This window comes from Adiantum capillus-veneris, chromosome 15 (genome assembly GCF_014529385.1).
Source record: "Adiantum capillus-veneris isolate H3 chromosome 15, ASM1452938v2, whole genome shotgun sequence".
Taxonomy (NCBI): domain Eukaryota; kingdom Viridiplantae; phylum Streptophyta; class Polypodiopsida; order Polypodiales; family Pteridaceae; genus Adiantum; species Adiantum capillus-veneris.
This window is the reverse complement of record NC_140945.1, coordinates 69254610-69326698: the sequence shown is the minus strand read 5'-3', so window position 1 is coordinate 69326698 and position 72089 is coordinate 69254610. Positions and strand designations below refer to the sequence as shown.

At 42.9% G+C, this 72089-nt stretch overlaps 1 protein-coding gene across 3 annotated transcripts; it reads left to right on the top strand.

The window, feature by feature from the left end:
- Positions 1–22768: 22768 nt before the first annotated feature.
- LOC147440842 (uncharacterized) lies at positions 22769–31287 on the top strand. Of its 3 annotated transcripts, XM_086482659.1 has the most exons (10): positions 22769–23269; positions 23360–23476; positions 23603–23670; positions 23742–23998; positions 24270–25229; positions 25333–26442; positions 26523–27059; positions 27212–30706; positions 30784–30875; positions 30965–31287. In XM_086482659.1, exons 1-10 carry the CDS (start codon positions 23237–23239, stop codon positions 31133–31135), a joined length of 6840 nt encoding a protein of 2279 aa, XP_086338785.1. In that variant the 5' UTR covers positions 22769–23236; the 3' UTR covers positions 31136–31287. The 3 variants fall into 3 exon arrangements, 1 of the variants encoding a protein (XP_086338785.1); XR_015184289.1 differs by having other exon boundaries at positions 22772–23476; positions 23768–23998; positions 27212–30875; positions 30965–31157; XR_015184290.1 differs by lacking the exons at positions 22769–23269; positions 23360–23476 and having other exon boundaries at positions 23515–23670; positions 23768–23998; positions 27212–30875; positions 30965–31157.
- Positions 31288–72089: the final 40802 nt, after the last annotated feature.

The window sequence follows — 72089 nt, the reverse complement described above, 5'->3', positions numbered from 1 at the left end:
TTTGGTGGTCCGTTCGCATAAATGGAGTTCCAAAAAGAAAGTGCTTCCATGTGTCTAGGGCATGTAGAACAATTAAAATCTCTTTTCATATATGCCGAAGACCCGTTCATCGGCATTGAGCCTTCAGCTCTCATATGCTATGGCATGCCCTTCTTGAAGTAAAACTACTCCAAAGCAACCACCACAAGAATCACATTGGAACTCAAATGGCCTTGAGAGATCCGGAAGCATAAGGACTGGTTGGGAGGTAAGTTTCTCTTTAAGCTTGTCAAAAGAATTTTGCTCTTTAGCAGTCCATGAGTACTTAACATTCTTCTTTGTTAAGTCATGCAATGGTCCCACTATTTGAGAGAATTTGGCTATGAAGCGTCTATAGTATACACACATACCAATAAATCTTCTTAGCTCATGTAGATTCCTTGGATGAGGCCATGCTTTTATTACCTCTAGCTTTGATGGATCCATACAGATACCTTCTTGAGAGATAATATGACCTAAGTATTGAATCTCTTGAAGGAAAAAATCGGTCTTCTTTTGATTGATAAAAAGATTGTTCTCCCTCAAAGCTTGAAAAATCACCTAGAGATATTGCTTGTGCTCCTCCAAGGACTTGGAGTAGATGATGATATCATCAAAGAACACTCCAATGTATTGCAGTAGGGTCTAAAGATTTTCTCCATTAAACGATTGTATGTGGCCGGTGCATTAGTCAAGCCAAAAGGCATGACTAGATATTCATAAAGACTAATCATTGTATGAACCGCGATCTTTATGATATCTTCATTCACTATCCTTATTTGATGATAGCCACTTTTAAAGCCAATCCTATTGAACTAGGCCAAACCTTGTAGCGTATCAAATAGATCTTCAACCCATGGTATGAGAATAACTTAATAGCATAATAATGATGATGAAGAAGATGGTGAGCTTAAGCATTGGAGCATGGCTCTTGTTTGGACTTGCATTCCATAGCCAAGAGTGTTGGTGTAGGCTCTCAAGTTCTCAACAAGCTTGGAGAAGGAGATGGAGCTCTTGCACTTTGCACCTCACACAATGAGTGTGCGTGTGTGTGTGTGTGTGTCTGGGAGAGTATATCCTGCAAACAGGTTCCCCTCCTTGCTTGGGTTGACCCTCTCTTCTAGCTCATGTTTGAAGCTCATTGGACCCCTTCATGCCTAGACAATCACATGCAGAGTGCATATCAAGCAACCATGCTAGCCTTGGGACAAGTGTCCCCCTTTTCCCTTTGAGAGAGAGGACTTGATAAATGCATAAACAATTAATTAAATTACCTAAATTATCATTGGACCCCTTGAGACACCAACCAATAGGCCTTAGGCACACCATGAGGGCAACATGGAGAGGAACTTGACAAGTGTCCATGCTACTTCTTTAGACCAATCTTGCCTTGTGTGAGGGTGTGTGTGTGCTCTCTCATGATCCTACAATGAGAGCTCGCCCCCCCTTGAGTAGGGAATTGCTGATTTTTGAGAACACCTTGAACCCCTTAAGCACCTTAGTCATGGAACACCTTAGTCATTAAGAACCTCAAGCACCTTAGTTAGCAAGCACGACAAGCACCTCAAGCGTGGGTTGGGTTCCCACCTCAAGCACAACCCTAGCTTACCTAAGGTCAAAGAACTTTTAACACTAACCTTTGGAGGTATTTAATGAAGCTAACCCTAAGGTCTTCAAGCTCCATTAGCTAGCCTTGCTCTTTGACATACCATCTCTCATTTGGACCCTTTTACCTTGGCCCCGTGCTGAGATAGATCCATAAGCACATGTCTATATTTGAACCCTTGTTCCCATTTATTCTCCCACATTAAATGATCAATTTAATATGAGAAAATAATTTGGGTTGGTTAGATATTAGATTTTATGACACGAGTGAGTTTGTTGTAAGTGGTGATATGCTCAGTCTACGAAAGAGGCAAAGAGACAAAACAAGTTTATTCGAGCATGGTGGGAAAGGGCAAGGCAGCCGATGGAAATTTAGCACCCATGGCCTAGTAGTTGAGTTGGTGGCATGTGAAGTGCTCACATTGTAACCAATGAGGGCATGGAAGGACAAAAGAGGTCATGCCTTCTTCGTTGGGAGTAGACTTTGGGCATCCACGACACAAAATATGTCATTAATGTGTTTCAAGATGAACATAAGCAACTTCGTCAGATGTGGTGATGTGCTCAGTCTGCAGAAGAGACAGAGAGACAATACACATTCATCCGAGCATGGTGGGCAAGAGCAAGGTGGTTGATGGAAATTTAGCACCCATGGACTGTTGGCTGAGCTCGTGGCATGTGAGCTACTCACATTGGAAGAAAGACATCATTGGGGTAAGCACAAAGAGAGGTGAGGTTTGATGTTTTAGATGAAATACCCCCATAGTGAGTAACCACTTTCTTCTACAATATGCAGATGACAATGCTTGACCAAGTGATAATTCACCTTGCAATAACGACAACACATCTTCTTCTTACCTTTATCACTAGAATTCCCAGGTGAGTTGCTGCGAGTAGAAGCATTAGACATAGGTAACTTGCTACTCATAGAAGAACCTCAAGAAGTGGCTGCATTACTGTTACCACTTCCTCTTTGAGCAGCAACAAAAGCATGTTTGACTACACACTATTTAGCCTTGTTATTTCTTGAAAGTGAATGTTATAATAGCAATGTGCACAATGCATAAAACTTGATAGGTTGTGGGTTTCCTTGGTTCAGAAGCCTCCAAGTACTAGCAAAAGTATGGTAAGAGTCTTGCAATGCATCATGAACAGTCTTTACAAGTGAATTGTCATAAACAACTTCACTTGTAGAAATTGCTCATGGTTACCAGTGAAAAAAGTGTCCATTTTATCTTCCTCTTGCAGAATCTTTGATTCTATCTCTTTACGCAACAGTGCATTTTTTGCCTCATTGTGACTCGTGTCATAAAATCTAATAACTAACCTACTCAAATGATTTTCTCATATTAAGATGATCATTTAATGTGGGATAATAAACAGGAACAAGGGTTAGAATATAGACATGTGCTTACGGATCTATGTCAACACGGGGCAAATGGTAAAGGGGTCCAAAGGAGAGATGGTTTGTCAAAGAGCAAGGCTAACTAATGGAGCTTAAAAGACCTTAGGGTTAGCTTCATTAAAGACCTCCAATGGTTAGTGTTAAAAGTCCTTTGACTTGACCTTAGGCAAGCTTGAGGTGGGAACCCGACCTAAGCTTGAGGTGCTTGTCATGCTTGATGATTAAGGTGCTTGTTGTGCTTGATGACTAAGGTGCTTGTCATGCTTAATGAGGAAGGTGCTTGAGAAGCTTCCATGCATGGGGAGTAAGGTGCTTGAGTCAAAAAGAGACCCTACAAAGGAGGGGGAAAGCCCCAAAGTTAGGGGAATCTTTGACTTAACCTCCCACTCACCCAAAGGATACCGCTTTTTTTCAAAGGGCACATGGGACATATGTCAGACTCTCCCTATGCTTAGCCACATGGCGTGCTTGAATGTTATTGGTTGGGCTAAAGAGGGGTCCAATGAGCTTCTAGTTCCATCCAGCAGATATCTAGATATTTTCAAGCTCTCTCTCTCTAAAGGGTAAGGAGGACACTTGTCCAAAGACTACCCATGTACTTGAAAGGCATGATGCATGTGATTGGCTAGGGGGAGAGGGGTCCAATGAGCTTGATGCATGAGAAAAAGGTAGATCTCGCCCCAAGCAAGGAAGGGGTGTGTTGGGGGGGTACACCACACACACACACACACTCATTTTGTGGATTCATTCTCACTTGGTGAAAGTAGAGCTCCACCTCCTTCTCCAAGCTTGTGAGAAGTGAGAGCCTACACCAACACTCTTGGCTATGGACTGTAAATCCAACCAAGAGCCATGCTTCAATGCTTAAGCTTTCCATCTTCTCCATCTTCATTACTATGCTATTATGTATGCTAGCAAAAGAAGAGTGATGATATGTGAGGAACTATTTCTTTCTCCTATGGAATTTTTCTTCTTCCTCTTCCCTACCCTCATTCCCCGCTAGATCTCTCCACCTTCTAAGGTGTTTGAGGCCTTGGGCTGAGGCTTGGGATAGTTAATGCTTTCTACAAAGTTTATGTTATGCTTGTGATGGATGAAGCTTTCCATCTTCATTGCATCACCTAGGTCACAAGGAACACAAAGATTGTATTGTACCAAGTCTCTCTTGATGGAGAAACTATAATACAAATGCCTATTGGAGGGGGGCCCCTCTCCGTATGAATCCGGTCCTCAACTGTTGTTATGTTCTCTAAACTCTCTCTCTTGCAAAAGTATTGTTCCTGCCAAGATAACTAAGTACCATGTTTATGTTGCTACCATCAATTAAGTTCACCCGCTATGCTCCACAAAGTAATCTCACATAAGTGCTTTATCTAATTCCGCTACTCTCAAAGTTCATAGGTCATTTCCATTACATTGGTATCATAGCATTTGGTTTCTCTTTTCTTGCTTAAGAAGAGAGGTCCTTAAGTAGCCTAATAATGGTTGATTTTGTTAATTATTTTAGGGTAAGTGGGATTGGGATCTATTATCGGTTTTTTGAGCCCACTATGTGGAATATGGTGCACACCTTCTTAATAATGGAGTCTTCTTAGACTTGCCTACGGCTTTACCATTATTGAGCCATAAGAAGTCTGAAAGGAGCTATCCCTCAACAACTTTGCTATGTTAGACCCACTCCACTACTCTCTACAGTTAACCAATTCGAGCCGTAGGTGTAGATAAGTGCCTATTTTCAAAGGCTAAGAGGAGACAACAACAACTAAGGTTTGGAATTGCCAAAGCATACACTAAGTAAACACATAAGTTTAATTAACATGGCTGGCAATAACCAAAGGAGTAGAATGAACATTGATAACTTTGATTTTGCACATGAAGGTGCTAATGATGATGCTCCCATGTTTGTTAATTATCTTGTTACTAGTTTGCAACAATCCATGGGCAACCCCACTTTGCAAGACAAAGTTACTCAACAACTTCGTGCTTATGGGATTTCCTTTCCTCTCCGAGAGGAGAGAAATCTTAGGAGGCCTCTTGATCAGACCCCCAAAAAAAGACTCTCTCCCATACAAGAGGAGGAATCCAAAGAACAATAAAGTAATGAATCCCTAAGTTCCTTCGAAGATGTGGCTCCACAAAGACGGCAGACTAAACGATCGCCAACTCCTCCCAAGAGGAAATGGTTAACCCATAGTCCTTCTCCTCGTCACTCAGAAAGGGAAGAGAGGAAACAAAGGAAGAAAAGGCAAGAAAGAGGTCATCCTCTTCTCCTTCTTCTTCACCTTCCTCCTCTACCGATGAAAGCTATGGCTATTCTCCTAGAGAATAGAAGAGGGGAGGACATCGCAAATCTTACCCTGCATGGCGAAGGTCACAAAAGCTAAAGAAGTTCAAAAAGGGAGGAAAGAGTATCTCTTTTCTCACCTTTGGTGCTACCGATAGAGTATCGGCCTTCATCCAACAATTTGATGCGGCCTTTGGAGACGAGGGCTTCACGGAGTCCTCCAAGCTACGCCATGTAGCTATGCACTTCCAAAATTTGGCTCCTAGAGCTTCCACTATCAAAGCTCCAAAACAGGATGCTCATCGCAAAGGATCACCTCTCTCCTATGCTTGGGGAAAGGTAAGGGAGCATAATGCCTTCATCTTGTTTGACCGTGGCTCTACTCACAACTTCATATCGATGGAGTTGGCCACCAAGTTGGGCATTCAAGCTTTTGAGATGGGAGATGTTGTAACTGTCGACGTTGCTTTCAAGGGACAGCAAGCCTCCGCTACTCCCTTGATTGGGAAGTTGAGGCTTCATGTCCAAAATTATGTCGACAAAGAAGACTTCTTTATCTCTCCTATCCAACATGAGGATGCTATCCTAGGGGCACCATGGTTCAACCGCATGGCTGCCAACATGAAGTTCCATGAAAGGAGAATCTACTTCACCTACAAGGGAAAGAATACGTATATAGATGCTAATGAGTCTGGTTGTACTATACCACTTGTAAATCCTCTTGCCCTTGATAAATCAATGAAGAGCTCAATTTTTGCGTACATGATTTTTATCTGATTCCCTAAATGGTCCTAATGTTTCATCAAAGGTGAATGGTAGGAATCAAGAAGAGTTAGACTTGTCTAAATTTCTAAAAGGATTCCAAGATGTGTTCATTCATGATATCCCTATAGACTTACCTCCAAAACGAGGGGATGATGACCATCGAATTTAGCTCCTATCAGAAAGCTCACCACCTAACAAACCTTCTTATTGAATTTCCCAAGCTGAACAAGAGGAGATCACGAGGCAAGTACAAGAATTGGTAGACAAAGGGATGGTGAGGCCTAGCTCCTCTCCCTTTTGTTCTCCAGTCCTTTAAGTACAAAAGAAAGATGGTACATGTCATAATAACTAATATCTAATTCTCCTAAATTATTTTCTCATGTTAAATTGATCATTTAATATGGGGAAGTGGCAGGGGAGAAAAAGCTAGAATATTGGTTAAGCTAGCAGATTGGCCACAGTAGGGATCCAAAGGAGGGAAAATAGGGATCCAAAGGGGGGGCATCTGCAAAAGAGGAAGATGCAACAATGGGCTTTAAAGACCCTAAGGTTCAAGCCATTAAGACTTCCAAAATGCTAAGGTTCCAAAAATCAAAGGTTGTGTCCAATGGTTAAGTTTAGGCAAATTGGATGCTTTGTGTGTGTGTACAAAAAGTCTTCATGCTTCCTACACAGGAGGGGGCGAGCCTAGCAAGTAGGGGATGAGAGAGAAATTCACACACACACACTCACAAGCCTCCTTTACACAAAGGGAATGAGGGACACATGTCAGCTCCCTAGCCCAGATGCCCACAAGGTGTACTCAAATCCTATTGGATGGCCATGGAGGTGGACCAATGAGAATTAGGCTAGAGTAAATCTAGTTTAATTAATTTAAAAACACTTAATAAAAGAACCAATAAGAATTTAGCTCTCTAGAAGACTAATGGACAGTCTTCCAAGGGGTCCAATGAGCATTCAACGGCCCAATGGATTGCTTGATTCCTATTGGCCAGAAGACAAAGGGGTCCAATGAGAGTTTAGTTGCATTAATTAACTACCTAACGCTCTCACAAAAGGGAAAGGGAGACACATGTCAGAAGGCTATCACTTATGCTCCTGAAATCCTATTGGCTAAGCCTGGAGAGGTCCAATGGGGTGTCAACAAGAGGAAATAGCATGAGGGGTCGACCAAGAGAGAGAGGGGGCTGATTTTCTCAAGGCATTATCTCACACACTCACACACAAGCTCATGTGTGAAGCAAGAAGACTCTCTCTCTCCTCTCAAGCTTTGATGGAAAGCTTATCACCTACTCCAAGCTTGTGAGAAGGGAGGCCTACAACAACAACTCTTGGCTTTGTCATGCAAATCCAACCAAGAGCCAAGCTTCAATGCATGCTCATCTCCTCTACCATGCTAATTACTAAGCTATGCTATGCTAATATGAGTGATTATGTGAGGAGATGTAAATATTTCTCGTAAGACTACTCCTTCTTCCTCTCAAACTACTCTCATACCCCGCTAGCTCTCACCATCTTCGAGGTGTGTGAGGTCTTGGGTTTGAGACCGTGAGGATGTTGTGTTTAATAAGTGTTTCACAAAGAATTGTATTGTAAAATGTCTCTCTTGATGAGGGACACATGTCAGCTCCCTAGCCCAAATGCCCACAAGGTGTACTCAAATCCTATTGGATGGCCATGGAGGTGGACCAATGAGAATTAGGCTAGACTAAATCTAGCTCAATTAATTTAAAAACACTTAATAAAAGAACCAATAGGACTTAAGCTCTCTAGAAGACTATTGGACAGTCTCCCAAGGGGTCCAATGAGCATTCTGCAGCCCAATGGCTTGCCTGATTCCTATTGGCCAGGAGGCAAAGGGGTCCAATGAGAGTTTAGTTGCATTTATTAATTACCTAAAGCTCTCACAAAAGGGGAAAGGGGGACAATGTCAGAAGGCTATCACTTATGCTTCTTAATACTCACTGGCTAAGCCTAGAAAGGGCCAATAGGGTTGCAGCATGAGCAAATAGCAAGAGGGGCCGATCAAGAGAGAGAGGGGCTGATTTTCTCAAGGCAATATACACGCACACTCACACAAGCTCGTGTGTGAAGCAAGAAGACTCTCTCTCTCTCTCCTTGTCAAGATTTAATGGAAAGCTTATCACCTACTCCAAGCTTGTGAGAAGGGAGGCCTACACCAACAACTCTTGGCTTTGTCATGCAAATCCAACCAAGAGCCAAGCTTCAATGCATGATCATCCCCTATACCATGCTAATTACTAAGCTATGCTATGCTAATACGAGTGATTATGTGAGGAGATGTACATCTTTCTCGTAAGACTACTCCTTCTTCCTCTCAATCTACTCTCATACCCCGCTAGCTCTTACCTTCTTCGAAGGTGTGTGAGGTCTTGGGTCTGAGACCGTGAGGGAATCGATGTTGTGTTTGATAAGTGTTTTGCTTAGTGCTTGAAGTTTCCATTTTCATTGCACTAGCTAGTATTGAAGGAACACAAAGAATTGTATTGTAAAATGTCTCTCTTGATGGGAGAAACCTATAATACAAAGCCTTTTGGAGGGGGGACCGTCTCCATGAAAATCCAGTCCTCAAATGTTGTCAATAGCTTAATTTCTGTCTCTTTTGAAGTATTGTTCATGCTATCTAACTAGGTGTTATGCTTTTTGTTGCTCTCTCCACCCAAGCACTCTTGTTATATTCATTAGGAACCTATTCTAATGAAATGCTCACTATGTTCATGTTATTTTCCGCTACACACAAGTTATTGGGCCATTAAATATTACATTGGTATCAGAGCACAAGGTTTTTCTTTCCTTGCTCAAGAAGGGAGGTCCTCAAGCTAGCTATAATTGGTTCATATCATTAATTGCAATTGAGTAAGTAGAATAGGGATTTCTCAGTCTTGCAGTGCGCCTGCCTTTGTGCAGATAACACGGCATCACCGTCAAGAGCTATGGTCTTAATAGTGGAGTCCTACGGGGCTTGCCTATGGCTTAATTACTATTGAGCTATTAGAAGCTTGACAAGAGCTTGTGTTGTTTTGGTGTTGAACGACCCTCTCGTCGTTTCCTTGCAATTAATGGTATTCGAGTCACGGGTACAGTAGCTTGAGTGCTTTTTCTAAAGGGGTAAAGAGGAGTAGCAACTAGGGCTTGAAGTGCCAAAGTACACCTAAAAGTTGTTAGAATGGCTGACAATAGCGAAGAGAGTGAAATTAATGCTGATAACTTTGAGTTTGCTAATGAGCAGGCTACTAATGATGCCCCTATGCTTGTTAACTACCTTGTTTCTAAGCTTCAACAAGCCATGGGCAATCCATCCCTCCAAAGTGAAGTGCAATGGCAACTTCATGCTCATGGAATTCTCCAAGCTCCCCACCATGACCAGAGAGTACCTAGGAAGCCTCCTTGCAAGACTTCCAAAAGAGGCCTCTCTCCGATTTGGGAAGAAGAAGAGGATCCATACGAAGGGTTCAAAATTTTGCTTTTTGATGATGCATCTCCTTCCCAAAGGAGAATTCAAGAGCCCCCACCGAAGGAACGAGAAAGAAGTGAGTCTCCTGCCACCTCGGCGGAGATAGCTCCACAAAGACGGCGGGCTAAACGCTCTCCATCACCTCCAAAACGGAGAAGACCATCGCACATTTCTCCACACCATAATTCAACGAGGGATGACAAAAAGCAAGAGACAAAAAAGGCAAGAAGAGGACACACTCTTCTCCATCTTCTTCATCCTCTTCCTCTTATGAAAGTGATGGTGTAGACAAAGAAGATCGAGGCAAGAAAAAGGCGAGAAAAAGGTCACCCTCTTCTCCTTTTTCCTCGAATTCTTCATCTTCTGAAGAAAGGGATGGTGCAACTTTTGAACCATCGAAAAGAAGAGGCCATAGGAAATCCTATGTCGCATGGAAGAGGCCGCCCAAGCTCAAGAAGTTCAAAGAGGGAGGAAAGAGCATCTCTTTCCTTACCTACGATGGCATCTTTGGTGCTGCGGACAAAGTCTTGGCCTTTATCCAACAATCTAATGTGGCGTTTGGAGATGAGGGCTTCACGGAGTCCTCTAAGCTACACCATGTAGCTATTGACTTCCAAAAGTCCGCCAGGCAATGGTGGTCTAGCCTACAGGCCAATGGTGAAGCTCCACGAACATGGAAAGCTTTAAGAGCTTCCATCATGAAGCATTTTTTGGCCACCAATGCCAAAGACAAAGTACTCACCGAATGGCGAAGCTTGAAGCTCTCTCCCTACGAATCCATTCACAAATATGTAGACAAGTTTTGGGATTTACATCTCAAAGCCACTCTCTTCAAAAGATGGATTTTGGAGAGCAAAAACAACAATTTTGTGCGGGCTTAACTGAAGAAATGGCGGAGTATGTCAACTCCCAAAGGCCACGCACCATATTGGCGGTTATACACCATATTATGGTAGCTTCTCGAATCAATTTCCAAACAGGGGCTAATAGAAATTCTAAGCCCACAAAAAACAAGGGTTCCAATGAGCCTAAGGGTAAGGACAATGTCCAAAAGTCTCTAAGGGCAATTCCAACAAAGCTAAGGAGAAGAGAGTTTACAAAGGCAAAAACAAACTCTCTCCTAAAGAGCTTGAGCGTTATCGCAAGGAACCGTTGTTTCAAGTGCGGCGAGCAAGGGCATGCGTACCACGCTTGTCCCCAAAAGAACACCCGCCAATAGCCTCCTAGAGCTACCGTGGTCGAAATCCAAGAAGAGGAGGCTCACCACAAAGGATCTCCTCTATGCCATGCTTGGGGAAAGGTAAGAGAACATGATGCTTTTATTCTCTTTGACCCTGGTTCTACTCACAATTTCATATCCACAGCGTTGGCCACCAAGCTAGGCATCCAAGCCTATGAGATGGGAGATGTCCTATCCGCAAATGGTGCTTTCAAGGGGCAAGAAGCTTCAGTCATTCCCTTAATTGGAAAATGGAGGCTCCATGTCCAAAGCTATGTGGACAAAGAGGACTTCTTTATCTCTCCTCTCAAGCACGAGGATGTAGTCCTAGTGGCACCATGGTTTGATGGCATGGTTGCCAATGTTAAGTTCCCTGAAAGGAGAATCTACTTTAGGTTCAGGGAAAAAGATATGTACATAGATGCTAAGGAATTGGGTAACACCATACCCATTGTACATACGCAAGATCTCAATAGGTCGATAAAGAGCTCTATTTCCGTGTACATGATTTTTGTTAAAGATTCTCAAAATGAACCTAATGCTTTAGCAAAAGAAAATATAAATAATCACAAGGAATTAGAGTTATCCAATTTTCTCAAGGTGTTTCAAGATGTCTTTATTGATGACATCCCTTGTGAATTACCTCCTAAACGAGGCAATGATGACCATGCAATTGAACTTCTTCCAGGAAGTTCACCGCCTAATAAACCTCCTTATAGAGTTTCTCAAGCTCAACAAGAGGAGATTATGCGGCAAGTGCATGAGTTAGCTGAGAAGGGCATGGTTAGGCCTAGCTCATCTCCATTTTTCTCACCTGTGTTATTAGTGTAAAAGAAAGACGGTACATATCGTATGTATGTTGACTACAGATCACTAAATAGGATCACTATCAAGAATAGGTTTCCTGTCCACGGGTAGAAGACCTATTTGATAAGCTATAAGGGTCCACCTACTTTAGAATGATTGACCTAAAAAGTGGCTATCATCCAATAAGGATAGTCGATCGAGACATTGTAAAGACCGCATTTCGCACTACGTTTGGTCTTTACGAATATATTGTCATTCCTTTTGGCTTGACTAATGCACCAACCACATTCAACCGCTTAATGGAGAAGCTATTCAGGCCTCACTGAACCTTTATTTTAGTGTTCTTTGATGATGTTATCATCTACTGTAATTCACTAGATGAACACAATCAACACCTCCAGGTAATATTTCAAGTTCTATAGAGAATAAACTTTATGTTAATCGAAAAAAAAGCGATTTTTTCGTGCAAGAGATTCAATATTTAGGTCACATTATCTCTCAAGATGGCATCCAAATGGATCCATCAAAGTTAGAGGTAATAAAAGGATGGCCTAAACCAAGGAATCTTCATGAACTAACAAGCTTTATAGGTACGTGTGCATACTAAAGATGCTTCATAGAAAAGTTCTAACAAATTGCAGGACCATTACATGACCTAACAAAGAAAAACTCTAGGTATACATGCTCTCCCAAGGAGAACAATGCTTTCGAAAAGCTTAAAGAAAAGCTTATCTCTCAACCTGTGCTTACACTATCGGATCTCTCAAAGCCATTTGAGGTCCAATGTGATGCTTGTGGTGATTGCTTTGGAGCTGTTTTGCTCCAAGAAGGTCACACTATAGCCTATGAAAGTCGAAGGCTCGACACTGTTGAGCAAGCTCTAGGCATATATGAAAAGGAACTCCTTGCAATTCTACATGCCTTAGACTCACGGAAGCACTATTTATTGGGGACTCCTTTCATTCTACGAACGGATCACCAAAGTCTTAAGTACTTCCTGACGCAGACCAAGCTCTTCAACAAGCAAATGAGGTGGACAAATTTCCTTTTGCAATTTCATTTTCATATTGCTCACATTGCTGGCAAGCATAATCAAGTAGCCGATGCACTCTCAAGATGGCTGAGAGTGAATGCGATTTCCATAGCAACTCACAATGATCTATCTTCTATGATAGATGAGTATGCTATTGATCCTGATTTTAGAGATGTGATTTCAGCCCTTGCATTAGGGAAGAAAGAGGAACCATTTACTTTACAAGATGGTTATCCTCTCTATGGGAATAGACTATGCGTTACTAACTCACTACGTGAGAAAGTAATGTATGAATCTCATGCTCCTCCTTATGCGGGGCATAGAGGGATTCAGTCTACCCTAAAGGGGATTGAAACATATTTCTATTGGCCTACCATGAAAGCAAACATACAAGAGTATGTTTCTAAATGTGTGGTATACCAAAAGACGAAGTTTGATAGAGGGAAGCAACCTGGATTGCTTCAACCTTTGCCAATCCCTAATTCACCATGGGGGAGCATATCCATGGATTTTATCTTTGGATTGCCTAAGTCTATCCATGGGAATATGGGTGTTAAGTAAAGGCGATGTGCCTCACCGTGCTTTGCCCGTGTCCGTCGGCCAGTGTCCGGCCGCCCACATTTATCTCCTTATTCTTTATACATACAAAGAATAAGGAGCTCTAACACACATTCTCACATTGTGCTCATACAATGAGATTCTTATTCTTTATATTTATCTCCTTATTCTTATTCTTACATTTATCTCCTTATTCTTTATACATACAAAGAATAAGGAGCTCTAACACACATTCTCACATTGTGCTCATACAATGAGATTTGGGAGCTCCACCCACATCCTATGTACTCTCTCTCTCTCTCTCCCCTTCGCACTCTCCGCACGTGCACCGCATCCGCACACTCACAATTGGTATCAAATCTTTGGCTTTGCAAAACAGGTGGAGTGTTACAAAGAAGTGAGCATTCGGCTATGGTGAGCTCGCTTTCGATGGAAGCTTGAAATCGGTGAGCAACCACCAGATCTGTGCTCATGGAAGGTTGAGGGACATTCCCAAGCTTGAGAGAAGGGTGTATTGCAAGTGTGTATGCTTTTTTGCAGCCATACTTGCAGGAAGAATGCAGATTTTCATTTCCGCAGGTCATTTTTCGGGCTCCCAAACAGTGTTTTTGGCGTAACTTTTACATATGGAATGCGATTTATGCAAGGTTAGGGTGTAACCCGGGGTTTTGGCACACTCCGGACAAAATGGTGATGTCCATTTGGACTGATTTTGACCTCTGAAATTTATGCAAGAGCAGCTGTTTATTGTGTGTTGAGGATTCCACACATGGTTTGCTCTCGGATGTGAGAGTGGTATTGGTTGCAAGTTTGCTCACAGGTGGGAGAATACGATGTATACCTCATGCGGTTTGATGCTCAGGGAGATCCATGTGATTGAAATTTGAGCTTGACAATGTATGCCTCAAGCATGTTTTTGACAGTCACAGGTAGAGCAGGTATTTGTGTACTAGATTCATGTGATTGAAATTTGAGCTTGACAATGTATGCTTCAAGCATGTTTTTGGCAGTCACAGTAGAGCAGGTATTTGTGTACTAGATTTGCAGGTGTTTGCAATGATGTATGCAAGGTGTGGAGATTGATGCATGCATTTGAGTGAGGTTTGATGCGCTTTGGTTGCTCATGGTTTTGAGCATACAGTCACTTTGGTTACTGGTTTTGTAGGCATTTTGGTGACGAAACTCTGGTGAAATTTTCCTTGCAGTTTTATGCGCATCGTTGGTGCCATTGAGATTGCAATTGCTTGTAGCACTCAGGATTTGCGTGCAATGTTTTTCCTTTTGGGTGGGGCATCGTGAGCGTGTTTCGCTCTGCATTTTTTGTCTTGAGTTGCGAGTGCTCGGCCATTTGGAGCTTCCAGTTTTGACTCCCAGCTACAAGTCGAGGCTAGTACTTCCAGAAGTGTTGCCATTTGTAGTTGAGGACACCTTCAACAGTGTTTTGGCTTGCATACCAGTTTCGACATTGCAGGTGTCTTGAGCTTTTACTTTGTGTATGCTTTCATGGGATAGTGGCTCGAGTTTACTCACCATAGTTTGTGATCGAGCTTAGCTCTCACTTTTGACAGGTATTGTCAGTTTGGACACAGTTTAGTGTTCTTGTATCCACTCTCGCAGGAGTGAGGAGTTGTGTATCCTTCTTTGCTTGAGATAGTGGTTTGCTCTCGGGTGGGAGAGTCTTGTGATCTTGAGCATTGTTTGCCATAGTTTTGGCATGGATATGGAGACACTTCAGGTTAGAGACGGTTCTCGCTCACGACGATCGCGACTGACATGTTGACACTGCGGCCACGATGGGCATATTAGGCGATGTTGCTTCAGGCGTATGAGGCAGCGGAAGAGGCAGATGCATGGTGCTACTATGAGGACAAATGCTAGAGAGTACGCATGTGACGGGCATGTCACTTTTGAGTCTAGCTTGCCTTCGGACTACTGTGTGTCTTGGGATAGCACATTGTCTACGCGTTTTCTACTAAACGAGCATGTAGTTTTTCATGTGACGTCACGTCGTGATCTGTTTTGCTCTTTCTCTAGTGAAGACTTGGTGGTTGTGTGCAGTTTTTTGATGGTTCAGCATATGACATAAGAGGGTGCTGGAGATGTATGCATGTCTTTACCTAGCGGTGCATTGCTTACGCTACGAGATGTACACTATGTACTAGAACATAGCCAGAGTCCCATTTCCGTGCGTCAATTTTACAGAGTAGTGGACATTGTAGACTGCTTGGAGAGCAGTCATTTCACATGCATAGGGGATCACTGTTGATAGCCAAAGCTGCTAGGAGTGGTCTGGTATACCCTTTGCATATTTCTGACACACGAGGCGATGTAGTCTCTGTGTATTTGTAGCCATGTTCGGAGGGGAAGACGAGGCGTGTCTCTTTCGCAGATGTGCTGCATGGAGAGAAGGTTGTGCATTTGTCTTGTCATGACGTTCACACAGACAACGGTATCTCTGGGGATGCATAGCTTTGTCAGTCATCAGTTGAGCCAGAGACCAACGCATTGTTCTATGATGCGTCTGATACGTTTGAGGGTGATAGTTTCCTTTAGGCAGCTGTGTGTGATTGTAGTGGTGCTGATTTTTTGGTTTTACAATCATTCTCTATAGATATGCCTTTGCCAGACGATGTTGACATGGTGATGCATAGTCAGGTGGTTCCTGACGAGGATGCATATGGCACTGAGGTTGCTGACAGGGATAGGTTGGCACACATAGTGCATGTTTTGTCAGCTTTTGGGTCTCTCATGTCTGACCTTTTGGTCCCGAGACCTAATCTTGCTTATGCGGTTGGTGCATTTGCAGTGGGAGTAGTTAGTTGTGCGATGACTGACACTGGCATTGTGCATTATGGAGCCACGCACGTCATCACTCGATACCTGCATGAGGAGTGTCATCGTAGCTCTAGCCCTAGTGGTATGCATGTTGCATCTACACTATAGCAGTTATAGAGTGAGCCAGGGGGCATAGGTTGAGAGCCATCTTCTCTCACCACTTGTGTATACTACTTGTAGGCTAGTCTTCTCCCCACTTATTGGCACACAGCCTTTAGTGGGAGAATGTTAGGTAAAGGCGGTGTGCGTCACCGTGCTTTGCCCGTGTCCGTAGGCCAGTGTCCGGCCGCCCACATGTATCTCCTTATTCTTTATACATACAAAGAATAAGGAGCTCTCACACACATTCTCACATTGTGCTCATACAGTGAGATTTGGGAGCTCCACCCACATCCTGTGTACTCTCTCTCTCCCCCCTTGTCGCTCACCGCACGCACACCGCATCCGCACACTCACAACGAGAATGGATGATAGTAGACAGGTTCAATCAACAAGCTCATTTTATACCTGTCAAAAAGACTATCAAAGCCCATCAAATGGCAGCCCTCTTCATTTCACAAATCTTCAAGTACCATGGCTTGCCAATGTCCATAGTGTTGGATAGAGATCCTAGAATGACCATTAATTTTTGGAAGGGTCTCTTTGAGAATTCAGGGACAAGGCTAAATTTCTCTTGGCCTATCACCCGCAAACGGATGGCCAAAGTGAAATAGCTAACCTAACAATTCTTGATCTACTAAAAGCCTACGTAACAGAAGTAGATAAAAGGTCCCAATGGGAGAAGTACTTACCCTTAATGGAGTATGCCTACAATAACACCGTACATACTTCCACAGGAAAAGCACCTTTTGAGATAATTGAGGGAAGATAAAAAAGTCCTTGCTACTTAAGGTACGAAGATCTTCGTTGCAGATGAGTATAGCCGAGACCTACAAGAATCTTTCCAAATGATCAAGGATGCTATCTCTATCTCACAGCAAAGACAAAAGGCTGTTGTTGACAAGCACAGAAGAGCCCAAGCCTTTAAAGAAAATGATTGGGTCTTACTCAAATTTTCCAAGGCTCGATTAAGGCACACGACAGGCAAGAATCCTACGAGACACCAAAAGTACTATGCTAAGTTAGCAAAAAGGTCCTATGGTCCCTTCTAGATTCTTAGGCCAATCAATGAGACGGCCTATCAACTCAAGTTTCCTAGCCATTGGCTCATACACAATGCTTTCCATGTGAGCCTACTAAAGCCTTACAAAGGAGAGCCACCTCAAGAACCAACTATTGACGACCCATTGGAGATTGAGGACCAAGAAGAGGTGCTACAGCCCAAGTCCATTATCCGACATGAAAATAAGGTATTAAGAGGCGGTAAGACTATCCGACGAAATCTTATTAAGTTTAAGAATTATCCTTTTGAAGATGCTAGATGGATGCAATGCATACAATTAAAGGATAACCTAAACCTTGTCAATGCTTACAATGCTTCCCTAGAGTAAGCAAATGTATAAATGTTTAAAATGAACAAAGTTTTTGTCTTATAAGTCTCTCTTGTTCTTTATTGTGCACAAATGTGAAGTAGTATGCATGCTTATATCAAGTTTGCGGAGACGACGTCTCCCAAACACCAAGTAGAGCTTGTCACTCTACTATGGAAGATTGATAGGACTAATTGTAGACATGCTTGCGGCAGCCTTAGGCTCTCAAGCGCCAAATGGATTGGTCATCCATTCTGGAATGATGTCATAGGGTAACAAAGGGATCTTCTACCCACTAGAAAAAGGACTAATGAATAAGTTTTATCTACTCTACCCCATAGTCAAGGACGACTATGATTTCAAGAGAGAGGTAATGTCGTAATAACTAATATCTAATTCTCCTAAATGATTTTCTCATGTTAAACTGATCATTTAATATGGGGAAGTGCCAGGGGAGAAAAAGCTAGAATATTGGTTAAGCCGACAGACCGGCCACAATAGGGATCCAAAGGAGGGAAAATAGGGATCCAAAAGGGGGGCCATCTGCAAAAGAGCAAGGTGCAACAATGGGCTTTAAAGACCCTAAGGGTCAGCCAATTAAGACTTCCAAAATGCTAAGGTCCCAAAAATCAAAGGTTGTGTCCAATGGTTAAGCTTAGGAAAATTGGATGCTTTGTGTGTGTGTACAAAAAATCTTCATGCTTCCTACATAGGAGGGGGCGAGCCTTGCAAGTAGGGGATGAGAGAGAAACTCACACACACACACACACACACACACACACACTCACAAGCCTCCTTTACACAAAGGGAATGAGGGACACATGTCAGCTCCCTAGCCCGGATGCCCACAAGGTGTACTCAAATCCTATTGGATGGCCATGGAGGTGGACCAATGAGAATTAGGCTAGAGTAAATCTAGTTTAATTAATTTGAAAACACTTAATAAAAGAACCAATAAGAATTAATCTCTCTAGAAGACTATTGGACAGTCTCCCAAGGGGTCAAATCAGCATTCACCAGCCCAATGGCTTGCCTGATTCCTATTGACCAGGAGACAAAGGGATCCAACGAGAGTTTAGTTGCATTAAATAATTACCTAAAGCTCTCACGAAAGGGGAAAGGGGGACACATGTCATAAGGCTATCACTTATGCTCCTGAAATCCTATTAGCTAAGCCTGGAGAGGTCCAATACGGTGTCAGCAAGAGGAAATAGCACGAGGGGTCGACCAAGAGAGAGAGGGGGCTGATTTTCTCAAGGCATTATCTCACACACTCACAAGCTCATGTGTGAAGCAAGAAGACTCTCTCTCTCTCTCCTTCTCACACACTCACACACAAGCTCATGTGTGAAGCAAGAAGACTCTCTCTCTCTCTCTCCTTCTCACACACTCACACACAAGCTCATGTGTGAAGCAAGAAGACTCTCTCTCTCTCTCTCTCTCTCTCTCTCTCTCTCTCTCTCTCTCTCTCTCTCTCTCTCTCTCTCTCTCTCTCCTTCTCAAGATTTAATGGAAAGCTTATCACCTACTCCAAGCTTGTGAGAAGGGAGGCCTACACCAACAACTCTTGGCTTTGTCATGCAAATCGAACCAAGAGCCAAGCTTCAACGCATGCTCATCTGCTCTACCATGCTAATTACTAAGATATGCTATGCTAATATGAGTGATTATGTGAGGAGATGTACATCTTTCTCGTAAGACTACTCCTTCTTCCTCTCAATCTACTCTCATACCCCGCTAGCTCTCACCATCTTCGAAGGTGTGTGAGGTCTTGGGTCAGAGACCGTCAGGGAATTGATGTTGCGTTTACCTTATGGACATTCTCAATTCTCACAGCGCATGGTTACTATTTCACTTTACTCGTTTATATTTGTTGTGTTTTAATGATAAGCTAAAAAAATAGATTGTTTTGTAAGTATATGTTTATACTTACAGAAAGTATTATTGTTTTTTTTTTTGCAGAGTCCGACAGATACACCGCTTAGACGCGATGAGATGTCTGATTAGATGATGTCAGTCTAACGTAGCTAGATAGCACTAGTTTTCTTTTGTCATAGCATGTATAATGGGATGACGTGTGTACGTATTTTTGTAACTATTAAAAACCAATGTATTTTCTCAATAATGACAATTGTGTTGTAACTATTACGTTTGCAAAGCTTAACAACAATCAAGTGATTATGCTTATGATGTGTATCATTTGTCATTGATTTACTTTCGTCCAATTACTTTTGTCAATTTTGTATCTTAATTATTCTACAAACTATACTATGCACGATGGAGTTAATGGTTATATTGTCTTGTGGGTGACTACTTTTGGTCTATACCTTGCACTTTCTTTCAAAGGTGAATCTGTGCTTATCTTCGATTCATTTATGTATACTTTATCATAGAAACATTCCATATGGTTGATGGGTGGCACGACATTCAATGCTCTGCCACCCAATTTTTTTAATTCTCGGGTGTCGCTATAAGCGTCTCTATACAAGTTCTGCAACGTTGCTACCAACGTCGCTAAAGAAGGACTGCTATAGGAGTCGTTATATAGCGACGCTTATAAAGACGCCTATAGTGATGTTCCCGTAGCGATGCTTTTAGCGACGTCGGGGAGTAAAAAAACCCAATGTATTTCTGTCGCTAAAAGCGCTAAAAGCGTCACAAGTGCACATAACCTCTTGTAGTAAGGTTTCGTTGCAGGCTTTGCAACCTTCTCCCCTATTGGGGTCTTTGCCTTTTGAGTGATATAATTTGCTACAATGTACGTGGGTCTGGGTGCTCCTTGAAAATGTTGACTTGGGCTTCTTAGATTGATTTTGTGGTTTCTACTTGCTAGGTTGTCTTCTTTATAACTATCATGCCTAAACGAGTGGCTTGCATATAAACAATTCAACCCAATGTCTAGGAGAAGAAAGGGTTTGTTGGTCAATGGAGGGAAACAATAGTAGCTAAGGCTGGTCCGAGGGACATACAGTCCACAATGGGTGATAAAGTTTTCATTAACGTTTGGGATGATAGTGATGACGTTAATGAGTACACGAGAACAAAGGCAATGAGGGCAAGGAGAGACTAGAAAGAAGATGAGTAGCAAAGCATAGTGAGGATCGTGAAGTCGACCAACAGGATGAGTGTAGAGATTGGTCCAGTAGATGCAAAAGCAGGAGCTTAAATTCGTGTAGTCATCTCCATTCGCCTTGCCATATATAGGTGAGCTTCTACCTCCATGTGGAAAAAATATCAAATTTACTAGCTAGGTTCATTGCCATTGCTTATGGAGGGCTTCTGTAGCAAGAAAGGAGATCAAGAAAGAATTTGTAGCATGCCCGTCGCCTCCACCAATGTAACATGTCATTTAGAAAAGAGAGTGACCCAAGATGAGTGTACATGTCTTCTATCATCTTGACATCTCTTTATATTCACTAAGAGTTGGTAACATAAGATGTTCACACTGGTCCTCCTGGATAGACATACCTTATTTACAGTATTTGTCAACATCAATCGAAGCTATGAGAAAGTGGATTAAGATTTCTTTTGTGTCGGAAGTGCCCAAAGTCAAAGTCATCATTAAACTTTTTCATTATTCCTTCAAGATGTCATTTATCGAGGCAAATCAAGAAAAAGCTTTCAAATTTTCAAGGGGTTATAAACATTATTTCAAGAAGAGTAGTTAGATCATGGATAGAATCCATTCGAGTAGTGCACATGGGTATTTATAAGTGACCTAATGTGCTCCCATGTTGCTTATTGGGTATGAAATTGTTGTTATGCACCACATGTATGTGAAACCCTTGAATGCTCATACATAGAGTGACGAGATAAGTATCCCTCACAATTCAAACAATGGTAATTATTGCAACAATTATCATGAGCTTTGGATCGCTTTTGTGTGAAGAAACTTTTTGTTTCATGGATATATTGCTCTATTTGGCACCAACAAGGTAGTTTCAAGATTTAAAGTGCAAATGCAAGTCAATGAATCGAGAGAAAGCTTCCTTTGTCAAATTGAACGATGTGAGGAGTACATACAAATTAACAAAGTGGAACATGCACTTGGACCAAACATGAAGTAGTCAATGCAAATGCCTAATGAAGGTCAACTAAAGTAATCACTATGCCCAAAGAACGTAGCTAAGTTGATTGAGCTTTCGTGATACGATTTAGGGTTCGATGATTACGGGTTGTGCTCGATGGGTGTTACCAGCTTCTCCAAGGGGAAGCCGTTCCCATGGAATCCCTTCTGGGTGATAGGGTGTAATGTGTATAACATTGTCTTATTGTAATTACACAGATATGTATAAGGTCTCCCTACTACCTTCCCCACGTTGATGGGTTTTTCTAAAAACTAATCACTATTACAACTAATAAAAGTTGACAAGGGCTAAGCATAATTCAGAAGAGAGGGCTAACAAAAAGTTCCCTTACAAAGACATGCCTCAGGTGATCGAGCAGGGTTTCAATTTCCCCTCTACTATTGTTTTGATTGCATATTGTCCAAGGCTTGTAAAGGAACTTAGAAATGCTCTACTTTACCAACATTAGGTCTATGTTTACAAAGGATAGGTTGCGCCTAACCTATTCCCAAGTGCTGCCAATATAGCCACTAAGCTATTTAAAAAAAGAGCTCCCAGTAGAATAGGAAATTCTCCGATGGAGCTGCTAGTTCCATGTAAACTTATATTAGCTAGAGTAGAAAGTAATGGAATGATGGAGAAACATCAAGAATCTATCACTTTAGAAATTCCACATTTTCTATTTGATCGCTTATGTGGAGTCTAGGTAAAATTCTGAGTTTTGAAGAATAACATTACAATGTAAGATGACATTAAGGATAACGTTGCCATATAAGATGGCTCGGACCAAGGTTTGGGCTTTCAAGGATTACATTTCAATGTTGGCTTAACATTGGCAACTGTATGATGACTTATGGCTATCGACAACGACGACGGAGGTGATGAGATGAATGAATCTCCATGTAGATGGTGTGACAAGAGTCTTGTGCAAGGCAAGTGGAGTAACTGTAAGCGTTTAACCTTAATATGAGGTGGGCGTTCACACACTTTCAAGAGATATCAAGAGACTTGGGAGCTTCATGATCTCCCTCCCCACCAGGGCCTACCTTACAACGTGACCAGGGTCAGGTTAGCATTAACCTGGCCCCCAGTTCCATGTTTAAACCTAAGGGCGGGGTGCCGGCGGGAAACCGACACGTGGCGGTGGCAACCGGTTTGTCGTCTTCGATGATCATCTTCCCCACACCCATCTTTTTCTGCGATTCTGCGCGGGGGAGGAAGGACTTTACTGCTGGGTTGCTGCGCTCCATTTTCATCTCTCTACTCTCTCTCCTCTCTCTGCGTTAATCGAAGACCTATCGATCTTGTTGCCCTACCCACTTCCTTCTCTCTTCACTCCCCGAGTCCCCCCTCCGTGACTGTCGTGACTCGCGCTGTCTCCTCTCTCTGCAACGTCGGGTTGCGCCCCCCCCCCCTCTCTCTCTCTCTCTCTCTCTCTCTCTGTAAAACCAGGGTTTTGCATAAAATAATCTTCACCATTCTGTACAGATATCTCCTCTCTCTGCATATTGCCTCTTTTGTTTGGGCGTTTTGAAGCGCTGTTCCCCAGGAAGGACGGGCACCGCGAGGAACCCCATCTACCCCCACCTCCCATCCCCACCACCATCTCCACGTTCTGCTTCTTGCCTCTCTCGCTCCCGCCCTCCCAGCAGCAGTTTCTGTTCTCTCTGCGCAGGAAACCCTAAAATGAACCCTAATGTCACACGAAGTCCCATGTAAAAGCGACCAGGTGGCTTTTTTGACCTTCACGATTGCCATTATTTAGCCAGATTTGGCAGATATAGACAGATTTGCTGAAGAGAAGGCCGCCATTTTGCAGGGTCGCAGAGGCTGGAGCTGCAATGGCGCAGAAGCACCCTCAACAGGAGGAAACCCTAAACTAGCGCTCTCTTTTTGTGCGGTGCTTGCAGCCTACCTTTACTCTTTGACAATCAGGGTAAGTTCCTCTTTGCCGCCTTATGAAGGCTTCACGGGGCTTGCTCAAATAAGAAAGTCAAGCTATCTCCCCGCATCGTTTCTTCTTACGACGGAGCTTCCGTGTTCTCGTTCCCCTCCCCCGCAGAGCCCAAGCTTTTCATTCCCCTCCATTTCCGTCGTTTGCCCTGCACGCCATGTCTTCTGCTGCTCAAGGTCTTACCTTTGCCCTCATTTCTTCAAATATCTTTGTGTTACTGTTGAACTCCAACACGTGAGATGTATAGCTCAACCAGCGGGGATGCTCCTGCAGCAGCGTCAGCGGCAGCATTGAGTAGCAGGGATTCTACGTTTTCCATGCCCCCGGACCATTCTACTGCAGTATGGGAGAGACAAGCGTTAGGCAGGGACAAATTTGACAGGGATAGGTATATCTCAACGAAAAGGGACTGGTCTACCGAGAGCAGATCGTCTTCTTACAGATCCTCTGGCGTGCTTGCTAGCGGGAGCTTAACAGCGTCCTTCAACAAGAGAAGGGCTGTAGGTGTGTCTCTCACTCTCTCACTCACTCCGCGTCCCCCCCTCTCTCATCCCCTACCCTCCCTCTCTCTCTATATGTAGTTTGAATTCTTTCTCTTCTTGGTTGGTTCCCTGTTTCTACCGCCCCTGTTTCTTTGCACAGTTTCTCTTGCAGTTATTTAAGTGGGATATTTTAAACTGCTCACGTATTTAATCTCTTACTATTTGAGAGTGGGCGTTCATGGAAGAAGCCCTTTCATCTTATGCTGCGTTCCTCTGGCTATTCGATTTTGCAGGCAGGCACGAAGCAGTTGAAAATGGCAGGTACAGAAGTGCAGTTGGCCGTTCCGATTCTTCCTCTTCTCTTCGGTCGCCTACACAGATTGGCAAAGCTGAGAGAGATGTATGTAGCCCAGGTTATGGTAGCAGCCCTAATATGGAAAGACCAAGCAAATCTTTAGATGGGCACCATTACAGGGATGTCCGTCTTTCCCCAGGAAGCGCGAGACCCCTATCAAGCCCCCGCCTTGATTCCCGACCACATCACAATGATTCAGAAGTGGGTGCCTGGGACCGCGAAAGGTCAAGGTTCAGCAGCCCTCCGTATGGGTGGGATTCCTCTAATCGAGGAAGAGATTACAGAGAGAGGACTTGGAGTAGACCAGATTACAGAAGACCGTGTCCTCTTCCAAAGTTAGACTCTTCAAAAGAGTGGAGTCAGAGTGACAGAGAGCTCTTGGAGGGAAGGATTGACAGATATAGCAGTGTCTCTGGCAGGGAAATTGGTTTTACTGATGTTGCTAGTGCCAATAACAGAGAAAGTACCAGGAATGACTGGAGAGCTAGAGAAAAGACTGTACAAAGTGGGTTCCCTACGCACTCTCCAGCTAATAATCTCTATAACAGGGACTCCAAAAGTTTATCCCTTGTTTCAGATGCAATAGGAGCAGCTTCACCGCCACAGCATTCCCCCCTACAGAGCTCTTTTTCACATGATTCAGATCTGGATGTAGGACCGGCCTCTAAGAAACGGCCTCGCCTGACCTGGGGCCAAGGCCTTGCCAAATATGAGAAGGAGAAAACTGGGGAAGAGGTTTCAGCTGCCAAAAAATCAGAAGAGGGTAGTAATTATGTCGGGGGCCTTCATTCAGATGGATCTGTTGCCTCTGCCTTACCGGAGTTTACATTACAGACTAGCAACGCAGTTTCTTGTTCAGAAGATGGTCATCATCATCAAGAAGCAATGAGAAATTCAGGTTAGCTTTTTTTCCCATTTGCTGGTGCTATGTCTTAGGGTATCTCTCATGCTATCTTTGGAATGTTGTCATGGCTTCAGTGGGTCTGTCATTTTGTCAACAGATGTATGTCTAGATGGGAGCTCTTATCTGGAATGCTGGCCATTTTCTCGTGAATCACTTGCGAATTCCAGCATTAAGACATCCAACTTTTCTACTCTGACAGAGTTGCATCTGGATGATCTAGCAAATGCAAATAATTTTGAAGCTGCAGCGTCTTGGAATTCAGAGCCAGGAGGGCTGGTTCTACAGTATATGCAGGCATTTATAAGCAGGTACCAGCAAGAACTGCCCAATTTGTCCAAGGATATCCTAACACAACATGTGGAGAAAGTTGAATTTGAAATCGATCGGCTTGAGAAAGAGCTAGTGAAGCTGGATAATGAGCCTAATGAGCATCTTTCACTTCCTGATATGAATGCAGTGACTGCTGATGTGCACTCAAATTTGATTCCTGAGGCCGTTCCAGTCTCAGAGCCTCCTGCTGCTATTTGCAAGGAACCACCCACTTGTGTAGACTCCACTGTTGGGACAAAGGGTTCACTAGTAGGGGTCAGTGGCAAGGAAGTAGCTGGTCTTGAGGGTGGTGCCGGGCAAGAACAGGATTCACTGCGTAAACCTGATGCTGCTGCTCAGCATATGCATCATACAGTTGATCAGAGCAGCAGTGGCAGTGACATGCCCCCTACTCAACATGACTCCCCTAGTTCCGAGCTGCAGAAGAACAAGAGAAAAGCTGACTTCTTGTCTGTTGAGATCAAAACTGAAGAGGATTGGAGAGACACAGTTGCCTCTTTATTGTCATCAAATCAAGACATTGCCAGAGACTCTGCGCTTGCCTTAGCACACCTAAGTGCTCCTGAAGTAGGCTCAGAGGGACATGATGAGGGATTTTCTTGGAATCTACAGGACTCTGTTTGGTGGAGGCGTAATGCGGAGAGGCATGAGAAGAATCGAAAGTCCTTGGAGTCAAAAATTGCGGAAGAGAGAAGGTTTAGGAGGTTTACTGAAGGAGTTCTAGCCATTAGATACAGAGCTAAGAGGGAAGCATGGAAGCAAGAGCAAGTAAGTAATATTACTAGTAAGGATAACCAGGTTGAGACTTGGGAATCAGAGCAGAAAGGAAGCGCCACTCCAAGCTGGCAATCCCCGCTTAGAGTCTGTCCTTTTGCAGGCAAGTTTTTTCTCTCACTTGTTTTTGCACAGTTTATGTGCAGGCTCTCTTTTGTCTGATTAGATGGACTTAATTCACAGGTCCTTGTGCTGCTGATGCCTACAATGAGGAGGTTCAAGTAGCAAAAAAGCTTTTAGTAGACTCTGCATTCGACCCAGCCAGGGAGTATGTGAAGATGCCTCCGATGATAATGGGACAAAAAGAGAGAGTGCTTCACATGTTTGTCATGAAGAATGGGCTGGTCGAGGACCCGTTTGCTGCAGAGCAGGAGCGCAAAGCAATGAACCCTTGGTCGCCTGAGGAAAAGCGGATTTTTCTGGAAAAGTACTCACTTTTGGGAAAGAATTTGAGAAAGATTGCCTCTTATCTCGAGCACAAAACTGTTGGGGATTGTGTACAATTCTTTTATCAAAATCAGAAGACAGAAGAGTTTGAAAAAATACACCGAAGGCATCAACTGAAGAAGCGAAGAGAAGCTAGGTCCAGTGCATTATATCTTGCAACCACACCTGTGAACAGTAGCCACTGTGAAGCAAATGCTGCTTATGTGGAGGGTTTAAGTTTGGTTGCTGCTGCAGCGGCTGCCATGTCGGTGCCTAGATCAGTCAGGAGTCTAGGTATGTGATACTTTCTTACTTCTCTCTGTTCGTTTGTGAACTATTTCTATTGGGAGTATAGCCACGTGTAACTTCTGTCAATTTTTTGTTGGGAGGACTTTCTACATGAAGATGTGCCGCTTGTTTTGATTTGTTTCGTTTGTTTCACTCAGCCATGAAGTCTGGTCCATCAGGAAGTACTAGCTCTAGAGCATGTCGTGACTCAAACATGGTCAGGCAAGCTTTTACCCCTTCTACATTGACAGCGAAGAATAGCAATTTGGAGCAGAGGGGGTCCAAAAATCCTCAAGGCCCATCCCACAGAGCTTTTAAAAGGCCACCTGAAGAGGTTTTACAGTGGAAGTCACAATGGAATGACAGTGAAAGGGAATTGTTCATGAATGCTGTGGCTTTATATGGTAAGGAGTTTGATCGCATATCTGCATACATTGGCTCTAAGAGTGTGGGACAGTGTAAGGCTTACTTCAGTAAGGCTCGCAAGCGTCTGGGCCTGGATCAGTTGGTAGAACGCCAGAGAGAGTTTTCTTTGAATACAAGGCAGCAGGATGACAAGTTGGTGAGTACAAAGCAGGAATGTCAATCAGAAGACAGTCAAATGAGAGAGGATGTGCCAGAGCAGCAGCTTAAGGTAGAAAGATCTCCAATCTGTGCTAATTCATGTCTGCCATCGGAGGTGCATGGCGATTTTTCGCATGAAAATCAAAAATTTGAACTGGTTTCTGGCTTCAGCTCTCCAAAGTCTTCTCAGGCACCTGAGGATATTGGCAGTGCTATGCTTTGTCAGACTTCTGACCAACCAGTTGTTGACACTTCGGTGAGTCAAGGGGCATGCTTAACTTGCTTCAACACCAATGCAAGTGTTGAAAGCTCTTGCAATTCAGCAAAGCTCAGAACTGCTCCCCTAGATGCTGTTCAAGGTTGTGCCAATGAAAACCCTGTCTGTGGAGTAATTTCCCAGATTAAGGTAGAGCACAGAAGTTTGAAGTCGGAGACATTCTTGGCATCAAGCAGTGCTATTGGTGTTTCTCAGTCAATTTCAGCACATGGCACTCCTTCCCCAACGCCTGTCCCGGCTTTGATGTCTCATGTGGGGCAGTCTCCACACGTGAAAGACAAGTCAGTCAAGACAACAGAGGTCAAAGCTAGAAGAGAGCCTACATCTTGGACTCAAGAGGAGAAAGAAAAGTTTGTCGACATACTGAAAGTTCATGGTAAGAATTGGGACCTTCTATGCAAGAGTTTACCAGCCAAGTCACTCATTCAAATAAAAACTTATTTTCAAAATTCAAAGGCAAAGCTGGGTTTGGGGTCTGAATCAGCTGTTAGTGCTTCTGGAAGAGCTAGCTCATCATGGAAAAGGAAGGTGGATGATTCAGATTCCAGTAATAATACAGGGCCTGGAACTTTACCCCCGAAAGCACATGCACATTCAGATGAGGGAAATTTGAAGGTTAGTCCAAGCGCGCTTGCTCCGCCAGGAGGTGGACCAGGAAGCAATGTGCTTTCTCCTGAAGCCCTTGCTTATGCGAATATTTTTGGGAGGAAATTGCTAGAGGACTCTTTGAATGCGCAAAAGGTTTTTCATGCCATGGGTCTTGCTCCAAATGTGTCAACTCCAGGAATCCTTCCCATGCTTTCTTCTGCTGTTTTCCCCTCACCCAGCTTAGTATCTGCCCAGCAGTCGTATTTGCAGACAGTTTCTTCTGCCTCCATGAAGATACAGCAGGGCTCAAGTCACCAACAGCCAGAGCAATCTCTGCCATCTATGATGGTAGTTGAACCAAGTTCCTCTGCAGGAGTACATCAGGCACACCAATTACAGTCTCAACAACAGGTTGCTGTTACTTGTCAAGATCTTCCCTTACCAGGAGTGCCGCCTGGTTGCAACAAGCAAGCTTTACAATTGGATCCAATGAGCCTACTTCAGCAGGGTCCACCTCCCAGTCAGCAGTTGCAACAAGTGGCCGAAGCTGTTTTACAGCAGTTGCTACCTCAGGCTGTCCAACGACACCAGCAGCAGCTTCAGCTGGCTGGCCAACAAATTCCGCATCATTTTCAACAGGTGCTGAGTCATCATCAAGTGCAGCCTAATTGGCCAGCTCAATCGCAAGTAGCTTCCGGTGCTGTTCCACCAACTTCCATGGTACCAAGTCAACAGATGCAGCCGCAGACAGGGTTGATGCAGTCTCACCTTCATCATGCGCATGGAAAGCTGCATGCTCTTCTACAACAACATCAACAGCTACCTCAACTTAACCAGCTTCAGCTCCTACAGTTGCAACGGCAGCAGCAGCAACAGCAACAGCAACAACAACAACAGCAGCTGCTGCTACATTTGCAGCAAGCTCAGGCTCTTCAACCTCACCAGATTCAGAATCAGGCTCTTCTTGTGCAACAAAACCACAATTTCTCGAGTGAACAGCAGCAACCAGCTCTGTTCAGAGGATTTGCCCAAATCTCAAATGCTGTTGGAGAGGGATTTAAGCAGAATGATGTTGATTTTCAAATACTAACCAAGTCTCAACAGGGTGCCTTTGGTAATGCACACCAGCTGCTTGTACCCAATCAAGTCCATGAGGCACCGCAAGCAGTTTCAGAAGCTCAATTTCCTGCATGTGATGTAAAGTTATTTGGTCAGTCACTTCTTTCTCAGCCAGTATCTGGAAATCAACATCCGACTGCTGCAAAGTTTCCCTCTTCCCCAAATCCAGCAGGAGCTTCTTTTGCAGCAGTACCTCCCAGCATTATCGCAGGTACTAGGTCGGGCAACTCAGCTTCAAACATACTCCGAGATTGTGTTATTCAAGGGCAGGGATGGCAACAAAGCACAATGGCAAGTGCTCATAGTAATGGTAGTTTGAGGTGCAATTCAGTAGATAATGAAGTGGGAAGTCTGAATGCCCAGGAGCATGTATCCTGCTCTGTGGAGAGGCTTAATGTGGATGGAGCAGATAATGGCGATGGCAGAGCAGGTGATGGTAAGGCTATCTCAGCAATGTCCCGGCTGTCTGACGGTAATCTTCCATCTTGTACAACTGTGAGCTTGGATAAGGGGGTGATTTCAAGTGCGCCAAGCTTTTCTTGCGCGTTGTCTAGTGTCTCTTTTAGTCCGAGCGACATCCAAAAGTCTGGACAGGCAGTTAACCTTGATCATGTCATAACACCAAGCATGAACAGGAAGCCGGAGTCAGGCTCAGTCTCTGGTGGTGCAGGAGGAGATGTGACTGCTTCACAAGGTTTACCTCGCGTTTTAGATGCTTTGGTTGCATTAGCAGAGTGGCGGCTGCAAAATTCAAGTGGATGCAGTGGAAAGCTAACGGACGAGTTTCTCAGTCAGTCGTGGGAAGCCCTTCAGAAAAATCCTGGCTCTCTTATAGAGGCAGGGAGGGCTGGGGGTTCTCTCTCTCAGTTCTATTCAGAGGGCCCACAAATGTTGCAGCATTTGAGGGAACGTCTCCTTTCATCCCATTCTGGCTTTGTACACCCAAATTCAGGTGCTGGAGGTGCTGGGGGACCTGGCATGGAGAGTGCAGGGCATTCAAGTAATGGGCAGAAACTGCCTTCTCAGGTATCGAATGCTTGCATAAATGAAGGTGGCCTTGCTTGCTCAGATGAGCGTGTGTTGGTGGAAACTGACGGTAGTGGAGGTACGACTGGCTAAGGAAATTGAGGCTTATGTTCTCTATATCAAATCAGTGACCTGAAGATTGGGTTGAAATACAAGAAGCCCTCGTCCAGCTCGGAGGATGTTGTGGAGTCCTGCTGCTGAGCCATCTCTTCGATGGCATTTGCCTTTTGAAGAGTGCAAATGTACAGGTAAGTTGATCTTTCTTATTGAAGAGCTGCAATTCTCATCGTTGTTTCAGGTTGTGCCTTACCAGATTGACCTGGACCTTGTGCTTTAGGTTTGCTCAATTTTCAAGACTGGAAGCTCATTTGAGCATTTGTACAATATCGCAAAGCAAGCATTTGGACCCACATTTTTCCCGAGCTGGGCTCTTCTACAGCAACTTGCTTACTTGCTGTGCCGAGTGGTGTCATCCCGCTTGAACTGCTTGTATGATTTGTTTCCTTGATAAGACAAGGATTGCGGTAGAAGTTCAGAAGGTTACCTGTAAATAAGGTTCGCTGCCTTTTGTAGTGTGCAGTAGAATGTAGGCAGTCAAAGAAGCTATGTTGAAATTTACCATGAATTTCTCAATGATAGGAGTGGTGTCCACATTCTTTCCGTTTTTCATGCTATCATAATCTCGTCTCTCTCTCTCTCTCTCTCTTATTTGAAATTTGTGTATCTTATTATCAAGCAAGCGCCAATGTCCAAGGTTGCAGTGACCAAGGAATAGCCCTTCGGTGGCTTCGTTGTGGTGGTACAGTATCTGCTCTTTTCCTCGTTCATTGCAAGTCGTGTTCAGGGTGCAGCTTACTGGCTATTCAGTGAGGAGGAAGCTTGTAGAGTTTTCAAAGCTGTTTGTGATCTATGCTCCTATTCAGACAGGTACATGATTGTGCTTTAGAAGCCGTTTTTATTGGAGACCTTAAATACCCTGCCCCCCCCCCCCCCCCCCCCCCCCCCCCCCCCTCATGTGTGCGTTGGTCGTCGCGCGTGTCAGCTTATTTTATCTGTAAGAGGTTTATTTTCAGCACTTTCGTCCATGTTCCAGAGGACACACGTATCTCCATTCTGTCTCGTAGACCAATAGACTTATTTGAAGCTGTCTTACTTGTGCTCTCTCTCTCTCTCTCACTCTCTCTCACACACACACACACACACACACACCCCCACTCTTTTTTTGGTAAATCCATTATGAATTAATTAATTAGTGGGAAAAAGCGAGGAAAACCCACCAAGAAGAAGACGCCATGTAGTGATCAATCTCTCTCTCTCTCTCTCTCACACACACACACACACACACGTGCACACGCCTTTTTAGTAATCAATCCACCAAGAAGAAGATGCCATAGTAGTGATCAATCTCTCTCTCACACACACACACAACTGATCTTTGAGACGCTCATATAGCTGAGCAGGAGGAAATTCTAGACCCCCTCATTGCCTGTGGTACTAATGCCACTGATGTGCCATTGCATACCCAGGGTACCATTGGTTTGCAGGTATTGGTTTGTAGTCATTCAAGTTTGTGGTGGACCAGAAAGGGTTTGCTGGCCCTTCTGTGCAAGCCTTTAGTTCGAAAGGAGTTCCGCATGAGAGTTGTGGGCACTAGTCTTGATCAGCTAGTGCTGTGTGGGAAGGCTGTGAACAAGGCCTTTAAACTCCATCTGTCACTTATTTATAGGTAAAAGAAACATCTACTGAAGGGTGATATCAGATCTTTATTTTGTTCTTTTTCCCAAAACAATTGGACGGTCCACATCGTTCAAAGATTGTGGACTGCTGCCTGATCCCATTTTCCAAAAGTGGTGTCACCTAGTGCCGAGGGTGACCGAGCTCTTCAATCAAAGGCCTTATAAGAAAGTCCCCTTATTTCTACATGAAAATTGATAGTTCATACAACAAATTTCCTACACTTCCGAGCAGTGTTAGAAAAGAACCGGGGTCTAAGTGTATGGAATCTTAAAATCCTGGTTAGATTTTGAGCTTGCCTTGAAGAAAATCGGGAAATTTTCACAAGTTTTAATGTAGTTACCGACAAAAGATTCAAATTATGACTTGAAAACCGGGAGAATTTCAAGTATGCCCTTATTTTCTTCTGTTAGGAAGTATGTTTTTTTTCTAGCCCTGCATCCGAGCTCTTCCCTAGAACGGTAAGGGTGCATTTGCACGCAGGAGTCCAGCCTTCGCTCAGCTTTTTTGATGCAATATTGCCTTGCCGATTTGTCTTTTCTGCCGACCGAAGCCTTGACCAAGCCCACACTATGAAAAATGGCACAGTTGGCCTCAGCTCGCTGTCGTTGGCTGGGCTTGCAGGCTTTGTCAGCTTTTGCAGGTTCAAGCAAGGACAAATCCAATGGCATCAGTAAAATGACACACGTAGCATTGTGCAAATGTGCCTTAAAACGCCCTTGAGGCTTGGAAGGGTGTTCCAGCCTTCTAATTTTATTAGGGCTGCCACAGAGAGAGAGAAATGAAATGTTATATTAACGTCTTCAAAAGGCCAAAGTGACCTATGAGACCAAGTTACAATGTGGTGGATCTGATCCAAAGTCAGAGTAACAAACTAACAACATAACAAAACAAAATAAAAAAATACTATGGGATCCTAGACTGGTTGATGTGAACTAAGCAAAAGGGGTGGTTGGCCGGGATAGCTAAATCACAGGAGATCTAGCATCGTGCGGCGGATCTCGGTCAGTAGTTCGGTATTGAAGTCAGAGTAACAAACTAACAACGTAACAAAACAAAACAAAAAAATACTATGGGAGGTTGATGTGAACTAAGCAAAAGGGGCAGCTGCCGGGATAGCTAAATCATAGGAGATCTAGCATCGGGTGTTGGCAGATCTCCTAAATCTCCTCCATGGTCAGTAGTTTAATCGGGCGTCGTGCATGCCTGGCCAGAGTGCTCCGAATCTTTTGATGAAGCCTCCGTCGATGCTGTGTAGTCCTCCGCAATCGTGGGCACCTGGATTTCCCCAGCTCACTCGCTCGGTCGAACAGTGTGCAGTGTGCCTCTGGTGTGAGACGAAAGTGAGCTCTGCTGTGGTAGTAGCTCCTGCGGTTGTCCAGTGTCTGCTCTAAAGAAATCTGTGATCCATCTCTTAGACTGGCTAACCTCTCCAGTCATCAGGCTATCTGAGAGAGAGAGAGAGAGAGAGAGAGAGAGAGAGATGGGGTATGGGCCCACTATGGGGGCCTAATGAGTGGAAATGTGGTGAAGAGAGCCAACTCAGCCAAGCGGCTTCATTAAGTGGGCAGTTTTTTTGGCGCGCCTTATCTGAAAAGGCCACGGCCAACAGTAAAAGTTTCAAAAACTTAGCTGGCAGCAATATTATGCAGGTCAGCCGACGCACGTGGCAAGTTGACAGACCCCCCGCCCCCCCCCCCCCCCCCCCCAAATTCCAATTACCCCCGCGCCTCGAGAGAGTGAAAGGGTAAGCACATGACAGAGGCTTCAGAGGTAATTTGTAAAGGTTTGTCTCCTCGAAGGTAGGAAGCTACCGCAGAAGGCGTTTCCCGCACAAGGGCAAGCTCTCGCCGAAGAAATCGCCCTCTCTCTACTCCCTTTTAACCAGGATTATAGGTGCCGCTGCGTCTAACTACGACCAAAGCCCTACTTTTGTGGTTTTGATGCAGCGGGATTTCCCCTCCACGTCAGACTACCGCTGCGGTGCTTTCTTGGTTCCAGAGAGCTCGCGAAGAGGGGTGTGTGCGGGGTCCCACTCCCGCACCACGCGCGCGTTAACCACACACACGACGCGCGCGTAAACACTAATGCTTGGAATAGCCACGTGGTGCATCCTGATTCCTCACCTACTATGGAAGGTTGGCACATACTCATCGAAGCAAAGGTTTGGATATTGGAGGGCGGGGGTTACCAGCAAAAAGCGTATGCGAATGCAAATCTGGACCTCTAATATGTTTTGCCTTCGTTGAGGCTACACTTCAATGCTCAAACTTAAGTGTTGCAAGCCTTCACGGCAGGGGTCTATTTGATACATTACCAATGGTGCTCCTTCTCTCTCTCTCTCTCTCTCTCTCTCTCTCTCTCTCTCTCTCTTTTGTGTCCCCCTCTACAAGATTCTAAATTAAAGTTGGCCAATTATTTTCTCAATAAGGGCATTATGGGATGATTTGTCTTGCAGCTCTAATTCTTTTATCGATCTTATAAAGTTCCTGATGTTTTGAAAACTTCGGCTCTTCCTTATTCGCATGGAAGATTGTCTTTGGTGGCTGAAATGCAACAATTCATAATTTTGAATTATGTTGTTTTGATAAAGACTAGTGTTTGCAGGCTGAGACCTTCTCATCACCATGATCTCCTTACTGTCAACTTTGCAGAGAGGCAAGCCTGGTACTTGGTATTTGGATACTGCTATAGAGTTTTCTTCATTTGGTTGGTTCAATAAGTTATGGGCTAGGGAAAGGTCTTTTACTGACCTTTATGAAAAGTGCGATCCCATGGCGACCGGCAGGGAGCTTGGAGCCATGGCGGGAGTAGTTTTTACAGAGGAAAAGGTCAGCAAAAGATCTTTCCCGACCATCAAGGTCTAGGGGAGGGGGGGCAAGCACTTGACTCTGACGACGAGCACGCGTAGTCATGCAACACAAGTGCATGCAGTGATTTTCTGCATGCTGAGGTGTCGCAAAATGATTGTTAATCATTGCCATGCATTATTACTTGCACTGACTTGTCTCGCATCTAATGGCGTTGGGCAAAAATTAATGTTCATAATTGCTACTAGATGAGCGACCGAGTTCCCTTGCCCCGCGACCCTAGACCTTTACTACATGTTAAATGGTCTCAAAGCACCTTTGGATTCCCCTTGCTTGGTCTATATGGTTGAAGGGCATACCCATGTTCTCTTGGTTTTTGTACCTAAGTGTATTATGTGGTGCTCCTCCTTTTGGCTTGCTTGTGCCTACTAGAAAATTCTTGAGTTAGCCCAAGGGGAAGAGAAAGGTAGCCTGCTTGTTGGCTTCGTCGAGCTTGGTGACCAAGTTATGGCCAAAGTTTTCCATGTGTGATGTTCTTGCAATGTGATATGGATTCGTACAATACAACCATCCATATCTTCAATCTTAGCATGCCCCTCTTCTTTGATTGACCCCATCAATTGATCACTTCCATTTGGTTTCTTTTCATCCGTTGCCTTCTGTTTAGCTTCATGATGGCTTCTCTTTGCTCTTGATGTTGATGCCATGAAGCTTGCAATGTAGAGGATAGGCACGCCCGTCCATTAAAACGAGCACTTCATCATCTATTCCATTATGGGTATCTCCATAAAACCGTGGAATTGGAAGAGTGGTGCCTTGTGATCTATATCTAATTTTTGCTCGTAATCATTTGGAGCCCAAAGGGCACTTACTTCAAACAATTGGTGAGTTCCGAGGCTAGATGCCTATGCCATATCAATATCACTTATCGGAGCCCAAAAATTGCAAATTTGGGCTCCTTGTATGCACTTGATCTTCCCCATTTTTGCTTCAATTTAGGGTCCATATGCCGAGTTAGCATATGTTTGCATCATTTACACATTGAATTTGGTTTGTATGTATTGCCTTGGAGCTTTCCTTTGAGATCCAAGACGTGCAAGGAGGTGGAGTACTTGATTCTATTGCTTAGAGCCGAGTCCCACTGTCATTTAGTGAGATTAGTAGGATGAGTACTATGCTTGGTTGGAAAGATGTCCCGCATTGGTTCACTTTTTAGAAATGCTTTAACCTCATTGGTTGCACGATTTATCAATCACCTTTTCCTTGATTTGAGGGGGGTGGAAAAGAAAGAGGTCCTTTTTCATTTGTTAGAATTTTCAACGGAGGGATCAATATTAATGCCACTACTAGCATTATGGAACTTGTCCCTTTGAATGTACTAAAACGAAAAGGTGAGCATGTACCGAGTACACAATGATACTAAATAAATACCATTAAACTTTTAAACCTATAGCGGGACTCAGCTCTTAGTTAATTGAGCCCCAAAAACGCGATTTTTGGGCCTCAACTAAGTGTACACTTTGCTTGAGACAACCATGTCACCCTTGGTCTTACAAATCTTCATTGTTAGTATGCATAAAATTCCTGTCTCCATAGGAGTAGCAATAGAATTGCAATCTTCAAGGTTGAATTTATGCAACAATGTCTCAATGTGCTTTGTTTGACACAATTGGTATCAAAGGAGTAAGTTGCGTCCTTGGGCTTAGTTGTCTTACATACTACATTTTGGAACTTCTTTGATAAGCATATGAAGTCTTTTAGCAACCTTTGTGAGATCATACTTGGAAGGGGGTCCTGATGTTGTTATTGAAGACCATTGCATTTCTACACACCCAAAGATTCCATAAGAAAATACATCTCACACTATTCCAGATAAGTATGACAGTATCGCCATCACATACACTATCACTTTCTTAGATTTGGGTGAGCTTTGGCGAGCGTTAGCACACTGAAAAATACTTATGGTAGCTCATAGAGCTTGGTTTGGTTAGAATTTCCATTCGGGCTCATTTCGGCCTCCATTTTCACTACATGCAGTATTACGCAGGCAAATTCGTCCTTTCGAGCAAATTTATGTCAGTGCCTTTTTCTGTATAACATGTCCCTTATAGTATTCTTTGGGTTGTGCTATTTAAAACGCGTTAGTCTCACTTTATTTCTTCTCTTTTCGGGAAATTTTCACATCACATGCACACATTCGCCATGGCTGACAATAACACAGATGTGTTCAAGATGTTTGCTGCTGTTGAGGATAGATTGGATGGTGACAATTACCCAATGTGGGCTTACACGATGCATTATGTTCTTGTGTTAAAGGGCGTTGGAATCTTGTGCATGGCATTGATGTACGTCCTGGTTCTGTGGATACAGGCGATATTGAGGATGTTGCATGTTTTGGTGGTAGAATTGTTGCTGCTAGAGTTGCTTTGCCTACGGATGAGAAGGCTCGTTGGGATGTAACAGATGCGCAAGCTCATGTATTGATTGCATTATTTGTGAAGCGCACTATTACTCCTCACATTCGTTCAGCTAAATCTGCAGAACAAGCTTGGGATATTCTAGCTGTTCTTTATGCATGTCGTCACAATGAGGCTAAAATTGTATTCATGCGTAAAGAGATGGGGTGGAAGATTATGCATGAGGAAGATGAAATGGACGCTTTCCTTGCTGGTATCAAGGATATTAATGAGCAACTTACAGTTCCCTTGTGTAGACTATTCTTGATTCAGATGCTCGAGCTTTGTATAACAAGTGTGGGTAAAATTTTGCAAATGTAGTTATGGTTTCAAAGGCTGTTTCAGATGCAAAGCTTTGGCATCTGAATTTTGTTAATTTGCTGCGTTTGCAAAAATCTGATATGGTTGCTTCTTTGCCGTCTCTTGAAGCACCTGTGAACCATGTTTGTGAAGGCTGTATGTTGGGTAAGATGCATCGTTTGAAGTTTCCAAAGGACTCTTCAGTTAGGGCTACATGCTGGTTGCAACTTGTGCATAGTGATGTTTGTGGGCGTATATGTCCTTGGGCAATTACCTTTACTTCATGACTTTCATTGATGATTACTCCAGGCATGCATGGGTATATCCGCTTAAAGCTAAGTCCGAAGTGTTTATGTGCTTCAAGCAATTTCTAGCTATGATTGAAAATGTCTCTAAATGTACCATGGGCACCCTCCGTTCCGATGGAGGGGACAGTATATGTCTCATCAATATGCATTCTTGGCTAGTGGTGGGATAAACATCAACGTAAGTGCTGTATACACCTAAAAAAATAATGGTGTTGCTGAGAGGAAAAACATGTCACTTACGAAGGTGAAAAATGTATGGTCAAGAGTCAAGCTTTGCCACATTCATTTTGGCTTGAGGACATCATGTGTGGTACTTATGTACTTAACATGTGGCCTATGAAAGCTTTTCAGTCTATGACTCCTTATGAAGCATGGCATGATTGAAAGCCATCTATTGATTACATGCATGGTTTTTGGCTATTTGGCTTATGCTTTGGTGCCACAAACGCAACACAAGAAATTGGATGATAAGGCTGTCAAATACATTTTTGTTGGTTATAGTGCTGAAAACAAAGGTTACAGGTTGTACCATCCACAAACAAAGCATTTCTTGGTTTCACGGGATGTTGTGTTTGTGGAAGATATTGTTTAGCCCTTGCTGTCATGTACTAGGGAGAGTAATGTAAGCTCACAGGACGTTTATGAATTTTTTTTGTTCTCTTTTCAATGGTGGAAATTTGAATGTAAATTCGAATGAGGAAAATGTACAATTTATGGGGATTTTTGAAAATGTTACATATCAACCTATTACTGATGCATATGTACATGATGTACTTGATGTGGAAAGGGTTGAGAATGAGTACGCTAGAGGTATGCCAAAATAGATGGTGCATACTTTGTGTGACAGTAAATTGGATACACCTTTGTCTAGTCGTACTCGTTCAAGTTCTTGCCATGCATCTTATGAATTGGTTATATCATTTTTTAGTTCTTTAGAGTGTGATAATTTTTTATTTAAGGTTTTTCGGTTTTCTTTAAATATTTTAATAGAACGATTCAAATTTAATAATAAATGGCCACATACTTGATGGACAATAGGACAATGGTCTTAAAGATATGACTGACATGGAATAAAAATATGGAGGAGATTGGGACATATAAAGGGAAAGCCTAATTGGCTACTTGAGCCACACCGGCAAAGCACAAGTAGGTGAGGCTATACATATCCAACCTGTGAGTACATATAACACAACCTATTAGGGCTACTGGGTTGGTCTAGGAAAGTTGGGACCAAAATTTTCCTAGCTCATGTAGTCAATGTGGCCATTCTCAAGCTCATTTCTAATGTTTGCATTTGTGTGTGTGTGTGTGTGTGTGTGTGTGTGTGTGTGTGTGTGTGTGTGAGAGAGAGAGAGAGAGAGAGAGAGAGAGAGAGAGTCATAAAATCTAATATCTAACCAACCCAAATGATTTTCTCCTATTAAACTGATCATTTAATGTGGGAGAATAAACGAGAACAAGGATTATAATATAAACATGTGTTTACAGATCTATCTCAACATGGGGCCAATGGTAAAGGGGTCCAACTGAGAGACGGTCTGTCAAAGAGCAAGGCTAACCAATGGAGGTTAAAAGGCCTTAGGGTTAGCTTCATTGAAGACCTCCAAAGGTTAGTGTTAAAAGTCCTTTGACCTTAGGTAAGCTAGGGCTGAGCTTGAAGTGGGAACCCGGTCCAAGCTTGAGGTGCTTGATGACTAAGGTGCTTGAGGTGCTTGTCGTGCTTGCCGACTAGGGATCTTGAGGTGCTTGTGGGAACACTACCCAAGCTTGAGGTGTTTTGTCATGCTTGTTGACTAAGGTGCTTGAGGGTAAGGTGTGCAACAGTCAAATCCCATCCCTACAAGAGAGGAGGCGAGCCCTAAAGTTAGGGGGATGAGAGAACACACACACACACACACACACACACACACACACACACACACACACACACACACACACACACACACACAAGGCAAGCTTGGTACAAAGAAAGCCTATAAGACACTTGTCAAGTTCCTCCTCATGTGGCCCTCATGGTGTGCCTAAAGCCTATTGGTTGGCCTTCCAAGGGGTCCAATGATAATTTAGTAGATTTAATTAATTATTTTTGCATTTATCAAGTTCTCTCAAAGGGAAAAGGGGGACACTTGTCCCAAGACTACCCTTGTTGCTTGTAATGCATTCTGCATGTGATTGGCCGGTCTTGCAGGGGTCCAATGAGCTTCAAGCTTGAGCTACAAGAGGGGGTCGACCAAGGAAGCTAGGGGCATGCTTGGGGGTATACTCTCCCCCCCCAACACACACACACCCTCATTGTGTGTAATGCAAAGTGTAAGAGCTCCATCTCCTTCTCCAAGCTAGTAGAGAAGTTGAGAGCCTACACCAACACTCTTGGCTATGGAATGCAAATCCAACCAAGAGCTATGCTTCAATGCTTAAACTTGCCATCTTCTCCATCTTCATTACTATGCTGTTATGTATGCTAGCAAGAAGAGTGATGATAAGCGAGAAACTAATTCTTTCTCCTATGAAATGTTTCTTCTTCCTCTTCCCTATCCTCATTCCCCACTAGCTCTTCCCACCTTTGAAGGTGGTTGAGACCTTGGGATAGTTAATGCTTTCTACAAAGTTTATGTTATGCTCATGATGCATGAAGATTTCCATCTTCATTGCGTCACCTAGGTCACAAGGAATACAAATATTGTATTGTACTAAGTCTCTCTTGATGGGAGAAACTGTAATACAAATGCCTATTGGAGGGGGGACCGGCTCCACATAAATCCGGTCCTCAACTGTTGTTAGCTTCTCTAAACGCTCTCTCTTGCAAAAGTATTGTTCATGCGAAGTTAACTAAGTACCATGTTTATGTTGCTACCATCAATTAAGTTCACCCTCTATGCTCACAAAGTAATCTCAGAAAAGTGCTTTATCTAATTTCCTAATTCCGCTACTCTCAAGGTTCATAGGCCATTTACATTACATTGGTATCAGAGCATTTGGTTTCTCTTTTCTTGTTTAAGAAGAGAGATCCTTAAGTAGCCTTTAAATGGTTGATTTTGTTAACTATATTAGGGTAAGTGGGACTGGGATCTATTATCGGTTTCGTTGAGCCCACTATGTGGAATATGGTCACCTCAGGAGCTTTGGTCTTAATAATGGAGTCTTTTTAGACTTGCCTACGACTTTACAATTATTGAGCCATAAGAAGTCTAAAAGGAGCTATCCCTCGGCAACTCTGCAATATTAGACCCACTCCACTACTCTCTATAATTAACCAATTCGAGCCGTGGGTGTAGATACTTAAAGTGCCGGTTTTCAAAGGCTAAGAGGAGCAGCAACTAAGGTTTGAATTGCCAAAGCATACATTAAGCAAGGACCCAAATTTTGTTAACATGACTGACAATAACCAAGAGAGTAGAATGAACATTAATAACTTAGATTTTGCACATGAAGGTGTTAATGATGGTGCCCCCACGTTTGTCAATTATCTTGTTACTAGGTTTCAACAAGCTATGGGCAACTCTGTTTTGCATGCCGAAGTTACTCAACAACTTCGTGCTTATGGAATTTCCCTTCCTCTCTAAGAGGAGAGAGAGCTTAGGAGGCCTCTTGAAGAGACCCCCAAAAGAAGACTCTCTCCCATACAAGAGGAGGAATCCAAAGAACAAGAAAGTAATGAAACTTTAAGTTCTTTTGAAGACTTGTCTTCACAAAGAGGGCGGTCTAGAAGATCGCCAACTCCTCCCAAGAGGAAATGATCAACCCACAGTCCTTCTCCTCGTCACTCCGAAAGGGAAGAGAGGAAACAAAGGAAGAAAAGGCAAGAAAGAGGTCACCCTCTTCTCCTTCTTCTTCACCTTCCTCTTCCTCCAACAAAAGCTATGGCTATTCTCCTAGAGAATACAAGAGAGGAGGACATCGCAAATCATACCCTGCATGGCGAAGGTTACAAAAGCTCACGAAGTTCAAAGAAGGAGGAAAGAGTATTTCTTTTCTCACCTATGATGGCACCTTTGGTGCCACCGACAAAGTATTGGCCTTCATACAACAATTTGATGTGGCCTTTGGAGACGAGGGCTCCACAGAGTCCTCCAAGCTATGCCATGTAGCTGTGCACTTTCAAAAATCAGCTTGTCAATGGTGAGCTACCCTCCGTGGCAACGGCGAAGCCCCAAAGACATGGAAAACTCTATGAGTTTCCATCATGAAGCAATTCCTTGCAAGCGATGCAAAGGACAAAGTGCTCACCGAATGGTGCAATTTGAATCTTCTCTCTCAAGAGTTTATCCACAAATATGTAGACAAGTTTTGGGACTTATATCTCAAGGCTACTGTCTTCCAAAAGATAGACTTTGTCGAGCAAAAGCAACAATTTTGTACGGGATTACCTGAAGAGATGGCCGAGTATATCAACTCTCAAAGACCTGGTTCTATCACCGAAGTAATCCACCACACCATGGTTGCTTCGCGCATCAATTTTCAACAAGGCGCTGGATGGAATGTCAAGCCCATGGAAAATAAAGACAAAAGTGATGCCAAGGGAAAAACTAATGCCCAAATTTTTTCCAAGGCAATTCCAACAACAACAACAACAACCAAGGAGAAGGGAGTTTACAAAGGTAAAAACAAACTCTCTCTTGAAGAGCTTGAAGCTTTTCGCAAGGACCGTAAGTGTTTTAAGTGTGGGGAGCAAGGACATGGCTATAGTTCTTGCCCCCTATCCCTTTTGTTCTCCCGTCCTTTAAGTGCAGAAGAAAGATGGTATATACCGTATGTGTGTGGACTATTGTAAGATCGCCAATTTTGTGGTTTCTTCTAAAAATAAGAAAAATAGCTTTCAATATCTATTTTGCCAAATTTTGACTTAAGATGCTTGATTGAGAGTATTGGAAAATTCTAAAGTAAAAAGCAAGGTCGTTTCCATGTTCTAGTAGGTTAAACGGACATTTGGTTCAGTTTGGAAAAATTCAATATTTTTAGCTTTTCATGCTTTTAGGTGTTTTTTTGCAAAAAACAACGTCGGATCCTTGATCTACGTGTTCCAGGAAAGCTATGGTTCAATTTTGTAAAAATCTGTTTTTTGAGTGCTTGTCACACTATTTTTAGCTTTTCATGATTTTTAGTGTTTTTTAGTGAAAAGCGAGTCCGCTTTCTTATTCCAGTGGACAAGGGGAACCCATGGTTCAGTTTTAGAAAATTTTCTTTATTTTCTTTGCTTTTTATGCTATTTTTAGCTTTTCGTACTTTTCGGCGTTTTTAAAAAGCAATGTGCTTTTTATGATGATCTAAACATAAAAATATTAATTTTAGTCTCCATCGGATTAAATTGATCACCCGGAGTAGAAATGAAACCAAACGAGATTTTTACCAGAATTATTTTTATAAAAAGCAATACCGTAAATATGCCGCAACAGTACTGGAAAGTCATAATTATGTCGGGACATTATGGTGCGGCATAGTCTAGCTACGGTTTCCATTAGTTGGCCAATACTGTTCAATTGGCCAATTTTACTGTAAAAATTGAATTGTAAGTGGGAGAGTTGACCACCAAAAGCAAAGGCTTGTTTTTAGAAAAGTCCCCAAATCTGTGCAGCTATTCGAAGCAGAAGAGCTAGCGCTACCTTCAGCTTGGGGCACACTCCCGGCAACTTGAGCACCTATAAATTGACATTGAGTGTTCAATTTTGAGTGCCATCTGTTGCGTCTACTACCTCAAGGCTATACGTATCTATTATACGGAGTGATGCAAGCTCTTCGTCACCATCTCCATAAGCTCTTCTCTCTCTCGAGGAGAAGAAGAAGAAGAAGGATACTCTCTCTCTCTCTACTTGCTTATTATCTTCTCTCTCGTTTCACAGTGTACGTGCTCTCTGGAAGCTTTCGTGGTGAATACCTCTACATAGCTCTCAACACCGCTCTCTTGCGGAAAAGCAAGAAGCCTTTCTACAACCCCTGATCGATTCTAAAGCACGATGAGAAGCTTTAAACTCCATAGCCATCATCTCTCTCTCTCTCTCTCTCTCTCTGTATTCTTTTTTGAGTAGTCACCCTCTCGGTGATTGTTTTTTCGCATACAAGTGCATGTATGGATTAATCGAGTACATATGAAGTTACCCTATGATTATTTCATCATGTTTAACACACTGATTTATGCACATGATGCGTTTATGATCATGCACGTGCATAAAAAGCGCTTTTTGTTTCACGTCATAGAGGCGGTAGGAACACTCTTTTGGTCATAAATCAAAAACCATTATGAATCAGCCTGAACCATTTATACTAGAGATAAAACACGCACGAGCGAAGAGATATGGTCAAAAGACAGCTTGTTGTCCACTGCACTTAACCAAATTTTTTGACTCTAGGCTCCTTGGTGAACCAATATATAAATTCACTGGATGGGCAAACCCGCTTAACCAATTGAAAAGATTGAGGAAACTTGATAACAAATGTATGTACGTCTCCGTTATCACATCGAGAATGCGAGTTATTTATCGTTCTATAATCGGTTTTACCTACACGTGTAGGGGTGGTAGTTATTTATCGTTCTATAATCGGTTTTACCTACACGTGTAGGGGTGGTACCATATAACGTCGTGAGTTAATCGAGCTCTTTTTACACGTTTTATGGTTTGTTTTGATGAGTTGATTTCAACTATTAGATGGCCATAGATTTATGTGAGAGTATATGGTTAAACATCCCGAACTGCATAGACAGATATGATTAAAGTGGCTTTCTTTTGGGGTTCTGTTTGTTGTGTGAGCACGATATGGGTGAAGTGATGTGATAGAGTGATAGTCTATATTGTGGACCTGAGCTTGATGCATTGGTTTGAGGTCAAATAGTTCTATTTTCATGTTTTGCATGCTCCCGAAAATGCTAAAAAGTTATTTTTTGCATATGTGTGAAGTTATGGTTTATGGTGGTTGACCTAAAGGTCGAAGCTGTTTTGCATCATGTTTACGGTGATGTAATGTTATCATATGATGTATGGGAACTTATGGATTGATGTGGATGCCTCATATGCATGGTTATGATTGCTTTCTACCTTTCTAGGTCAAAACTAGCTCTATGTGCTAGAGAGGTAAAGTGCAGATGTGATTCATCAACTTTGCATGGTTGGTTGTTGTCAAAATTGGATTTTTATATCATGATCAGTTGCTGGTCGGTGGACTCTTTTTATGCATGAAAGAATCATGTCTTAAGGGTCATATGTGTGCGGATTTCGATTGATTGCAGAGGTTATGTCACACTCCAAGTGTGGGAGTTGGTTCAAGTGATTATGATTCATGGTTAAGGGCTGAGATTCCCTTATGGATTATGCTTGATATTCTATGGTGTAAGCCGGTGTGGCTCATGGTTTTTTTTCTAGATATTGTTATGTTCCTGAAATTTTTGCAGCCATGTTATGTTGATCTAAAGTGGTTATGCAGGATTGGTCGTACCTCACGTAAGTTGAATAGAGTGCTTGCCAGCGTGATGTGATTGGATTATGGTTGTGGGATTGGATTAGGAAGTGATCTGGATGGTTTATGACAGACGTGTAAGGATAGAGACCGTGTACAGTTTAACTGGTTGGAAAAGATTGTTTGTGCATATGGAAAGTGCTATTGTGATTGGACTCACATGTTATGTTTATCATGGCAGCGTCGCTTCAAGACTAGGATCACCTACATCGCTTAGCCTTAGACTAAAGGGTCGTTGACCTTGGGATTTGCTGGATTGGGGATGTTGCCTAGGTCTTCTTCTTTTTGTTAGGCTCATCTACACGGTTAGTGCGTCGGCGGTTGAATGACCTACTCGGCTAATGCGCTGGGGATTTTGCCTTGGCTTTGCCTAAACACCCGGTGCTGGGCATCGAAGAGGCGTGGTGCCTAAACTGGTATAGTTGGTGTTGATACCCTACCACCTATTGGTACTTGGGATCCTTTTAGAGCTCGGGTTCATGGAGGGAGGCGAAGTGGCCTCAACCTATGTCTGGCTCAGGTAGGTTGGAGGTGTCTTTGGCATGCCAGGAAGCCCAACTTGTTGGAAGAGTGTTGAACGTAGTTACCTTACCCGTCACCAAGAACCCTTCCGTCAATTCTTCATCTATATTGACGACAGCCCAAGAGATTGATTTGCCAACCTCAGACTAATTCAACTCAGAATATGGTTAGGCTTAGAAGACATGTTCTACTATTTGGTGATGCACTCCCAAATGTTAACGAATTGCCGAAGTTTCTAAGAAGTTTGAAGCTCTTGTAGCTGTCATAGACAAAGAGAAGTTGGAAGATAACTACAGACTACGTTGTCGTGTGGGAGGTCTGAGAGAATACCTTGTTATGAGAGTTAAAATAATATTTAAAGAATTAGCTCCAAGACACCCTAATATTGTAATGAAATCATAAAAATCAAATTTCGATGAATAAAAGAAGCGTAGACTCAGTTTTGGTTCACATGTGTACTAAGTTCTCTTTCTCATTGTCTTGTTTTAGATGGATCTTTTTAATTGCCTAGATGAACTCCCGAGTGACTTTGCACAAAGAATCTTTTTCAGTTATGCGGTTGGATTCAATTTTCATTGAGGAATTGAAGTGGTTCGAGTTTCAAAGGGGACTAGAGATTACCTTGTACCCAACACTTACGTAGCATGCGAGTTATATGTTGAAGCTCAGCCTGAACATCAAACACGAGTGCCTACTAGTTTTATGATCAACCCACAACTTTGGGTAAAGAAAAAGATCCAAGAAGGCGATGTTAAAGTGCAAGGATATGTTCTTTACCTTAACTTATGCTCTCTTTTAGACATACCGAGCCATGAACTCATACTTAGTAAGAAGGTCCTTATGCTTTTGTAAGAAGGCTATAATCAGAGTATGGAAGAAGTCAAATAGCGGCAACCAATTCTATTATGTACCCCAGGATTGGTTCAATAGAGTTTATGGACCTATTCTCAAATACAACCCTCACAATGTCACCGTTACCTTTGATGACTACGAGAAACCAAGGTGTATTGGTGACTTTGCCCAAGCACAACCAATGGCAGTGAACTCGAGTATATATTTCTACAGAACTGATGTAAATGAACGACATGCTCGTGTAAATTGCTTTAATGGATTATCACCCAAGGCTGTATCACGGGGAGAAGAATGGTATAAAAAGAAAGACGTGACTTTAGTGCACAAGTTGAAGTTCTAAACTTTGACACCCGAGATGTGAACAAATATAGAGGTAGAACCTCGGTTGTAGGAACCAAGAATTGGTTCATTGGACCTTTTCGTATTTATGTATCTCCCTAGAAACACTATGTACCCTTTTGATCTTCTGCGGTTATAAAAAATTTGATTTTGATAAAATACATATTGTTTTGAAGATATAATATTTGAGTTTGAATCTTGGTTTTATCATTCTAACTAGCTTGAGTGATGAGGTGTGTGTGTGTAGATGACTGACATCTTACCTCAAGGGATATGGGCGGATATACTCTCTCGCCTTATGGTGGAGGAACATTTTCAAACTGGAGTGGAAGTATAAAGGTTTGTCACTACCACATATAACGGGGAAGAGAAGAAAAGGTTAATTTCTACAAATTTTATTGTACTAAATACCTTCCAATGTTGGTATCATTATGCTGCAAGGAACCCCAACTTTAGACCACCTAAGCATAAACCCTCACTTGTTGGGAGTATCGGGTGGATACAATCCAAGTTGGAAATGGAGATTGCAGTCACTAATCAAATATTGTACATAAATGCTTATGAACTGACCCTAAGAGCGACAAAGGAAACATGGATGGTCAGAAACATACTTCCTTTAGTAATGGCTACGGGATGCTTTGACATTGTTATGTTTAATATATGGGGCCGTCAATGCAAAAACGACGACCGACATTCCTTTAGCCCGGTACCTTGGGAATTGTTCTTTAACTTGTTTCGAAAGGCACTAATCTACAATCTTCACAATGTAATTTTTTTTTACAATTCCTACAACAGACCTCAGTGCCTTGTAGATTGTACAAATATTCACAGCTCAGTTGGATGGGACACACAGGATGTGTCTCCAAAGAATTTGCTTTCTTCGATGACTACTTCGGGTACAGGAAGGCGATTGTCCACACCGAAATGGGGGTACTTGTAACAAACAAATCTCTTACTCAAGAATGGTATGACTTACATGCCAATGAAGAGACGTTCCAGCCAAAAATCACACAGGATTATTGGAATCACCCATCCGACATACTCAAGGAATGGGACAACTATGCTCCATTGGTGGAAGGATGCCACAATAGATATTATTGAGTGCATTATATTAGAGCCATTAGGATTCATTAGAAACTTTTAAAAACATTTGTAGACTTTTTGAAAATCCAGAATTTTGTGAGATAGATACTGGATTAAATTATTCGTTATTCTTTCTCCTATTTCTCTCTCATCTTAACTTCAACTGTCTATTCTATTTGATTTAAGGACTTCAAGTGGAATATAATATTTTACTAAGTGTGACCTTGGTTGATGTGGTGCAGTAAGTTACCATGCCTCCCAGAGGAAATGCAGTTGCTACTAACAAAAATGCACCTATTGTTCTTCAACGCACCATCATCGATAGAGACATTGATGCTATGCTTCACAAGTCTCAACCTGGAAAATTTAGCGGGGAAGCCAAGGATGTAGGCAAAGTTCGTGAAGATTGGATTGAGTGCATGGATGACTACTTTGACTTTGCTCATTCGTCTGCAGTAAACAAAGCTATTATCGCTAGTTCTAACTAGAGAAGACAACCAAGCATTGGTGGAGAGACCATTGCACAGAAAACAATGTTGATCCTAATGCTGCAACTTGGGATTACCTTAAAACCCAGCTCAAGAAGAACTATCAGAACAAAGTCTATCATTTAGACCGTATGAATGAGTTTCTTGACTGCACTCAAGGAACCATAGATATGGAATCATACTATCAACATTTCTTAACCCTTGTCAAGTATGCTCCAGCAGGGATGACTCAAGAGGTCAAGGTAGCTCGATTCGTGTTAGGTTTACATAATCCTATGAAGACTAGACTCCAGAGTCTCCGTCTTACAAATTTTACACATGTCCTTGATGCAGGCAAACCTATTGAAATAGAGTTATCTACTGTCGGAAAGAGGAAATCACAACCTGTTCCTGTTCGTGAAATCAAAAGACCTTGTCCTGAGGAGGAACAAAGGTTTGAAAATCCACAACAAAGAAGAGAGAACTTATTACGTATGAAAGCCAGACAGGATCATTTGTGCTACACTTGTCTTGATCCTGGTCATCAATCCAAGGATTGTCCATTTAACAATTCAAGCTTCACAGGATTGGTGGACGATATGAATATAGAAACTTCAACCCGAATTGAAATTTCAAAAACTTTAGACCTAGACCATTGGCAGTTCAAAGGAACTTCAATCAGCAAAACTTTAACCAAAACCAGAGACAACCTCAAAACCAAGGGAATTTTAGACAAGGCAATCCACCTTTTGTTCGAAATGGACCGCTTGTCAATAATAACAATAACAATAACAATAACGGGAATGTTAATCGTCAACCTCGTTTCGAAGGAGGAAATCAAAGACCTCAAGGAAGACCTCAAGTTAACATACCTCAAGGGACTAGAGGTGAAGGAAATCAGGCACACGTGTATGTTCATGCTGCAATTGAACATCATGGAGTGAATGAACAATTTTCAATTATTCAAACCCCAACGGAGTATCAAGGTAAGCATTTTACCTTATTGATTGATTCAGGGAGTACACATTCTTTCATATCTCCTAAGTGCATCAAAAACCTCATTTTGCTTGAACACCCTGATACAGACCTTACAATAGAATTAGCTACGGGTAGGAAGGTTAAATCTTCTACTTTAGTGGGTAACTTGAATTTTGTTTTGGATGGTCATAATACGTCTGCAAACTTAGGAATCTATGATGAAATTCTAGGATTGGATTGGCTTAAAGCTATGTTAACCCTCACGCCACACGGACACCCTATGATCTATAAACGTTGTATTATTTAGAGTCAGGTACCGGGCTTGTCGGACCAATAGGAACAGGGTAAGGGTGATCGCCGATGACAGGCGCACTCTAACTGGAATATTCAAGGAGTTAGTTGGCTAAGTATGGGCGCCCAAGTGTGAATGGGGTGAGCTCATATAAAAGCCACTAAACCTAATTTTTACTCATTCTCTCATTGTGCAATAGAAGCTGCTCTTGCTCCATCTCCACCTTCTCCTTCACCATCTCCTTGTGTGTGTGTGTGCGTGTGTGTGTGTGTGTGTGTGTGTGTGAGAGAGAGAGAGAGAGAGAGAGAGAGAGAGAGAGAGAGAGAGAGAGAGAGAGAGAGAGAGAGTGTGAGAGTGTGTGTGTGATCGAGCGTTGCGGCGGCACGACGGCGACGAGGCGGTTGAGCGCGGTGTAGTGGCGTCTCCCTCTTCTTCGCGGCGTGGGAATCCTTCATTCGCAACTACGCAGGAAGGTGAGTGACACACCATTCTCCCTTGTGAGCTTGTCTGTTGTATGACTGTGTGCTAGGAGCCTTTGTGGCTCGCACACGGCGCGTAGCAAGTCCCTAGCCTTGACATTTTTGGCGCCGCTGCCGGGGAGCTGCTGCGCGTGAAGCTCCAATGGCGACCTGTAAATTGTATTGAAGCTATTTTTTATGTAGGAAAGACGCGGCTTAAGTTTGATTATTGTTGTTATGCAAAAACAGTAGAGAAAGACACAATGTTGTTGACTGCATTCAAGTTTTCTGTGTTCTGTTAAGCTCTGTTTTGCTAGTTCTATTAAGCTCAGATTTCAGCTTACACATTTAGCATTTCTTGCGTTTCTGCGTTTTCTGCATTTTCTGGTTTGCACTGCATAGTTCTGTCAAGTTTCAATTTTCTGCATTTTCTATGTTTTCTGGTTTGTACACAGTTAGGCGCACAGTTAGTTAATTAAGCAGGTTAGTAATTAGGTGAACCAATGATTAGCAGGTCAGTAGGTAGGTGGGACAGTAAATAGTTAGGTGAGGTCAACGCGCACCAAAACGCGTACCAAATAATATCCAAAAAAAAATTTAATTTTTTTAAAAATAATTTTTAATTAAAAAAAAAAAAAAACGAAAAATAAAAACGTGAGCGAGGGGGAGGTTATAAAAATATTTAAGCGTGAGTGACTGGGGGGATCACTAAAATTTTGATCGGGATCGGTTCCCCAAGCCCAAGCCCAAGCCCAAGCCCAAGCCTCAGTCCTCAATTTTATGATATATACTAGACTCACTTTTATATATATACCCTACCCCCTCAAGAGGGAATGAGAGCATGTGGGGCAAGTCCTCCACTCTCCTCCCTTCTCTTCCCACTTGCACCCTTAGACTTTCTATTTGGAGCCTAGTTCCCCAGCTAGGAAAAGACTGTTCCGGGCTTTTCTGGAGCAAAATAGAACCAAACGATGGGCTGTAAAGCACAGCGCGTCCCTCCTAGCGATGCGCTCGTTTCGAGCTATCACACGGCCCATTCCACGACACGCTCTAAAAAATCTAGCAAAAAAAACAAACAAAAAACACGCAAAAAAACTAGTCACAAGGCCTCCTAGAGCAGCTTTTTGACACCTTAGGGTATCAAAAGCACATGCACTTACGCTCTGGGCGGGTGCTAGAACACGAGCATATTGAGGGTGCCTCTGTTCATATGGACACCCATTACCCATCCACGATAGGCTCTAGACCCTTAGCGGGGACACAAGGTAGCACCACCCAAGACCCTAAAATAGCCGCTAGTGGATTCCTCCTCCGACTCAGAAATCATGGAAGCATACCCTACCCAAAACACTGAGGGAGAAGGCCATGCACCTCCCGAAGCTCCACAGCCTAGTACTAGTATGTTTAGCCGTTTCATGGAAACATTAGGTAGAGCTACTCGCTCGGAACCTGATGCAAATGAAGCACACGAAGGGGGTGGGGAAGTGGACTCTCCTTTCACATCGCACGTGGACCCCACACCCCCAAAGAGTGTCCATGTGGATATCCTGCCAACTACTTACCAAGAAGGCCCTGTTGAGCTGCCTCCTTCAGAAGTTCCCTCTAGAGTACCGTTGGTGACAAGTAAAACCACGGTGAGCAACATTGCTTCTACCTCACAAGAAACCGTTAACACGTCGACTCTAGAAGGATTGTTCATTAATGATCATTGGACATACGACCTCCACACTGAGGTGTTGACGGATCTACACTCTGGCCACGCCTACCATGTAGGATGGATAGAGATTGTACAATCCACCTCTAGTGCCACGAGCATCGAAGATCAACAGAAAATGATCTGTAATGTTATCCATGGCATTATTCAATCAGAAAGGCAAAACCGAGGGGTAAATATACTCTCAACTGGCCCCATGAGATTTCTAGATACGAGCAAGGCTCAACAGCCTACTCTATCACAAATGGAGACTCCTCTAATGAGTCCCATGGACCCATCTTACGTCATTTCACTTGGGGTCTCTATGCAATCTGAGCCTCCGAGCGACAACTTTAGCTTCCCTAACTTGGCTCAACCCTCTATTAAGGAAAACACAGTGCTCACTCCAGGGATAGGCCTGACAGAGAATGTACCGATGACATCTACGGTTAGCGCAGTGCCACTACCTAGTGTCGTAGTACCTAATATGGGGCCTCGACCATATCTGCCTCTAGCCTCTTATGCACACATGGCCCCCACATCTCCAATTGTACCACTTGTTTATGCTCCTCAAGTGCCGCTCCCTATCCCTTATCCGAGTGGACCTATGCCCGGTTATGTTCCATATCCTGCATCATCCACACATATGCCAAGACCGGTACCCGTCCCTCTCCCACATATGATTCCAAGAGTACCTCCACCGGCCCTGCCTCCTCACATAGGTGACTTGGCACCGTTTGCTCAAACCATAGGTCGATCGATCGCGGAAAATATGCGTCATGCATCTGATAGAGAGCCTAGAAGTAAGGCAGTACAAATTGCCAAACTCACACAAAAATTCAATGGGGACGAAGATGCTAGAAAACACATTGAAGTGTTTGAACAAGTATGTGATTCCTTAGGGGAACGCAACGAACTACATAAGTGCAATGCCTTAAGCTTGACATTAAGTGGGAAGGCTGGAGATTGGTATAGAACCCTAAGGGTGGACGAGAAAACAATCTACCCTACCCTTTGAAGGTTGTTTCTAAAGGAGTACATGCGAGAAGGTGTGCTTTGGGGTGTAGCATCTCAGCTACAGAAGGCCGAACGTAAGGAAGGAGAGTCAGTAAGGGACTTCATTAGTCGTCTAAAGCACTTAAACTCTCGCTGCCCTGTAAATGAGCGCTTGAACAATAACCAACTGCTTGATCGATTCATTCGAGGGTTGAGGAATGAAGGAATCTATAATGGACTAGTGATTAGAGGTATCACAACCTGGGAAGATGTCACTGCCAATGCAATCCAATTAGAGGACAACTTGATGATAGCAGGCATGAGGGTGTCTACTGACACGAGATCCACTAGCTCACAAGCCATTGAGTATGAACCCATGACTGCAAAGCCCATTGCCAATGAGCCAAAGGTATTTGAGACATTCTTGACAGACCTCACCAAGGCAATCCAAGAGTCTCTTAAGGATAATCGACCCCCTCAAAATAGTCACATGTATCCAAGAAGGGAGCAACAATGGTGTTCCATTTGCTTAGGTCCACATAGCACTAGTGAGTGCCCTACGTTTAGAGTAAACTTTAATGGAACTTGCAACGCATGTGGTAGGTATGGTCACCAAGCTAAGGATTGTTTAATGATCAAACGTATGATGGCAAATAGACCACCTGTAGCCTGGACGGATGCACCTCGAGCTCCTGTATTGATGCCTGCTCTACCTGTTGAGCAACTACCGCAACACATGGTCCCTAGATCTCAAAATGTTGTACAAGCTACACCGCTACCACCTCCTGTGCTAGGACCGCAGCCCCCGCATCCAAGAGTCGCCCCTATGAACCAAGTGGGTTGCGAGCCATCTAATGCTTATGCAGATGGCTGTGAGGAGGAAATAGACACTAGTATTGCCTACGGACTTGATATATTGGAAGAGTGTCCTATATACTACATGGAAGATTGTTGGGGGCAAGTCAAGCCGGTTTATCAAGCAGCTGCTCTCGCATCCAGAGGTCAAAATATCAACGCCCAGGCTAGGAGGCCACCTCTTCAATGCTACGAGTGTGGTGGACCACATCGGGCAGCGGAGTGCCCTATTAGGCTGCAAAAGAATGCTGCACAGATGCAAATGAATCAAGGGAGCATGTCTGCAATGCCAATACTCACATGTAATCGTTGTGGCGAAATTGCTAGTGTGACATCGCCAATACCACCCGTCGCACCCGCTTATGCGATTACACGGTCCATGCTTCAAGGGCCAGGCCATATCCTCGAAGAGAGAGATACCGCGTCAGTTATCCAAGCAAAGAAAAAGAAGACACGAAGGAAGAGGTCGCAGAATACGGGAAATTCAAAGCCAAGTTCCAAAACAAACATAGGAACAGGAGATGACCCCGTGTATATGAATGACCTCGAGGATGATTCAGATTCAATCGAGACAATGGAGACTAGAACCAATACCACAAAGGGAAAGACCGACAAAGAAAACCGTAACATGGAACCAAATGAAAACCGAATAAGAGAAAACCATAAAGAGCCTCTGAAAACACCACAAGTGTTTCCAAATCCAATCCAAGACCCCCAAGATAAACCGCAGGGGCAAAAAGGGAAGAATCGTAAAAAGAAGATTGGGACGTACCCAAACCCAGTAGACGAGATTGAGCAGGTGAAACATCTAAGAGGTTTAGTGGAGGAGACTCAAAGGAAACTAGAACCAGAACCCATGCATGTCAAAATTCATGACACAGTGTTTCCCACGCAAGTTCATCCACCCCACATGAACCATAGACCGTTAGCCATATCTAGTATCATCCAAGAAGGGAGTGAGGACGGGACATCAGAAAGTGAGCATACACCCTTCTTGTTGGAAAGGATGTTTAACGAAGGAATACTGATCCCATTGAGGAATATGAGATTCCATCCTCACCAGTTCCTAGTCAAGGACCTACACCCTGCAAAATGCCAATGAATGTTGCCAAACTAGTGGACTTCATGTCTTCTGAGATCCGAACCACGATCATAGCAAAGCTGTATGGAGATCCTGAGTTATTCCTTGCACTTCGAGCATTCCTTAACGGAGAGCTACGAACGGGATTACCGCAGTTTGCGCAACCAAATAGGCCTGACTCGATTATGATTGATGAGGAAAATCATGTGCAATCACTTGACTTAGATGGACACGAGTCTGTGATCGAGGTACCCATTAACGAATTAGGGCAGTATTTTGAAGGCGACGAGTCTAATGCGACCCTACCCATCACTACCAAGGGATTAACTATAAAGGGAATTCTTGATGGCGGTGCGGGAGTTAGCATTGTTACAAAAGATTGTTGGGAATCCATGGGAAAATCCCGCCTCAGTGTTACTAACATTGTGGTAAAGATGGCAAATGGTACCATAGCCAAACCTATGGGGATGCTCAAGGATCTTAAGATCAAAGTTCTAGGACACAAGGTACGACATACGTTCATTGTAATGGATTTCTCTAAACACCTTATGTCCTATGAAATGATTTTAGGACGACCATTCATGAGGGAAGCACAAATGGTTCACGATTGGTCTAAAAATCATGTCTATTTGCAATTCCAAGACTGTGTCCTTAGAGTGGATTTGGTGACTGGTAAGGTACACCCCTTAGGGAGTAAAACCATTATTGATCATCGCTCTGACACCACAGTTCACTCGGCCCCACTACAATATTGTTACACTTGTAAGAAGGATACAGACATTGGCCAAGATTCTCCTTACATGGATGTGTTACCGGGTATGACGGAATCAAACAACGTAGACTGGGTACACCTAGCTGCAACCATAGATACTTGGGGAAATAGAGGAACCACTTGGGTCACACTAGAGGGGGAAGAGGTACCACAAATTGAACCTCTGAACATGATAAGTGCCATACATGCATCTTCTAAGGGCAAGGCAATTGTAGACCAATCTGACAGTGACACCGATAGCTCAATAGAAGACTTTGACCAACACCACTCAAACACGGACTCCCAGAGTGAAACGGATTCTGAATCTCATGAATTAGAAAGTGGAGCAAGTTCAGAGTCAAAACATTCGGAAGGACCGAGCACATCAACCGATGATAGCTCCTCCGAGAGTGAAGAGGACACCAACGAGGACTCCTTTAGTGAGCCAGATCTAAATGCAAATCAAAAGCAGGTCTCAAATAAGAAAAAGAAAAACTTTAAGAGGCGTCGATATCGAGCGAATGTACGTGCTAGGATAAAAAAGAAGAGATCCTCAGCAGAATGGCTCAGTTATATAGGAGCATGTGATGCTCATCGAAAATTGGTAGACGATTGGGGTGAATATCTCCAAAATGTTATGTGGTGTAGACCGCGACCCCATGACATAGCCCAATTAGAGATCATAGACAAGCCAAAGTTGAGCCGCACTGCAAGGAGGCGTCAAAACCAAGAGTTAGCTCGACAACACAAGAAAGCAGAAATGGAAGCATAGACCAAAGCACAACCAGAATCCACAGACTTGCATCCTGCACCAGAACATTTCAAATCTTACACCACAGGGGAAGCAAAGGTTGTGTACACAAAAGCCCAAAGAATACCTATCGATGGGAATAATGGAATCTATGATGGTCCGGCAATAGTTAAAGAAATAGAATTAGCCGACCCCTGTGAAGAATCAAAACCTGTTTTTATTGCCCAAGACCTCATAGAAGTTGAAGAGGCGGTCCTCAAAGAGCTTCTCAAGGAATTCAAGGACGTATTCGCTTGGACATACCATGATATGAAAGGTGTTCCACCTTCTGTGGTCCAACATACAATCCCTATGATTAGCATTGCGAAGCCCGTACAACAAAGACCCTACCCGATGAATCCTAAGTACGCAAGGATCATTCAAGAAGAACTAGAAAAGCTTATCAAATGTGGGTTCATATATCCTATTGAACACTCTGAATGGGTGTCTCTAATAGTTATCGTGCCAAAAAAGAATGGGAAACTCAGGGTGTGCGTGGACCTCAAAAAAGTTAATGCAGCTACTAGAAGAGACCATTACCCCCTACCATATTCCGAACATGTACTCGAAAGAGTTGCAGGCAAGGAAGCTTATAGCTTTCTAGATGGGTACTCAGGCTACAACCAAATCACGATAGCGCTAGAGGACCAAGCTAAAACTGCCTTCATCACAGAATTTGGCGTGTTTGCATTTCGTGTGATGGCTTTTGGCTTAACAAATGCCCCTGCTACATTCCAACGATTAATAAACACTGCTTTTAAAGAATATTTGAGAGAGTTTTGTGAAGCTTTCTTAGACGACCTTTGTGTTTACTCTTCTTGGAAAGAACATCTATCATGTTTGCAGAAGGTGTTTGAACAGTGTAGGTTATATCGTATCTCATTGAACCCGTTCAAATGCCAATTTTGGGTCAAGCATGGAGTTATTTTAGGGCATATAGTATCTAAGAATGGTATCTCAACCGATGAGAGCAAAATTAAAGTGATTCTAGAGTTACCACCACCAACCAATTACAAGGGAGTTCAAAGGTTCATGGGACACGTGGGTTATTATCGACGGTTTATTTTATTTTTCGCTGAGATAGCACGTCCTTTGTACAAGCTTCTCATTGAATTTAAATGGACTGAAGAGTGTGACCAGGCCTATGAACAATTGAAGAAAACACTAGCAAGTGCTCCGATTTTAAGGACACCTAACGGGGATGCCATTTTCCATGTGCATATTGATGCATCAAACTTTGCTATTGGGTGTGTTCTCACTCAACCAGGAGAACATAAATTGGACTATCCCATTAGCTTTGCAAGCCGTCAATTGAACGATGCTGAAAGGAACTACACCACTACAGAGCGAGAAGGTTTAGCAATGGTTTATGCAGTAAAGAAATTTCGCTACTACCTTCTGGCAAACAAGTTTGTATTTTATGTGGATCATCAAGCGTTGCTGTATCTGGTAAACAAGCCATGCTCCACAGGAAGAATCACACGATGGTTGTTAATTCTTCTGGAGTTTGATTTCACGATTGTAGTGAGACCCGGTAAAAGGCACGTCATGGCTGATCATTTGTCTCGCATACCCAATGGTGAAGCCCCTACAGGAGTTGATGATGAATTACCCGATACTTTCCTATTCATAGTTGAGACTATGCCTGAATGGAGTGAGAACATTGTTAAGTTTTTAGTTAATGGTTTTCCACCCAAGGAACTTCGTAAGGATATCGCTCGAAGGCTAGTAAAAGAATGTGAACCCTATTGTTTGATTGCCGGAACTCTGTATAGACTAGGCAAGGACGATATTCTTAGGCGTTGTGCCCGCGAGGATGAATATTTGTATATCTTGCAAGAAGCACATATGGGCATAGCAGGAGGACATTTTTCAGGAGACCTGACTGCTAGAAAGGTGCTGCAATCAGGCTATTGGTGGCCAACTTTATTTAAGGATGCATCACTTTTTACAAAAGGGTGTGATGAGTGCCAACGTTACAAGACCACACAGCGCAAAGACAGAATGCCCTTACATCCTATTAAAGTAACCCAACCATTTGAAAAATGGGGCTTAGACTTTGTAGGTCCAATTAGTCCCGCAGCTCGCAACACTCAATCTTGATATATTCTAGTTGCTACGGACTATGTAACAAAGTGGGCTGAAGCTAAGGCTTCACAAAAAGCTAACGCGAGGACAACAACTAAGTTTCTTTTTGAGAAAATTATCACAAGATTTGGTTGCCCTTTTGAAATTGTTAGTGATAATGGTATCCATTTTATAAATGAGGTAATAAGAGAGCTTACCACGACCTTTATGATATCCCACCATAAGTCTACACCTTATTACCCGCAAGCTAATGGACAAGCCGAGAGCACCAACAAGACTCTAATCTCTATTTTAACCAAGACGGTAGAAGCTCATCGCACTGATTGGGATTTGAAGTTGACATCTGCTCTATGGGCTTATCGTACTGCTTACAAAGTGGCTATTAATTGTACGCCATTCAAAATGGTATACGGCCAAGAAGCGGTTATGCCTTGGGAGTTTGTCATTCCTAGTCTTAGGGTAGCTTCGCAAGAAGGATGGAATGGTAACCCCTTAACCGAGCGTTTGTATATCTTAGAAAAACTAGACGAAGAGAAACAGTTGGCTGTGCAAAATGCTCTTGTGGAAAAGGATAGGAGAAAGAAGTGGTTTGATCGCCATGTGAAGGACAAGGACATCAAAGTTGGTGATAAAGTCTTATGTATGGAGTACGTAAAGAGAAGAAAAAGTGGAAATATGCTGGTAAAGGACCATATAGAGTATGTGAAATTACCCCACAAGGTACCCTTCGTGTGGAAACTCTTGATGGAGTTGAAACCATTGGATTCCTCAATGGGAGTAAATTCAAAAGATATTATGATCCTTTAAGCCGAGAAGAACTACGGGCCATTCATCAAAAGAAGGCCGCCAAAGCACAAACCGAGTTAAAGAAGATACAAGCTCAAGCTGAGGCTAAGGAGCGACAACAACGTATAAGACAAAAACGAGAGGCTAACCTTGGAGTCACAAATGCATTCCACGTAGAAATCGAAGAGGATTGGTTGGACTCTGATACACCTCTACGATACCCTATTGAGTTAAATAGTGCCTATGGAAAAGTGCTATATAACGCCTTATTGGACACGGGTGCTAAATATAATCTGCTATCCTATGGGGTGTGGTGTCAGTTAGGGAAGCCACCTCTATCTGAGAGTATTATCCAAGTCAAGGGTGTCAACAAGAAAAAAACTACGGTTTTTGGAATCTGGCACACTTCTGTCAGTTATGACAATGGAATTGTAGCTCAAGACTTTTTGGTCATGCCTACTGGAACTATGGAGGGTAATATAAACCTAGGACGCACGTGGATGATAACCACCAAATGCACTATTGATTGGGGGACTGGGGGTGTCACAACGCAAAAACCAACTCTTATCCCTACCACTCAAGCCATAGTCCCTGAGATATTGCCCAAGGAAATAAAACCCAAGACATTGCATGTCCAGGAGGTTGAACCATACGTCCCCATAGCCCAACTCTCTAGATCTTCAACTGATGTAGTTGAAAGAAAGCTTGAGACACACAAGAACCATCCTAATATAACAAAGAAAGCATACAAGTGGGTCCCTAAAGCTTCTTTAGTAACCATGACTGATGCTTAAAAACGGAAGCCTCGTAAGAAACGTCCCACTCGCTCCAAGAAATGTAAGAAAACGTGGCGCTGGATTCCTAAACGACTATTAAAAGCCCAAGGATACTATGATGGAAATGAGCAAATTTGGGTACCTAAACGTAAAATGTGTCCTTCCCTATCGACAACAAACCCATATGAGTCAAACAGCGTAACGCTAAAGCCAATGGCAGACCGTGGGAAGGGAAAGATCACAGAATGCTACACACCTAGTCCAGAGCTAGTTTGGGCTCAAAGGCAAACCCAATTTATTCCACCTAGCTTAGGAAGGGGGGAGTTCCATGAAGCTTCTAGCTCCTCATGTAATACATCCATAGAGGTAAAAGCTTCTACACAGCCTCCATCTATAGTAATGGACCTCAATGAAGTTACAAAAGAATCCACACCTCCCAGTGTTCAAGCATCACCTAATGAACCACTTCAAGTTCGATCCTGGGAGAGTACCTTACCACCCTTGCAACTTGACAAGGCACCTAGGGTAATAGAAAACTACTGGCAAAAATCCTCACCTATTACCAACTAGAACAATTGGTTTCAAAGGGTGACAAGCTCATTTCAAACGGTATGATCTACCCAAGGAAGGGGGGAGTGTTTGTGGACATCCATCATTCACTTGCTTCCCTCTCAACCTTTCTCCCTGACCTCTTAATCTCCGATCTTAGGGAATGTATATATAAAGCCTTATACTCACAAAAACAAGATAAAAAAGTAAAAGAGCAAGAGCCATCACACAAATCATAACAACAAATTATGCACAAGAACACGACCCTTGTAATATTTGCACTCTAACCATCATCTATTTGCGTGTACAGATATGGCTAGTACGCTAGAGTCATCCATTCCTGCCTTGGGTGAAAGGTACCCTCGTTACTTTTCACAAATATTTCACATGGTCTTTCCAGTGCTTGCATGTGAATGGGATTTGATAGGTACGCTAGCATGTGAGAGGAATTTTGAGGAGTTAGAATGGCTGATACGTCTCTTGACCACGTCTGATCCATACTTAGTAGAGAGCGTTTCTCCCATTGCACAAGCCTACCCTTTTGACCAAGATGACTATAGGCGTCTAGTGACCTTCTTAGTAAACATGGGCACCTATGATGAAGAAGAAAATTTACATGACTACACGGATGGCACATATGGTCTCATGGATGATGACTTTGTTTATCTCGACGACGAGGATAGGGGTTTAGCCTTAGGGTTTCCCCCCAACCTCTACAATATCCTATTCCCTTGACTCTTTGGGGGGAGTGCAAATAATTAGGTTAGGGTTCCTTATGTTTTTTGTTGTGTTCAATAAGTGTTGGTACCTTTTCCCACTAATGTGCCTCCTGGAGGTATTCCTTTTGTTTCCTAGTGTGTACAGGAGCGTGTTGCTATTGATAGGATTTGGACCTTCATGGAACCTTTCTCTCGTTCACACTTCAAATCAAGCGCGACCATCAACACAAACAGGTGTTTTATGTCCATTAGCATTGCCCTTATCTTTTTTCATCCATGTTTGTCTGCTTTGATTGTGATTGGTAGCATAATATTCAGCGCATTTGCTTAGTATCAAACATTTAATTCAATGTAATGTTTTGTCATAATCACTTGTCTAGGTTTAAAAATCAAGCAGTCCGACTAAGCTAGTTTGACCAAGCTAGGTATTAGAAATCTTCTCTTAATACCATGGGGAATGCCTTCCTAATAAGCAATGGTTACTTAGGTTCTTAATCCGATTTAGGCAGCATTGTATGAAATGTACTAGGGCTTTCTAGTGGGCTTAACCCTATTGACCTTTAGCTTAAGTATTATAAAGGGAGTTTACTAATGTGATGAGCTTGGGGAGGGTAACAGTGTTATATGACCCCCCAAAGTTACAAAATTAAAATACTGAAAATGAACAAACAAAAAATCAAAGTGCCACAATGTAAAATTTTAAGCTGGAAGAGAAATCCCTGCTTAAATTGGTACTTCACTCACATGTATCGCCTATGGTACTAGAGTCCTAGAGGTTCCCAGTGTGGGCGCTTTTCCTTGAAAAGCAAAAAACCCAAGTGTTGAGCCAGCAGAGGATCACACCCACATTTTTGCTCACACTCATCATTTTTGTAACCATTGATTGTAATAAATGTCTTTCCGACATTGATTTTGAATTGAGCCATTCATTAAGTAATGGGACTCAATTGAGTTTCCAGCTTGTAATCCCGAAGTAATTTCACTCGCTGATGTAATTAGTTAGAGATGTTCTCACCTCCAAGGCTGAGGTATATAAGCCAAAGTTTTTGTAACCTAAAGGAGGATTCGGTTTTATTAATCAAAGTGAGTTTTTGGAGCGCCGTGACTGTGTCTGAGAGAGAGAGAGAGAGAGAGAGAGAGAGAGAGAGAGAGAGAGAGAGAGAGAGAGAGAGAGAGAGAGAGAGAGAGAGAGAGTCTTATCTACTTGCTACGCGAGCTACGGAGCCGCCATTGGAGAAGCGACACCGCCATTGTGTTAGCAACGGCGAGAGCTACGCACAGATACCAAGAGTGCGTGCTATCGGCTTCTATGTGTGGTAAGTTCCTACGAGCTTCGGTGTGAGTTTTCTTCCAACTCGTGTGTCGGAATGGAGCGTGCAGCATATCTATAGAACCACAACGAGTAGAGCTACGCATTAGTACCATCGGGGTCAAGTTTCGGTCACCTGTATTTTTCGGCCTGTCTTCATACGCGTTTACCGCACGGAGTGATTATAGGTTGATTTTGCAGTTCAAGTCTTTAGAGTGTTGTTCTTACCTAGTGTATAGACTTCCCCTTGAGTTTGAGATTGATTCAATGATTCTAGATCCTGTTTCGTATAGCATTCGTTCGTAGTACGGATTTCAGTCACTTGCGTATTTTAGAACTTAGATTTGATTTCCTTAGTAGTGATTGTCATTAGAAGGTCGAGTAGGTGATTTGACACCCACCTAGTTGTTTCCATGCGCCTGCGGGTCAAGCTTCGTCCTCGTCTGACAAATTCTGTTGTTGGTTGAGTTCTCGCTATTTAGCTTCCGCTAGCGGCGTAATCGCCTTAACATTTGGCGCCGCTGCCGAGGACGAGAGCCCTAAGTAGGTGACCTTAGACTAATCCTACGAGGTGAGTCGTATAAACTACTTTGCATACTTTAGTTAGAAAAGATCTAGGAGTGGTGGACTCCGAAGGTCTCGAGAGATACTAGGAAGTGGGGTATTCCTGGGTCTTCCGTGTTGACAGTATTTTTAGATTAGCTTAGATTTGTTTGTTGTTTTGTGGGTGTTGAGTAGTTGTTGATAGAAGAAGAATTTGCTAGTCCGTGAGTGGCAGTGGATCTCTTTAAAATCACAATTACCAAACCCATTTTATGATTAGGAATAGCTTAGGTAGGACTTCATTTGATCCTGATCTAGAGCTAGCAATCATTGGAGTATTTGCTTGATATGGTTGATTGCATGTTAGATCACTAAACCGTCGAGTTAGTAGTGAAACTTGCAATAAACAAAAGTCAGAGAAATTTTCTGTGTATCTGGGAGTTGCTGAGCACTAGAGGAAGCTTTAGGAAGGATTCTGTGCGAAAAAACTAGAAATCTGCAACTTTAGACATCATACGTGTATGATGTCTAAATGACCAAACAGAGACCAAAACAGAAATTTTGACTTTACCAGAGTGTTCAAAAGGGGGGTTATACCCTAATTTCAACTGAAAACAAGAGCATTAACACTCAAAGAAACCCAAAAAGACAAGTCGGAGCCCAAGAAACGCAAAGAACAGAAAATTTTGGATTCAGATCTTGTTTTTATATTCAAACCTGACAAAAACACTTGAAACTCAATTATAAACATTGGAGAAGGCTTAAAACCAAGAACAGTCAAAATCTGGGACAAAACACATCATACGCGTATAATGCCTTTTAGCACATCCACTGCTTATTTTTTATATCTGACCTGACAAGATTGTTACAAACACTGTAGAAAGCATAAATATCAAGTCTTGACCCAAATTGATGAAAAAGACATCATACGCGTATGATGTCTTTTACCTAATTTTGGACATATTTTGATACTTTGCCAACACAGATCCATTGTAATAGCTGTCTAAAGGTTATATTTCAAGTTTCATCCCATTTGGATCATAATGGACCCAAAACAAGTCAAAAGCGGAAAATTGCCAAGAAAAGCCTAAATTAGCCATAACTTGCTCAAACAGAGTTCAAACTGAATTTTGTGAGTGGAAAGAGCATAAGGGGGCTACTGAGAGTGATCATAACCAAAATAGTCTAAATCTGTGAAAAAAGACATCATACGCGTATAATGTCTTTTTCAGCATAACTGCAACAAAATTCTCACTTGATGAAACAGAAGTTGTCCAACTGACAAGATTAAACAATTGACCAATTATCAATCAGTTTGGATCAATTCTGACCACAAAAACTTGGGAAAACAAATTGCCGAGACGGAAAAGTTAAAGTCCTTTAGGGGAATTGATGAATTTGAGATCGGGCAGGAATCTCCAGAATAACCAACCAAAACAAGGGGAACAAGCAAGTGTCATATCAACCGAGGGAAGTGTAAACCAAAGTTGGGTGCAACCATTAGAGCCGATCTTTGAAGGAAGTGTTTCTGATACTTCTTCGGAGAGATCTTACGAGATTTTCACCGAACACTTGGAACGCTTGAACCTGAACAACAGAGAAAATATGGCAGCAGGATCATCAAACCCTTCCGCCACAATGAAGCTATTGTTCATAAAATACCAGTACGACAATGAGCAAGGTGCCAGGATCTACAAAGATGGAATGGACCGCTATTGTGTAAAGATAGAGGAGAGACTTAGTGAGTTCAAGGACTTAGTGCCTGTGAGCTATAGCGGAGATAGATATCCAGATGACGAGGGTACCATGTACTTGGTAGTCCTAAACCCTAACATTGTGGACAAGTGGGAATTGATGGGCACCAAAGCCAAAGTAGATGAAGAACTCGAGGAGAAAGCACCAATAATGAACTTCCCTGATGCGAGGTTAAGAAGAGAGAATGAAACTACAAGGATCAACACTGATAACATCTATGTGGGGCTATACAAATATAATAATGGGGAGCAAGATCTCTATTATAGATGTGAAGAACCCTACACCGGAGAGTTGACAGACCAAAAAAGACTTTATGTCTTTACCTACACAGAGGGATCGGAAGTGAAAATTGCCGCTTACGACAAGTATGGGAGGCAATACTCAACAATGGGCAAGAAAGAATTAGAAGGATATACATACTTTGGGGGACCACTACATCATTATTATGTTACTTCTAGCTCACAAAGACCAGCACCAACAAATGGAGGGCAAAACCCAATGACGACAGGAGGACAAAGAACTCAGGCTGCTGACTCTTTCAGTCAACCTCAGTACTCGAAGCCCGGACCAATGGGATCATTACATTCCAAAGAGTCAATGGATACGAATCGAGGTAGTGCAGTTCCAATCCCCACATATACCACTCCAGGTCCAAGGTTCGAAGCGGAACCATCACATTTACCTCCTAGTACTAGATTTAGGGCAGGGGAACCGACAAGGGTAACCCATGAAGTCCATGATGCTAGAGAAAGCTTTAGCCGGGACACAGGAGCAATGAGATTGGTAGCAGACCATAGACGTATGAGACCATCTCAAGTAGCGAAGTGTATGCCAAAGAAGTATGGTGGTTCAGGAGATCAGTATGCACATGTGTCACTCTTTAAGCAAGTCTTAAGAGCTGAGCAGATAACAGATTTCCATACACAATACAAGGGATTTGGTCTTACTCTAGAAGGTACGGCATTGACATGGTTTCAACCACTGAACATAGGGGGATTCCAGGACATTGACCATTTGCTAAGAGAGTTTGCTGAGGAATTCTCAAAACGAGGGATTAAGCACAATACGGTCTCACAAATATATGCTTTTAAACAGAGAGAACACGAAAAAGTGAAGGAAGCTTCACTTCGCTTCAAACAATACATTGAGAGATGTCCAGTACGTGAACGACCACAAGATGACAGACTATCTGTTCTCTTTATTGAGGGACTGAGAAACGACACTCTCAAGAAGGACTTGCACTTGAAAGCTTGTACAAGTTTCGAGCAAGTAACGAGAGAGGCATTGTACTTAGTGGATAACTGTACGGTTTATGGAGAGGTGTCAGCGGATACAGATTTTGCATCCAGTAGCTCCTCCTCCGTAGCGAGCGAGACTACCACTAAAAAGAATGTTCAAACAACAACCATGCCAAATGTAGAGCAAATGATAGAAGATGCTCTAAAAAGGATGGCACCATACCAAAAACCATTGCCAAAAACACTGAAATGGTGTGCTATTGAACAAAAATGGACAAACCATCCAACAGAGGAGTGCTATTACAACAAATGGTATGTAAGGGAGCGTCAGTATGCACCTCCTGCTCAATTAGCACCACCTCAAGTACATCCAGTACCTCGATACCCAACGGGAAATGTACCAGGACCTATGGGGATAGAAAGACCGCAACCGGTATTGGGACAACAACCACCTTTACCAGGAGCAAGACCAGTGGGCATTAGATATGCACCAACCTTAGAGAATCAGGAAGAACAAGCCTTAGTGCCTGTTCAAGCCTATTATGAAGAATCTGGTGCACACATGTCTCCAACTGTGTATTACCCACCAGAAGAACCCAAACAACCAGAACCATGGGGCATGATTGGGAATGTTGGAATACCAACAGTTATAAGTGCTTCTGATGAAGAGAGATACAATTTGGACGCAAGAACATTGATGTTCATAGCTCATGGAGGGTTAACAGGACAAAGACCATCCTATCCACAAAGGACGAATCAAGTGGGACCAAGACCAGCACTAGGACCCTGTTACAAGTGTGGAGGTGACCATCTGATGAATGTTTGTCCACATACGGAAATCATTAGAATTAACGCTTATTGCACTGAGTGTGGGGTTACTCACTTCATTGAGGATTGTTCAAAGAATCCAAACAAAGTGCAAAAGACGACATTGAATATGCTAGAAACTATTCCTACCAGCAGTGGGTCTGAAAATGAAACTCTGATACCAACACAAGTTGTTACTAGAGCTCAAGCTAAGAAAACCACTAGAGAACATGAGAATGGAAAGTTAGCGACTGAAGTGGTTAGTCAAGGACCGCGGAGTCAGAGAAACACATGGAAAGCTAGAAAAGCACGCATGAAGTTGAGAAAAGAACGTGAAGACGCTATTCTAGCTGAGGAACTAAAGCAAACTAAAGATAGATTAGAAAAACTTGAGAGTCAAAACGGGAAACGAGAGATGAGCCCGGAAAGAACGAAACAAAAGAGTATCAAAGAAACAATGAGCTTAAGCTCAGGGGGATCAGTGCTAGTCGACAAAGTACACGAACCATTGGACGCACTGATGAGAGCTTACGAAGCTAGGTTAAAGAACAACCAAACACAAGAACAGAGGTGGATGACATACCCAAACGCGGAATTGGAAAAGCAGAGACTTGAAATGTGCCAGAGAATGATCGAGACTGCACAAGCCTTATTAGAACCACCAAAAGAAACAATGAATTGTGGAACAGAAAACCCAATTTAGCAAGAGACTATCGTTTCACGGGTAGTTGAAAAGACTTCCAGTGCACAAAAGCCTGAAAATACACACCAGGATGACCGCATAGTATTGAACACAACCGATCAGGAGATAGAGAGTTTTCATCCAGTCATACAGAGGTCTTACGTAAGAGATGAGGATTACAATGAATTTTGGAAACAAGTGAGAGAGGCAAACTTTGCAAACGAGCTAAGCTGCAAAGCTAATCAGACAAATTGGGAAAAGGACATCAGGAATCCTCCCATAGTGGAATTTGAGGCAGGATCTCAAGTGGACTTGGATCTGCAATCTTACTGGGGAGATGGGGGCTCTGTTAGAACAATGGAGAGAAAACCTCACTCACTGAATACCTTACCTTCATACTTAGGAGAGTATGAAGCAAAATCCGAAACTAGAGCACTTCTCTCACGAAGAATCTCATCAGAAAAAGTCATGGACTCGCAAGGATTGATAGAGATCTTGTCAACACCAGTGACATGCACTATCACTCTAGCTCAGCTTTTGAGGCTAAGACCACATATGTGGACCACTGTAGGAAAATGCTTGGAGAAATTTGGGATAAAAGACCCAACATCGAGACTGCAAGAGGGTATACAAGAGCTGAGTAAACCACAAAAGAGCGCTAAGCCTGTACCCTTAAACAAGGTCGGAGAGTAATGCGAAGGTGAAGAGGGGAATACAACCTTACCAGTTGAATTCCAAGGAGTGTACACGATGGCAATACTGGACAGCGGAGCTGGGGTAGCCATTGCTACAAAAGAAATCTGGAAAAAATGGGGGAAACCAGCAATAAGGAAGACTAGGTTGAAACTCCAATTAGCAGATGGACACATGGAGAAACCTATGGGGTTATTACAAAAAGTCGTAGTGACTTCTTGCGGCATTGAATACGAACATACTTTTGCTATTGTCGATTTTGGCAAGGAGAATAACTATGATATCATATTGGGAAGACCATTCATGAGACAGTTGAAAATGGTCCAAGATTGGGGCTACAATCACATATACATGAGAAATATGAAAACCACTACACGTGTGAACCTGAGAGACCATAGCTACAAAGATGTGAACCGAACACCGGTAGAGGAGTTTGATTCAGCTACTTTGGCGGGATCCAAATTTCCAGCTTGGTTAGGTAAGCCCAAGGAGTTATGGATGTGTGGAGCCTCGAAATGTGGAAGTCTGAGGCGAGAAGAATATGTTTTATAAAGGGCCATCAAAGACGAAGCTTATATAGGAGAACCCTTTCCAGAGGACACACTTGAACCATTAGAATGGACACACATTCTAGCAACCCTAGATGTTTGTGCAATTCCGGATGGTCCCACAATGAAATTTTGCGACAAGGACGGGTACGACGTGGTTCCGTACTTCATGTTGAGAACTGTACTCGAAAAAGAAACTGAAAAGAACGATACAGTGGAAAAGAAAGATGAAGAAGAGGTGTTTCACGACATTCCCGATCATCCAGAGTGGGGAAATGAAGCAGACAACGAGTCAACGGACAATTCAAGCGAAAACGAAGAAACTATAACGGATGTCCGATTTTATGATTTTCCGAACCAAATTAAACAACGCCAGAAACGCTATAGAGCAAAGAAAAAAACAAAGGGGGTTAGAACCAATCCGATGCCTAGAATAAGAGGAAAAAATCAATTCCTAATGCTAGTAAAGGCGGAAGATTGTGTTAAGGACAAGGTTTCTGGAAGAATGAGAGGCAATGATCAAAAGAGCTTACGAAAAAACAAAAGAGGCTCAAGAAATCGAGTTCAAAGGAATGGAACGAAAACTGAAACTGAAAAATCAGAAAAGAACAAGCGCAACAGAGAACACACGGAGTCCAAGCTAGAACGTAGAAACAAGTACAGAGAGCTCAAGAAAACTCTGAAAGAAGTTTGGACGACAGAAATTGAGAGTGGAGAGGACGAAAACGCCAAAATCAAGGAAAACATGGATGTTCCCTCTCACTATAGGAAATTCACAATAGAGGATAGGAAGGTGGTATTAACCCAACCTATTCGAGAGAGAAGGGAGAACGAATCTTATGACGGACCGGAGGATGCAAAAAAAGTTGATTTAGCAGCTCCAGGTGAGACACCTAGACCGGTGTACATAGCCACAGATTTGTCTCCAGGCAAGGAAGAGAGACTTTTGAGTCTTCTCAGAGAGTATAGGGATGTGTTTGCATGGTCTTATAAGGACTTAAAGGGAGTTTACCCATCGATATGCCAACACACAATCCCACTAAAACAATACGCAAAGCCTAGTAGACAGAGACCATACACATATAATGATACATTTGCTAAGCGAATCAAAGAAGAGATAGATAAGCTAATGGAAGCTGAATTCATATACGAGATTGAACACACCGATTGGGTATCTCCGATTGTGGTAGTACCCAAGAAGAACGGAAAACTCCGAGTGTGTGTCAACTTAAAGAAAGTGAATGCTGCAACAATCAGGGACAATTATCCCCTGTCGATAACTGATCATGTTCTAGAGCGTGTATCAGGGAAAAAAACATACTCTTTTCTTGATGGTTTTTCAGGATATAACCAGCTAGCCATAGCACTGGAAGATCAACATAAAACAGCTTTTGCAACGGAGTGGGGAATTTATGCTTATCGGGTTATGCCTTTTGGTCTAACCAATGCTCCCGCAACCTTCCAGAGGCTGATGACGCATGCTTTCAAAGAATACTTAAGGTTGTTTCTAGAAATATACATGGATGACTTATGTGTACATTCTCTTCTGAGAGATGATCATCTAGAACACCTAAGAAAAGTATTTGAGAAATGTAGGACATATCGCATTTGTCTCAATCCTGAGAAATGTGTGTTTATGGTCCGACAGGGCAGAATTCTGGGACATATTGTCTCACAAAACGGAATATCCACGGATTTAGAGAAGATAAAAGTTATAGTGGATATGCCTAGACCAACCAATGCGAAACAAGTACAGAGCTTTATGGGACATTGCGGATATTATAGACGATTCATTTACATGTACGCCATAATAGGCCAACCACTTTACAGGCTAATAGTGAACTTTGAATGGACAGAGGAGTGTGAGGAATCGTTCAAAAAATTGAAAGAGGCACTCATTACTGCTCCAGTCTTGAAATCACCAGATTGGGAGAAGATATTCCATGTGCATATAGATGCTTCGGCATATGCAATAGGCTGCATTCTGGCTCAGCCAGAAGAAGGAAACATGGATTTTCCTATCTGTTACGCCAGTCGACAGCTCAACAATGCAGAGAAGAATTATACCACAACAGAGCGAGAAGGATTAGGAATGATATATACTGTGAAGAAATTTCGGCATTATCTTCTAGCCAACAAGTTTGTGTTTTTCATGGATCACCAAGCCTTGCTCTACCTAGTGAATAAACCATGCAATACCGGGAGAATAGTGAGATGGTTCATTATCTTACTGGAATTCGACTTCACGGTAGTAGTAAAGAAAGGAAAAACACATCTTAGAGCTGATCATCTTTCGCGATTGACGAATGGAGAAGACCCTATAGGAGTAGATGACGACATGCCAGACGCGTACTTGTTCAACATAGAAATGATACCGAAGTGGTTTCAAAATGTCGTTAACCTATTAACCTATGGAGGAGAGTTCGATAGAAGAGAATACAACCAGAAACATATTGCTATTCGGCAATCCAAGAATCTTCAATTGGTTGCAGGAAGGTTGTATCAACTGGGAAATGATCATGTTTTACGACTATGCATCAATCCTGAGGAATATAATATGTATCTGCGCGAAGCACATGTTCAGGAATGTGCATTTCATTGTTCAAGAAGAAACACATATAGGAATTTGTTACAATTGGGAGTCTATTGGCCAGGAATGAAAGAAAGCGTACATGAATATGTCACTGTATGTATTGTATGTTCATCAAAACCGCCAGAAGAGTATTCGACATTATATCAGATAATGATCGCTCCAGAA

Bases quoted from the DNA above. Each gene is read 5' to 3' on its own strand.
- LOC147440842 (XM_086482659.1), top strand. From the start codon at position 23,237: ATGTCACACGAAGTCCCATGTAAAAGCGACCAG. The intron at 25,230-25,332 runs GTTAGCTTTTTT...TTTTGTCAACAG, and splicing joins AGAAGCAATGAGAAATTCAG to ATGTATGTCTAGATGGGAGC. The intron at 30,876-30,964 runs GTAAGTTGATCT...CTTGTGCTTTAG, and splicing joins TGAAGAGTGCAAATGTACAG to GTTTGCTCAATTTTCAAGAC.